The 72089-nt window shown below is 38.9% G+C and overlaps 1 long non-coding RNA gene across 1 annotated transcript; it reads right to left on the bottom strand.

The window, feature by feature from the left end:
• Positions 1 to 5745: 5745 nt before the first annotated feature.
• LOC148112937 (uncharacterized) lies at positions 5746 to 36905 on the bottom strand. The gene is made up of 3 exons (XR_015728822.1): positions 36795 to 36905; positions 5953 to 6007; positions 5746 to 5776 (listed from the first exon to the last, which is right to left on the bottom strand). It is a non-coding gene; the product is annotated as an uncharacterized LOC148112937 (long non-coding RNA).
• Positions 36906 to 72089: the final 35184 nt, after the last annotated feature.

The raw sequence follows: 72089 nt of genomic DNA on the forward strand, positions 1-72089 counted from the left end.
CTTTATTCAAGATGCAGATGAAAGAGCAATTAAATGTAATCAAATAAACTGCCAGTTGTTGTGACTAAGGAATCTACTGACAGTCTCTGGCTTAAGAGACAGAATGCCGTTCTCAATGCAGATACTGTGTCTGTCCGATTAATTTTATGCTCCCAGTTTTTTTGACGTAAATATGCTCTCAAGCATATGAAAGCTTTTAGTTAAAAAAAAAAAAAAGATGGCAAGGGGCTGGCAGACTTTGAAATTACAGATATATTACCTGAGGTGGGAGAGGCTTTGATAACACCCTTCTGGGGAAAAAAAATATTTTTTTTAAGGATTTCAAAAGAGGATGGTGAACATCAAACTCAGGCTTATAGAAATCACTGCTGCCATTATTCAGAAGTTTGCCATGGCTACAATGAACGATGTTTGCATCACCTGTTTATCATTCTTGTCCCTTCTTTGCACTCTTCCTTTTACTCAGAATGGCGTTCTTTGAGAGTGACAGCCTTAACATTTATGTATCGCTTGCTCCACTCAAGGTTTCATACCTGTAGTGAGTTCCACTAACCTTTGCTACCAGTTCAGAACTGGGAATGTGCACGCATGTGCACTTCACTTGCCTGTGGTGTATCTGCGCATGCACAGAACCTTATACACATGCATAGAGCATCTGTGATGATATCTGGGCAGGTGGGAGGAGCCTCCCTACTAATGGTTCGACCAAACCAGGGGAAATGTGTAGAAACCCACCACTGATTCATACATCTTAAGTATATGTCGTAAACATTCCTGTTGTAAAATACACATCTTGTATTACAAAACATCTTGATGAAGAAATGCTGATGTTTACATCAAACTATGTAGAATGTTATTGTTTCTCACTTACAGAATTTCTTTCAGGCTTTGAAAAAAAGGGGGGAAGAGAAAAAAAGAAAACAGAGATAAAATGAATATATTGAAGGAGAAAGCTCAATTTTTAAGTGCACATTAATTCTCGACAATGCAGAATAATATTGATTAGTCTTCCTTTAAATCAATAAACCACCAGTTTATTAGCAAAAAGTGAACACAGGTCAACAATGAAATATTGTAAATCTGGCATTGTTTTTCCATTATAAAAGAACAGAGACACACACACATTATACAGCAAGCTTGGTTTATTCCATAGTTCTTCCTATAATGATAAATTCCAAAATTTTGGTATATAATTCAAAGACACAGTCATGTATAATGAGAAATAACTGGTTGAATCACACAAAGAGTGTAACATTAAGCCTGTTTAAAAATAAATTATGTTAGCTCAAGTAAACTGGACTTTTAAACATCTGTATTTTTTTTATTTCATAATATTTTATATTATTTCAGTGTACATCCAAGCAAAATTAGTCTTAAAATGTCTCATTTGTTTTTAAATAGTACTATGTTTAAATTTCAGTGTCTATATATTTAGGTACAGTACAGTAGTGGCCAAAATTGTGGAAAACTTTTGGGAAAAGTGTATTTTCTAAAACTAGCTAATAACACCACTTTTTTTTTTTTGAAGTAGTACCATAAAATTATATATCAATGGAAAGATAATTTAATCAAGAATGTAATGCAATACCTTTTATGAAGGATTTGCTATTAGAATAGTAGTTACAGAAGAAGAAAAGTGAAATTTGTAGAAAAAACAAGATATACACAAATTATAACCATAGAAAAAACGAGGTGTACAAAAATTATCACGTCAGTTAATACCTAGTTGGGTAACCTTTAGCATGAATAAGGGCTTACAACATCTTCCCATGGAGCGAACCAAGTCTTTTAGTTCTGCAGCTATTATAATGTGAAACCAAGATTGAATGATTGCTTCTATTAACTGGGTTTTATGGTTGGGTCGCTTCTGACAAACAAGTTTCTTTAGTCGGATCCATAGATTTTCAGTTGGGTTAAGGTCTGGGCTATTCCCAGGCCATTCCAGCAGTGGAATATGATTACCTTGAAACTCCCCCCCCCCAAAAAAAGTGGTGTTATTAGCTATCAAATCTCAAAAATACACTTTTCCCAAAAGGTTTCCACAATTTTGGCCCTTACTGTATTTTCCAAGTTATTCTCCTATTATGCTTAGCGTGAAAGTTATTGTATTACAACCTGAAGACAGTTCTACTAGTCCAAAGCTTTTGAAAATCGTTCTCATGTCATGTCTTGCAAATCTATTTGTAAATCTACTGCTTGTGAATCTTCTCTTTCTACTTTCATTTTCATTGTGCTATTGCCTTGTAAGTAAGCCCGTACATAGTGAAATGCTTCTTGTGGTGACAGATGCTACATTTTTTCCCCTCAAAGAACTTCCTCCTGCCTCGAACAGATAAGATGGCACACAATACGCAACACATTAATCTCTCTCACAGTGCACTTTCAAACTTAATTACAGCCTTAGCGGGGCCATCACAAAATGTGAATAATATATGTGCTTAGCCTAAGTGCTATATATTTATGGGGCATATCCAAACCCCTAATTAAGGGATCACCCAAATTGTCACTCCAGCTCTTTTGCTAAGCTTTTGTTGCTCGTGTTACTCCTTGCAGTTGAATTCTTGGAAAACTGCAAAGACGTGCAAACAAAGGTGACACAAGCTTGGACATTTATTATTTGAAATGGGTAAAGATAGAGGGAGGCAAGAATAAGATGAACAGCATGGTTAAAAAAGAAAAAAAAAGAATCAATACCATTGGATACCAGTTGTTGTGATGCATCAAAAATATGCATGATGTGTCTTTTGCTAGTGGACACTCCAGAAAAATCTGGAATAGAATAGACTGTGAATAGAATAGTCAACAGAGCTATTCATTTGATCAAGCAAGGATACTCCTACGTTTCTAAGCTTTCCCTAAAGAAGTTAACAGTAACATTAACATTTATTATTTTAATGTTGTAATGTTTTATCATGTTGCTTTTACTTGATTGAAGCTGTCTAGCATCAGGTCCAGGTGAGATGGACATCATATCAATTTAATAAATAAATAAATAAATATAAACTTCTAGAAATAAAGGTCTGACTGGTTATAAGTCAAAAAGGGAAACTTAAATAGCATTTCTCTTATGGAAACGTTCAAGTTCTACCTTCCCTTTTTCTCCCTTTTGAATGACCCTTTCTGATTTCCACTCAGTTACATTTCCACATTTTTCCAATCTCTGCTGTTCTTTTTCATCATTGATGAGAAGTACTCGAGTCTTATAATCACCTCAACATAGAAATTAGATGTGAATGATATAAGGACCTACTGTAATGGTGACATTTATTCCAAAGAGGACAGTGAGTTTTTTTAAATGAAACATTTCAGAATAGCTTTGTAAAATCAGTGAAGTTACCATAGATCAGGTGCACTAAACATGTACTTACCATACAATCTATCATGCTTAAGAAACAGCTATTTCTTGCCCTCATGTATAGCCTACAGATCAGGGCTAAAATGATACCGGTTCAGGCCAGTTCACCCAAACCAGTAGTAAACAATGCTACTGGTTTGCCAAACTGGTAGTAAAAAATGTAAAAAGAAAAGTTCTGCTGATCAGCTGAGCAACGCGCGATTGTCAGAACTTTTTTTAAAAAAAATTAGCATTTTTTTACTACCGGTTCTCCAGAACTGGTAGTTAAAATGCTTTAAAAAGTAAAAAGTAAAAGTAAAAGTAATTTTTTTTCCCCAAAGATGGTGCATCGCTCAGCTGATCATCAGAACTGGGGTTTTTTTTTACTTTTTAGGCATTTTTTTTACTACCGGTTCGGGCGAATAGGTAGTAAAAAAATGCTTTTAAAAAGTTAAAAAAAAGGCTCCGACGATCACAGCTGTGCTGTGCGATCGCCAGAGCCTTTTTTTTTTTTTTTTTTTACTTTTTAAAGCATTTTTTTACTACCTATTCGGCTGAGCTGGTAGTAAAAAAATGCTTTTAAAAAGTTTAATTTTCAATTTTTTATTTTCAATTTAATTCAATTTATATGCCGCCCCTCTCTGAAGACTCAGGGCAGCTCACAATACATTTAAAAATCCTAATAAAAAACATTTAAAAATTAAAAACATTAAAAACATTAAAACTCATTCATACCATTCATGGCCGTATCTCGCAAGAGCAAGATCAATGGCCCCAGACCTGCCAGAAAAGCTAGGTCTTCACTGCTTTTTGGAAGGCCAATAGGGTGGGGATGGTCCGGACCTCAGGAGGTAACTGGTTCCAGAGAGCTAGGGCAGCCACAGAGAAGGCCCTCCCCTGTGGGCCCGCCAGCCGGCATTGTTTAGCTGACGGGACCCAGAGGAGACCAACTCTGTGGGATCTTACCGGTCGCTGGGAGCTATACAGTAGAAGGCGGTCTTGAAGATAACCTGGCCCTGAGCCATGTAGGGCTTTAAAGGTAATAACCAACACCTTGAATTGTGACCAGAGACCAATAGGGAGCCATGGAGCTCGCGGAGAATTGGTGTAATGTGGGTGTATCTAGGTGCACCCATGACAGCTCGCACAGCTGCGTTCTGGACCAACTGTAGTCTCTGAACACTTTTCAAGGGTAGCCCCATGTAGAGCATGTTGCAATAATCTAACCGTGAGGTTAATCTAACCTTTTAAAAAAAGGTTCCCATGTGCGCCACAGCTGATCACCACTAAATCCCCCTCTCCCCACAGCACTGTTCTACTTACCTTCCCAGGTCTCCTGTTGGCGTGCACTCCATGTGTGTGTGTGCAGCTCGCATTTTGTGTGGAGGAAATGTGGTTAATCAAGAAAAAATGTGAAGCAAACAGGTTATGCAGACAATATCAGTGACTATATAGCTTTGAAGAAATGTCAAATAACATGATCTAGCGTATCTGAAAGATCTGATAATTTGAAAATGTTAAAAAAATATGAAAAATAATATGTTGGAAGATAACTAAAATGAAGCGAAAGGAGTATGAGATGAATCTGTGTAAATTGAAATGTATATTAGATGACAAATTTAAAAAAAATTAAGTGTAATTGTTAAAGTTTAAGACTTAAAGATTTGATGAAACGGGTCTAGAGATGAAGGAATATAGATAAAATTTTGATTTATAAGTTGAAATAAAAATGTACATATTTGGGAACTAAGATTTGTGGTGATAAAATAGTAAGGTAAACACTTAGATCAAGATGTTAGAATATTTTTTAAAATTTGTGTTTTTTATTTTTATGTTAAAAGATGTAAGGGAGGGAATTAAGCTAGATAGAATTTTGATTGATAATTGGATATAAAAAATGAGTAGAGTTTATTTGGAAATTAAGGTTTTGGTGATACAATAGACTGGTTTAGAATAAGATGTTAGAATTTGTGTTAAAAACTTTTGTTCTGATTTTTAATTTTAAAAGATGTAACGGGGAAATTGGGAATAGAGCTTGTTAAAGGAATGTAAGTGATTGTACCTATCTATGACCGGATCAAGACTTCATTCTTAAAAGATATATTTTCTTATTTTTATGTTTGGAAAAAAAAATAATAAAAAATATTTTTCAAAACAAAAAACAATGTTTTAGTAGATTTTACCTCAACACTGGGCAGGTGTTTATTAATGTCGGATGACATCAAAGAATGTCCCTCTTGCTGAATATATACACATTCATAAAAATTGTTACCAGTTATGGCCCTGAGTGTTATAACTTCAGCAAACTTTTGGTCTTATCATTTCTTGCTTCCAGCCAAAGAATCCATCTAAGAAATGCAGTGACATTTTTAGTACAATGTTCATCAGGTAAGACTGAATTCTCCATACTTCATCCTATGTGATCTAAAATTAATTCTTTACCTATAGGACAAAAAAAAAAAGAAAAAGAAAAAGAAATGGTTTTCTCTGGAAATATGATAAAACAGTTATCAAGTCTCCTATTATCATGAGAACAAAACATTGATTTATTTTGTTTTTGTAAGTCTTGTAGGACATTGTTATTTCAAAGAAAGAAAAAACCTTGCTTGCACGCTTACTGGCTTGATTGATTGATCTGCCATCCAGTTAGTGTTGACCACATAGATAGACCTCCTCCAAGGTGAAATAAAAGTAATGGGAAAGAAAAAGAAAAAAGATATTAAAGAAAGAGTTCTGTGCCATCTCTGGCAGCTGTTTGTGATGTCATGCTAGTATTTTAGCCTGTCTATTCAGTTTATACCTGTGTACACATGGTGTACCTTTAACTTGAATACAAACTGCATTTCCAATCCACAGTTCAAATGAAAAAACTTGGATTGAAAACTTGCATCTCTCTCTCTCTCTCTCTCTCTCTCTCTCTCTCTCTCTCTCTCTCTCTCTCTCTCTCCCTCCCTCCCTCTCCCTCCCTCCCTCCCTCTCTCTCTCCTCGCTCCCCTATCTGTGTCTCTCTCTCATTTTAGAACTGTACAGATATTTAATCATGTTAGGATTTTAAAAGTATTGATAGGCTACACTTTTTCAGCCGGAGAGCTTCATTCTGCTTTGTTTCTGACCTGTCTGGAAGCTACAAAGACAAGACTAGCAATGCCATGACATAATACTCAACTGCTCTTGAAAGTTTGAAACCTTTCTTCAATTTTGAAGATTTTAAGAGATATGCCACCTCTTAATGGTTTACCCTCCAATTCCACTATCCAAGTTAACTTTTTTTTAGGGTTGTGGTCAGGGGTGGGTTCTACTTATCTTTACTACTGGTTCGCAATGGGACCGTGCGCGCATGGACAGAAGCTTCCAGTTGGGGTCAGTGGGCGGAGCCTCCTGATGGTTTTACTACCGGTTCTTGCGAACCGGTCCGAACCGGGGGCAACCCACCACTTGTTGTGGTTTTTAAGAAGTAAAACCTTCTGTAAGACTTATATAAAAACACAAGCAGTACCCTGATGCTGAATAGAATCCCTGGCCCTTCCAGTCTAGCAGTCTGTCCTGAAAGTGGCTAGCCAACAGCACAAGGAAGCCCACTAATTTCTCAGCAGATGGTCTCCAGAGGCAGTCACACTGCCATCAAGACAAATTGACCCTCATGACTTCCATGGATTTGTCCAACCTTTGTTTTAAGCCAGCCAATCTGCTAGCTTGCACTATATCTTTGGAAATGAATTCCAAGGTTTAATTACATGTTGTCTAAATAGTATTTCTTTTTGTCTGCCTAATTCTTCCATGATTTAACTTCTTTGAGAGACCTCTAGTTCTCGTATTTTGGGATGGTGGACATTGCTTCTCTTTATACAATTTATTCACACAATACATAATTTTGAACCCCCTCATATCCTTCACCTTTCTAGATTCTAGATTACAAGGCTCCAACTTCTTTTTCTCAAAAGAAAGCTGTTGTAAGCCCCTTTATCATCTTAGTTATCGTCCTCTCAATCTTCTCTAAAATTACCATATACTTTTTGAGATATGGTAACCAGAACTGGACACAATATTCTAGATGCAGTTGCATCATTATTTTATATATGTGAATTATGATACTGGAATCTTAGGTTATATATTTCATTATTCAAGATCAACAAACTCACCAAATCTGAAAATGAGAATGGGAATGTTGGATTCATCCACCCTAGAGGACTTTGGCATCTCTGGGATCACAATTGGGGCTGTGGTATTAAGGTACTAAGTAGGTAGGTACTAAGCTTTGGGCTTTAAGTCACCAAATATTGCTCTAACGCAGGGGTAGCAACCTGTGGCTCTGGAGCCGCATGTGGCTCTTTCACCCCTCTGCTGCGGCTCCCTGTCACTCAAAATATGCGTCACAAGCACCAATGTGCGACACCAGCCAGCACATGATTTATTGAGCTTTTCAACCCCCCCAGTAGGCCAACCATGGATAAATCCAAGAAAAGAAGTTTCAGAAGAAAACAGAATGTTTAATTCAACTACATATGCTAGTTTTGTGGCTGCTCAAGAAATAGTCAGGCACAGAAAGGGTTTTGTGGCTCCCGGTGTTTTCTTTTCTGTGGGAAATGGGTCCAAATGGCTCTTTGAGTGTTTAAGGTTGCCGGCCCCTGCTCTAACGTTTATCTAGAATACCTCTATTACTCATTTCCACAGGTAAGTGTTACCTTTACAGAAGACTAGGATAACTGTCTTAGTTGGAGGATGTGCTATGTCAGATGCCTCTTAGATGCATCTATGACAATTCGCCATGACGAATTTGAAATCTTACTGAGTGGTACAGCGCAGGGGTGGGTTCTAAATTTTTTTACTACCGGTTCTGTGGGCGTGGCTTATTTTGTGGGTGTGGCTTGGAGGTTATGTGACTAGGTGGGTGTGGCTAGCTGATCAGAGTCATTTCTGGAAGGTCCTCGCACTTACAACCAGTCCTCGCACTTACGACCCAACTCATTTGTTTGCTTTTAACACTAATCAGCTATAGGACGGCCCTTTGAAGCCCCGTGGCAAGAGTTTAAACAGTTTTTTTCCCTCTAGTCATCAGCTGGGACTCAGGAGGCAGCAATAGATTGGGGGTGGGACCAAATAAAAGGTAAGAATAATGTGATGGGGGGGTGGGGGGGAGAACCAGTTCAGTGATGTCATATCGTCACTGCTACCGGCTTGGCCAAACCGGACCGAACCGGGAGGAACCCACCACCGGTACAGCGGTGGTATTCACTTATCTTCTCTACTAATTCACAAATGGGAGCGTACACGCCATCTCTGCTCATGCGCAGGACCTTCTGCACATGCGCAGAGCATCAAAAATGGGATGTGATGACATCCAGGCAGGTGGGTGGAGCTTCCCACAGCCACCATTACTGGTTTGCCCAAACCAGATAGAACCAGCTGAATAGCACCACTGGAGTGGTAGTGATGAATATTATTGCTAAGATTTATAAAATGTTATTGAAATTGAATTTGGAAAGTGAACATGTAAAACATTTTATGATTCATTGGGCAAGGATTTTTGGATATAGTATGATGATTGGACAATGGGGAAAATATGTGGATGAAAGGTTTAAAATTTACACTAAATTATAATTTAAAAGAAAAATTTTGTATCACTAGTATTTAACACCGGATAAGTTATCTAGAATTTATTAAGGTATTTCTAATGAATGTTGGAAGTATAAAAGTAAAGATGGGACTTTTTATCATTTATGGTGGACATGTATTAAAGAAAAGAAAGATTCCAAAATTTTAATACAGAAAATTCTTAAAACGAAGATAAAGCTGAAACCAGAAACTTTTCTTCTGTGTATAATGGAAAAAGACTTGAAGGAAAAATTTGGAACTTTGATCTTATATATGTTGACAGCAGCAAGACTACTGTATGCCCAAAAATGGAAGGACATTTTGATTCCCACCATGGACGAATGGCTACAGAATTAGATGGAGTTGGCAAAAATAGCTAAAATGACCATTTTGATTAAAGAAAAGAATATACCATAAGTACTTTGATCAGTGGTGGGTTTCAAAATTTTTTACTACTGGTTCTGTGGGTATGGCTTGGTGGGCATGGCATGGCTTGGTGGGCATGGCTTGGTGGGCATGGCAGGGGAAGGATACTGTAAAATCTCCATTCCCTCCCAATTCCAGGGGAAGGATACTGTAAAATCTCCATTCCCTCACCACTCCAGGGGAAGGTTACTGCAAAATCCCCATTTCTTCCTGATCAGCTGGGACTCCGAAGGCAGAGAATAGATGGGGGCGGAGCCAGTCAGAGTGATATTTACTGGTTCTCCGAACTACACAAAATTTCCACTACCAGTTCTCTGAACTACTCAAAATTTCCGCTACCGGTTCTTCAGAACTGGTCAGAACCTGTTGAAACCCACCTCTGCTTTGGTTGACACATGGAGACCGCTTTTGAACCTTGTGCTTGAGGTGGAAAAAAATGAAACTTTGGTTTTGAGTTTTACCGATTATACTGTTATGTTTTTATAGAAATGGCTAGTTTATATTACTATGGAAAAGCAAAAGTTGTGGTTTGATATTAATGCCTTATTTTACTGCAACAGAGGGAGTCTGAAGTTAACACTTTTCTTTTCTTTTCCCTAGCCCTTTCTCACTTCTCTTCCCCCCTCCCTTTCCCCTCACTGTCTTCCTATTTTCTTTTGTATTTTGTATCTTATTTTATAACTCAATAAAAAATTTCTGAGGGGGCGGGGGGGAAAGACAATTCGCCGAGGCCAACTTGCCATGATCAGCTCACTGCAGGACAACTTGCTGTGTGACAAGAGTTACACTAATATCAAGAAATGGTGGGAAAGAATCATTAATGAAAGGATGTAAAAGAAGGAGAGACAGAATGAAATGTGAATGGCAAAAATTAAAATATTTTTTAAATTTATTTTAAATAATTAAATAGAATTGTTAAATTGTCCAACAGCAAGTTGATCATGGTAAATTGGCCATGGTGAATTGTCCTGCAGTGAATTGGCTGTGGCGAGTTGGTTGTGGCGAAAACTCATATTCTAGCTGGTATTTGTTATGCAGTCTAAGATGATGGAAGAAGGTACTAATTTGTCTTTCAAATCACATAGCAAAATGTCTTAGATAGCACCGTTTATCTCAAGACAACAGCATTCATACTACACACTTCCTCAAAACCAATTTATGTGTGGTGGAGAATATAGAATTAACTGTTGTGGAAAAAAAACAAATATGACATTTAATAACAAAGTAATTAGGAAACAGGAGATTGAAACCCGACAAATAAACACATGAAGAAATCCTCTTTGCTGTTTGATCCTCCAGATAAGAATACTTTTTCTTAATCAGATGTTTCTGAACAAGACTGAAATTGGGACTCCTCAGCAGGGGTGAAATTCAAAATGTATCCCTACCGGTTCTGTGGGCGTGGCTTGGTGGGCATGGCAGATGAAGGATACTGCAAAATTCCCATTCCCACCCCACCCTGGGGCCAGCCAGAGGTAGTATTTGCTGGTTCTCTGAACTGTTCAAAATTTCCGCTACCGGTTCTCCAGAACCTGTCAGAACCTGCTGGATTTCACCCCTGCTCCTCAACTATGCTGCAAAGTGTGAGCTTGTTTTTCTTTAAGCCTATTTATCTGAAATTATTTTATTGTTGTTTCAAGCAGTCTAAAACGGGGGGAGGTATGTGGCTGAAAGTCATCTCTATTGAGTATCTGTATGCTTCATGTTCCAAACCACTGAATTTGTCAGCTAGTGAATTGTCCTGGGAGTGTCCACCAACAAGAGACCGCTTGTGTCAGAGCTCTTTAATTTTTTTTTTTACATTTTTATAGGGAATCTCAAGAACAAGGATTAACTCCTAGCCATGATATAATGCTTTGGTGTCTCTGTGAAGGTATTGTTGTGAACATGGATGTGCAATTGAAACCTTTTTCACCCAAGTACATTAACAGTTAATTTAATTTATGTATTTTAGCTACCCAGAATATTGGGGATATTTAATTAGTGTCTATGATTTTCAGAGGAAATAAAATAAATATAGACTCAAGACTCGTAGGGGACATTCTTCTACAGTATTTTCAAAGGTAGGTTCTGTTTCATTCCAGCCACAACTAATTCATAGAGGTGAGATATGGAAGGTTGTTGTGCTTTGTCTTGACAAGGTGCTTCAGACCATACAAATGATGTAATAATCTTCAAAGAGGCACCAAGATGGTAAAATTGATGTTCATTAGGTGCTTTGCCTCTTCCTGCCTCTGAAACTAATGGAGCATCTCAAGAGGTCTATATTTTTAAGTCCTAAGACATCCCCTTGCTATACCAAGAAGATCCGGAGATGTGCTTTGCACAAATAGAATAGAATAGAATAGAATTTTTATTGGCTAAGTGTGATTGGACACACAAGGAATTTGTCTTGGTGCATACACTCTCAGTGTACATTAAAAGAAAAAAGATATGTTCATCAAGAATCATAAGGTACAACACTTAATGATAGTCATAGGATACAAATAAGCAATCAGGAAACAATATCAATATAAATCGTAAGAATACAAGCAACAAAATTACAGTCATACAGTCATAAGTTGAAGGAGATGGGTGGTGGGAACAATGAGAAGATTAATAGTAGAGCAGACTTAGTAAATAGTTTGACAGTGTTGAGGGAATTATTTGTTTAGCAGAGTGATGGCATTCGGGAAAAAACTGTTCTTGTGTCTAGTTGTTCTGGTGTGCAGTGCTCTATAGCATCGTTTTGAGGGTAGGAGTTGAAACAGTTTATGTCCAGGATGTGAGGGGTCTGTAAATATTTTCACAGCCCTCTTTTTGACTCCTGCAGTATACAGGTCCTCAATGGAAGGCAGCTTGAAATCTTCATCAGAGAAAAATTTTTGCAGAGCCCTATTAATGAAATAGCTTTTCTGTCTATTTTCTATAAATCATGTGGAATTATAAACATGGTTTTTCCCTTTCTGTGCAATATATTGTAGGAGATCATCTGAATGGAAACAACTGTTTAAATACCGACCAGACATAATTTTACTCTTAGTCAAAATTGAACCTGGGATGTCAGCCTTCCTTTCAGAATCTCTAAGTGAGGAGTTCTTAATCAGTAACTTAGAGTGGTCCAACAGCTTAGGAAACCTGCAAATATTAAGGTAATACTCTCAGGTGAAAAGCTTAAAGGGAGTCTGTAGCATTAATGCGATTTGCATGCTCAGTAATAATAATATGCCTACATATAATGGATTGTGGAAAAAGGATTTTAAAGAATGGGGAAAAAAGTTAATCCATGAAGCATATGCCAATCAGTTGTTCTGTATAAGATATACAATATAAATTGATGCTTAGATGGTATTTAACTCTACCAAGACTCAAGAGGATGTTTTCAGTTAATCATTTTTCATTGTAAGATGTTTAAAACAGACATTAATCCTATATGGGTGGGGGAGTCAATACATGCAAATAGATTGGCAACAAATGCTAAACGCTGTATCACAAATTATTGGTCATGTAATTAGCTTAAATCCCGTACTGATTATATTCACAGTTACAGAACTCAACTTGCTAAGATTTAATAAAATATTGGAAAATATCTCTCTCTGGCTCTCTCATTTCATAACACATCAACTGTACATATAAGCTGCCCATGAGAGAATGGTTATTGGAAAAAAAAATGTTTGGTTAAAAGTAAAGAAGGAAATCTATAATGAAGAATTAACAGAATAGCACAATAACAGAGGTGGAAGGGACCTTGGAGGTCATCTAATCCACGGGTGTCAAACTTGCTGTGTCACGTTGCCGTCACGTGATGTATCGCAACATTTTTTCCCTTCATAGAGCTAGGGTGGGCGTGGTTTGTGTGTGACTCATCTGGGCCACTGGCTGCCAGTTTGACATCCCTGATCTAGTCCAACCCCCTGCTCAAGTGGGAAACCCAATACCATTTCAGACAAATGGCTGTCCAATCTCTTCTTAAAACTTTCCAGTGATGAAGCATCCACAACTTCTGAAGGCAAGCTGTTCCACTGGTTAACTGTCCTCACTGTTAGGAAATTTCTCCTTAGTTCTAGGTTGGTTCTCTCCTTGATTACTTTACATCCATTGCTTCTTGTCCTGCCTTCCGGTGCTTTGGAGAATCGGTTGACTCCCTCTTATTGTGTCAGACTCTTAGATATTGGAACACTGCTATCATATCATCTCTAATTCATTAGATTAATGAAATAAGGTGATGTAATAGGTAATGTCACAGATACAATTTGCAGCATATTAGAATTTATTTTTGGGTGATATAAGTTCAGGAAAAATAATTTTTCTCTAGTCTAACCTTGCAAAGGAATTACCAAAACAATACAAATATGGAACCATAAATTAAACCAACATACAGTATGTGATTTACATAAGCATATAATGCTGCCTGCAATTACTGCAGGTTCGGATCTTCCCAAGGCTCAAGGTTGACTCAGCCTTCCATCCTTTCTAAGGTAGGTAAATTGAGGACCCAGTTGTGGGGGCAATAAGCTGACTTTGTATAAATATACAAAAGGATGAAGGCTATTGCTTAGCGCATTGTAAGCTGCCCTGAGTCTCCGGAGAAGGGAGGCATATAAATCAATTTTTTTTAAAAAAAATTGGATTACAGACAATGGAGAGTTTATTAGCAGAAAGATTTGTTTAGGATGATCTTTGTGGTCTTCTATCACCATTAAGATCCTCCATGCCAGTTCCTCTTTTTCTTTTCATGCTCATCTTTTACTAGCTTACATATCAAAAGTAGCTCACCTTTTACTAGCTTACATATCAAAAGTAGCTCACCTTTTACTAGCTTACATATCAAAAAAGCATTTGGGGTTGAATTAAGGATTTTAGATGGGTATTGCAGCATGTGGATACTGCATCTGGAAAGGACAAGGGGCAAGTGAACACAATCACAAGAACAATGTCCTGAATAAAAGTTTTTTTTCCCTTGAATGTTACTCAGTCTAAAAACAAATTGTTTGATTTAATTATGGAAAATTTGCAGCAGCTGAGGAAAAGTCCCCAATGTACAACCATGTTGTAGATGATGGCTTAAATGTGCCACCTGAGTTCTAATGAAATTGATAATGAAAACTTTCAGCTTTGCTGAATCATCTTAAATACACCCCATTAATTCTACACACATTTTCTAAATAGAGATTGACTAAAGAACATCTGTTTACAGCCTAAACTATTGCCTGGGTTTTTCTTCTACTTCTTCCCTTGGTCATATGTTTGCTCTGTCATTCTTCTCCTCCTTCTTCTCTTCCTTCCTTGCAAAAGGCCATTGGGTAGTAATCTGTACTATTAGTTTTTAATACTGTGAAATATAATGCAGATTGATAGCACAATAATCCAATGGTGGTGGTCATATAAAGCTAAATGAAATTCCCTCTATTAAAAAAAAAAAAAAATCCTGAACACCATCCTATTCAATAGCTCAGACTATTTCTAAAACAGGTTTCAACCTTAACCCTAGGTATTTGCTTCACTGGCTGTGATAAAATAAAACTGTAAGATATCAGTTGAAATTAGCATTCTTAAGGCTTGTTCATCTGAAACATGCAAATTACCCTGGGGTAATATACTACAGTTCATTTCCATTTTCTGAAGTAGCAACACAAGCTATACTTTTCTTGTATCGGGGACAACATCTGTTTAGTTTGGATCAAATCTCTTTTCATTAGGGCTGCTTTTGAAACTACTTTTTGGTAGCAATTTGGTGAGTTGTAATTCAATGAGCCTTTTTTTGACTATCTACGTAATATTATCTAAGAGAACTAACTGCCTGTTAGTTTTCAAAGAAACGTGATATATTCCTTCAACTTTTCTATCTTTAAATCAGGAATTCACTAAGGTTTCATAAACCTTCAACCACTGATGAACAGCACAACTGGGGGAAAGAGCTGAGTTTGTTTTCACAGGCTTAACTCTGTCCCAATGTCCTGGTGGAAAGCCTGTAAGATATTGTTAAAAACAATAATGTCACTCCTCATTTTTTAAAATAAGTTTTTCTCATGGGCATCCATTTCCAAATGTAATACTTAGTGGAAGCAGATTGTGTATTATACTGCACCTTTCCACAAAATGGAAACAAGTGATGAAAAGTACAGAGCAATAGAAATTAGGATCAACACAATTTATAAATAACGATTTCAGTTTTGAAAGTATGTGGAAACTGGCTCTTTTTAGAATAGATTGAGGTGCTTGTAAGTCAAAGAAATATACAAATCATCCTTTTGAAGAAAATATTGCAGAAGTGAATTCAGCAGGAGCCTTTGTTAGAAGATGTGCTCCTGGACATAAAGAATATCAAATAAAAATAATTTGCAATATAATTGTTTTGGATACACAATATGGACTTAGCTCAGCTATTAGTGAATGCTAACACATATTCATTATATTGAAAGCTAACAGATATTCATTACATTGCAAATTTGTTTTATTAATTGTTAGGATAAGACACTGTATTTCTGCCTAAGCTACATCAACATAAGAGAAAAAGGGGAAATTCCCTTTGTATCTTAAACACAGACTCATTTAACTAACAATATGCAAGATGAGAAAAAAAATACAAGAAACAAATATTTTTCCTACTTTTTAAAAACATCATTTGTACTAGTGGCCAAAAACAGCCACTCTAATTATTAATTCTTGTTTGTTTTTATTTTGTATTCAAAATTCTAGTAAACTGTTGTTGTTGTTGTTTTTTTTAAAAAAGCTCATTAAATGAAAAGAAATGGGGCAGTCTCTAAGTACAAATATACCCAAAATGTATTTAATGCAGAAAGAGGAAACATCACCAAAAAAGTGTGCCCATTCAGAGAATTGCAAGTCATATTGTCTCCTTTTTTCTCCTGTTCAATCCATAAACAGTGGAGAGGAACAGAATAATCATGTTATCTTATATTCTGATCTTATATTTGCCTCCCCTCCAAAAAAAAAAAAAAAAAATCACATCACCAGAAGTGTTTCTTTTGAAAGCAAGACTGAGAGGCTTTTCCTGAACTCAGGAGAGGAAAAAGGCAAATGGAAGAATGCATTTCTTCTATTTCCTCCTAGAGCTCTATGCTGTCATGCTGAAGGGGTACAATAAAGCTTGGACACATTGCTCCACCCAAGTCATTACTCAACAATCTATCATCCTGGCAGGCTGTGAGTGCAACCACACATTCATTTCATTATATTTGGACATCCAGTTTTGGAAACCTGCTCCAGTGAAATCTGTAGTAGTAGACTATCATTTTAAATTGCTGCATAAAAATATGCTAATGCAATTTCCAATAAAAAGTTTGTTTGACCTTTAGTCAAAGACCATCTCTGCATGGTTAACAGATTTTCCTGTTCCCTGGGTAGTACTGAAACACATTCTATTGAGATTCAAGAATCCATGACTGAAAAGATAAAAGGGATGGCTGGGAGATGAACAATGAGCCTAGCCTGCTGATGAAGTTGAAGGAAGAGCTAGTAATGATATCAATGACATTACTAATTACTTTGCAGACAGAATTTAAAACGAGGAATCCATTTGTCATTATGGCATCATCAATCCGGTCTCTAATTAGCCTTAGGCAAATGGTATCTTTCTTGCTCATTTTTGCTCATTGGATTGGCTTTCTGGAATGTGTTTGTTAATTTTAATTTGTTATATTTGTGTTATTTGAGGTGTATTTCATTTTACAATTGAAAACAATTGCAAAGAGCATTACTTGCTCCTGGTCATTCAATGGGCAGATCAAATAATTCGACCTGAGTTGGATATACAGGAACTCAACATTTGCTGGACTCTTCCCTTGTATGTTTGGGGACCTATATTACCCATTGAGAAAAGATGGGTTGGCCCGGTATTACAACTTTTATCAAGTAAAGTCTACAGATCTAAATATATCTCTGTCAATCTGCAGCTTGAGTTTCCCAGTCACTAGATTTAATAAATGGTAAATATTTCTACTGTTTAGAGTTGTCATGTACTCCAGCTCATATCTCAGTTACATTGCATGTGCAGTAATTTAATGTGCTATATATGAAACTGCCTTCCAAGGGTTTAGAAACTTGATCAAAAATATTGAGTTTCTGCTATTAAATGATGACTGTGTGATATAATAGTATTCTGAGGAGTCTTTCTGAGCTTGCTTGTTTTCTTGCAAACATTTCATTATTTTATTATTCATATTTCTATGCTGCCCACTCTCCGAGGACTCTGGGTGGCTTTCACCAAAGACAGTATACTAAATAGCATATTGCTCCCAACAATCTGGGTCCTCATTTTACCCAGCTTGGAAGGATGGAAGGCTGAGTCAACCTTGAGCCGGTGAGATTTGATCTACTGATCTGCTGAACTAGCAGTCAGCTGAAGTAGCTGCAGTACTGCACTCTAACCACTGCGCCACCTCGGCTCATTACCCAAACTGCTCAGCTGAGCACTGATGATGTTACCTAGTTGGGTAATGAAATATCTGCAAGAAAGCAATCAAGCTCAGAGAGCACCAAGATCCCCTTGGTGCTACAAAAATTCTCCTTTATTAATAATAGCATTCTGCCCTGAATTGTCACCTTGTTCTGGACTAGCATAGTAATCCAATTTGCTGGGGTGTGGTTCCTTAACTTAGAAAATGAAATTGCTTTGCCTTTATGCTCAAAATTGTGGCAAAATAGACTGACTCCATTCAGCCAGCTGTCTAGATTTGATGGAAAGGACCTCTGCATGGATGGCATATGAACTTTAAGCACATCTTAGCATCCAGAATGAAAAAAAGCAGCTCTGTCTGATCTAGTTCTTTGAAGGGAAGTGCAGCTTCAGTTTATCACTTTGCTTCAAAAATGAGCTTTGATCAAAATTTCATCAAATCAAAGTGCTCCTTGAAAGCTTTACATAGTCCAACCATTAATAGACAGTTTTTACACTACAGATAACACTCTTGTTAAAAGATTTTCACTATCAGTCTATTTCCAGATGAAATTCAAAGTGTTGCCTATGATCCAGAAATCCTATTTGACGTGGAATACTATGTGATACGATGACATTCTCCTATAGAGCCCTGTGGTTTCTATGATTTTAGAGACCTCTTAGACTTAGACTACCAGTTGGAATACATTACAATAGATTAGCATAGACATTATTATTCAAGCATGTGTCTGTTGTTGGGTAAGTTCTTTCTGTTTCTTTTTACTGAATGCTTGTTTTAATTGCCTTGTGTTTAATTATAATTCAGCTTTATCTTTGTTGTTGTTATTATTACCAGCTGCCTTGAGCATCGGTACCAGTGAATGCTACCATACTGATTTAATTTATTCAAAGTTATCTTCATCCCGCTTTTCTACTTACAAGTATATGTGCTCCTTGACATACTTCAATTACGTAATAGTCCTTGGGCTCAGCTTGCCATCCACCTCTTAGCAGGTCAAATGCAAGAGATCCAGGTAGCATCATCATTTTTTTTAAATATATTGCTATATTACATGATAAAATACCATATCATGCTACTTAAGCTCAAATGCCTCTTCTGAAATCTAGAGCCGGGCTGCGTAAAAATATAGATGACTATTGCAACCACAAGATGGAGCAAATTCTCTCCACTGTCTGGATTTTGCTGCTTGGATATGATAGACCTAGCTAAGAGAAAGGTAGAAAGAAGCCTAGAGGACAGATGAAAAACATATAACCCAGAAAGATAGATCTTTATCATTTCAATTTCCACCAATGCCAATTGTACTTCTATTACAATCCATTTCAACCATCCTTAATTCCCCACAGCACATTAGCAGGCTGGATAATAATTGTGGATATTTGAATCCACAGTGGAAGTACGCATGCAGCACCTACCTCAAACTCATTAAGGAAGTTGTTTTCAGACTGAAGCATCTATTGCCCAGGTCAGTATTTCTCAATCTTGGCAACCTTAAGATGTGTGGACTTCAACTCCCAGAATTCACCAGCCAGCATGTTGAGTTCTGGGAGCCAAAGTCCGCACATCTTAAAGTTGCCAAGGTTGAGAAACACTGTCCTACAAAAAAAAAATTTGGGTGACATGAACAAGAAAGTTCTTCCATAAACTTCATGCTCTAGGCAATGTGCTTGACAAATAGGACTGATAGGACTTTGGCCATCAACTAGTCCAATAGCACTTAGTACTTAGACTTATATACCATTTTACAGTGCTTTAGAACTGTCTTTAAGCGGTTTACAGAGTCAGCATATTGCCCACAACAATCTGGGTCCTCATTTTGCCCACCTTGGAAGGATGGAAGGATGAGTCAACCTTGAGCCTGGTGAGATTTGAACTGCCAAATTGCAGGCAGCCAGCAGTCAGCAGAAGTAGCCTGCAGTATTGTACCCTAACCACTGCGCCACCACAGCTCATTAATTTGAACTCTACTCACTATACTATTAATTTGTCCTATAACACACTTGTTGGCTTATATTCAGTTTAAGAAAGAGCTAGATTCTTTAAGAGGGCTCTTTAAAAAAGAGATTTAAAAAAAAGAACATATTTATGGATGAGGTTAGTCAGTCTTAATGTAAAAGGCCTGTGTGAATGCAAAAAACCCTCATAATTTTAGCATATTTAAAATTATGAAAGGCAGATATTGTTTATCTCTTTTAATGGAACAAGACATTTTTTTTTATTAATGAAAGATTGGTTGGGACACTGGGACAAGTTTATGTGACATGAACTTTGACCAAAGCTAACAATATGGCCATTTTGGTTCAAAAAAAGGTTCCCAATTGATATACAAAAAAATTGGCATTTATTAATTTTATGTGTTAAAATAACAATTATTGCAATAATGATGGTTAATGTTTAGGGACCAAAGTTTTAGTATCTTCTATTATGTCTTATGAATCTTTTCAGCACTTCAATGAGTGCATTTATGATAAAATGACAATAGAAGATGTAAGCTTAATAGAAATACATTAACAGCACATACATACACACACACACGAGAAACAAATAATATGTATATGGAAGAGTTGAATTTAACAGACCTAGACATTTGATGTGTCTAACTAAAAGAAAATATATATTCCATTTTATTAGAGATGTCATATTGGCACATCTGGGAAAACCCGAATCTGAAAGCTTCCAGGTTTTCCCCACCCAAAGGAAAGTCCAAGTCCCTGCCCAGCACCCACATGTCCATCACATGGTCCAATCAAAGCACCATCCCAACTGGAGATGCCTCCCAGTCACAACCCTCCAGGTGCAGGGCAAGCTGTCCTTGACTCTCTGAGAAAGGAATGTTATTATGACTATATATCACCCCTGCTCCATACAATCCCCCCTCCCAGTTTCCCACAGCACTAAAAGTGGCAGGCCTGAAGGCCCAATGCAAAAGATGGCTTCCAGGCCCGACAGCAGTTAGACACTTCATAATATTCTTATCGGAATTCAGAAACAGAAAACTGTTACTATTAGTTGTATATTGTACCTCTCAAGTTCACAGTTTTCTGAATATAATAGTCTGGGGAAAAAACTTGACCTTAAAAATGGCATGTGTGATGGGGGGAAAAAGGGGCACATACACACACACACACATACACACACACACAAAAATCTTTGCTGCAGAATATTTTGCTTTTAAATGTCTGGATTTCAAATATTGTGCACCGAGCCATGTTGTTAGCACAAAATGCATTATTTATTTGTTAAATTTATGTCCTGGGAGATCAAGATAGTATATATAGCATTTACTTCTCCAGGTTTTCTACGTAGCAACAACTCTGTAGGGAGTTTAGGCTGAGATGTAGTCACTGGCCCAAAGTCACCCAGTCAGTTTCTATGGCTTAGAATCGAGTTGACCCTTGATCCTTCTGGTCCTAGAAAAATGTGTTATTATACTTCATTGGCGTTATCCATTTTTTAAGAGGCTCTTCATCTTGAGCAACGTCATAGTAATCTGTCATAATCACTTAACACTCACCTATGCTGGATGAGCCTAGTATTTCAAGAGATGGTGGGGGCATATGCTCAGACCAAGTTATCCTGTTACAGAACTGTGAAATAGTGAAGTTTAAGGATTAGATTGAAATTAGAGAGGCCAGACCATTATATACCATTTAGACCATTTTCCAGATGGTATATAGAATTACATTTTTACATAGCATCATAACTAGCAGGAGAAGATGTACTGTATGTTGGGGTTTTTTTGCTAGCATGGAATCTGACATAGTTCAGTTTTCCTTGTCCTTTTATTGTTATCAATATAAACAATTTTATCCATAGATCAATACGCAATATGATGATTCCTTTCACTTAGTTCTACCATCTGTGCAGAACTACTGTGCAAAACTACTCATTTCATGACCTTCTGCCTCCATTTTTTCCCCTCTTTAGAAGTTTGTATTTCCTTTCTTCCTTCCCTTCCCTTCCCTTCCCTCCTTCCCCCTCCTCTCCCCCTTCCCAGCAAATAGGTAAATGGTTGCTGCTGGGTGGAGGAAGGAGTAGCAGTTTGGAAGACTGCCTGGGAAACTGTCACATATTATTGAAAATAAAAATCATGTGGTCTCATCACTAGCCTAGGACAGGGGTTAGCAACCTGCGGCTCCGGAGCTGCATGCAACTCTTTGGGCCCTCTGCTGTGGCTCCCTGTCAGGTGACACCACCACTGGCTGACCCCATCCCTCACCCTCCCCTCCCAGTCACTCCTCACCTGGCCTGAGAAGGTAAGGGTGATGGCGGGGGGATGGAGAAGTGGCCAAGGCAGAGACAGAGAGATACAGAAAGAGGGGGAGAGAGAGGGAGAGAGAGGGATGGGGGGAGGGAGAGAGGAAGGGAGGGGAGAGATATATGTCAAAAGGATTTTGTGGTTCCCGGTATGTTTTAACAACTAGTTCTCTGCCCTCTGACCGGCTGGGTAGGCATGGCTACGGGGTCATGTGATTGGTGGAAGTGAGTGACGTTGAGTTGGCCATGCCCACCCAGGTTTTGTGGATTCTGGTATTTTCTTTTCTTTGGGAAACAGGTCCAAATGGCTCCTGGCCTAGGAGATACTACACTTGTTCTTAGCCAAAAGGCCGAGAAGTATAGCAGCGTAGCAGTGAATCAGCCATAACTTCCCCAAATTTCAGGAGTCATCAATTCCGGATTTTGGAGACATTGTGTAAGTTAGCCCATTTGAGATACCTTGGTTCAAAAATTGATCAAAGTTGATGATCTCACCCAGTTAAACGTCATGACAATAGTTTTAATGGTATATAAATAGATTCAAAATATTTTGTCTCTTTGAATTTAGAATTTGGCTTCTCGTGGTACCAACTTACCTGAGATCCAATTGAGTACATTTATCTTCTAAGCTTCTTGTCTTGGAAATAAATTCAGCAACGCATCTCTACTGCTGTTCTTAATGTTTTAGCTTAACGCGATTTCTTATCTATTTGTCTCCTGCTGACTCAACATACATATTTTCTTTTTCTGTATTCATTTTTCCTATGAACTAATAAATCTCTCTGAGTATAGAAATGCTAGAGAAGAACACTAAGGACCTATACCAGCATGACACATGTTTCTTTTTCAAATCATCCAAATATGATTCTTTTAGATAAAAAAAAAAAATAGGCAGCTGAAAGATTAGTAGAGCACGCTAGCCTCAGATTTTGGACTTGATTACTAGCACATTTTCTCCCCAAGGACATTGCTGTGATGCAGCATTTATTTGGCAAAAACCATGCAAAGAAGTGCAAGGAGCAGATAATGATTGTTCCAAGACCTCTCAAGTCAAATTACATAGAACTTCAATTTATTCATGAACAGGTCCCAATATATTCAGTGAATGCTACTTCTAGGCAAGCACAAACAGAGTTCCTTCTTTGGAATGCAAGCATGTTCCCTCTCCAAGAATGATTTGTTAGTGAAGTCGATAGCCTTCATGTTTTGAAAGTCTATCATTCGACTTCTCCAGGCTGAAGGCATGTAACAGTCTTTAATTTTTCTGTATTGGGGTCATCAACCTTTCAGACTTCAGGGACCACTAAATTCATAATTTTAAATCCTGCGGACCACTAATATGATCTGCCTAATGACTGGCTTGGTGGGTGTGGCTAGCTGGACATGTGACTGGATGGGCATGGCCAACTCGATGTCACTCATGTCAAGGGGTGCCTCGCCAGCCTCTTACTCGCCCCTCCCCTCCTAGCCACTCCTCACCTCCCCACACGGGCTCCTTAGGGCACCAACAGGAAGCAGTTGTTGGAGCTAAGCAGCCACCATGAGAAAGAGTTGGCAAAACAGCTCAGTTCAAATTGGATCTGACCGAAAAGGAGGCTCAGTAGAAGCACCTCACTGAGGACTATGAGCATAGGCTTTCCAAGCAGAGGGAAGACCTGTGGGAGTGCAAGGCCAGATACAGGCACCTGGAGGCTCAGCGGGCTGAGATGGTCAGCCAGTTCCAGGCCATGATGCAATCCAACTGGAACAAGGTCCTCTGGGTCTTCGCCACCAGCAGCACTTCCCTCCAGCCTTTGCCCAAAGCCCTGCACCAGGAGGCCGAAGCAGACCCCAAGTCGGAATTTCTGTCCCCCTCTGACCCACTCAAAATGGCCCTGAAGGGAGAAGACTCTCTGCAGCAACACAAATGTTCATTCCACATATCTGTCCCAAGGGCCATAGTTTGAGGACCCCTGATTTAGTGCAATATAAAAAATGCAAATAATTTTTCTGCAGACCACAAAATTTTCTCATGGACCACCAGTGGTTCACGGCACCACCAGTTGGTGACCGCTGCTCTTTATGGCACCATCCAATTTGTGGTGGATGTTTCATATACTGTACAAACTTTTTTTAAAAAGGGGGTCCGCAATTGTTTTTCCCCCTTAAAGGAATATAACAATGAAAGACAAAAGTTAAATCTCTTTAAAGGAAAAGTCTCCAGAACCCAAAATGTGAATTTCTGTGTGAATTTCTGGCATTCTGAATACCTTGCCAGCTAGAAGAGAGATAAAAATGATTTCAGCTAATATTATATCCTAATATCATATTCTTAGAATTAATGCAAGCAAGACGGATGCTGTAACTATCTCAGACCTGTGCTACTGTGAAATTATAAGTCTCATTTAACAATAATTTACATATATTTTACTATGGCTTTCCAATATATTTTGTTGAATGATAATGATTTTATTAAGCAGATGGAATAAGAATAATAGCTCTTTTTCACTATAATAAGAAGTCAATTCCATCACTGTCTTAATACAGCAAAAGTATTTATTAGGGACCATATTATTATATATATCTCATAGGAAGAAGGAATAATTGAAACATTAACTTTCAATAAAAGAATTTTTTTTTAAAAAAAACCTCTTAACACTTTATGCGTCCTACCTTATTCATTTCCCGAATGATATAAATATTTGGTTTCTATTAAATATCAATTTAATAGCTTACATGCCCCTGAAATGTATATATATACTAAATTGCCTCAAGCAACAATGGGAAAAATAATTAAAAATTACTAAGCAAGTGGCTTTTGGATTTAAATAAATTAAACCAAGAAAGGAGTGGCAAAGTGGTCTAGAGGCAAAGACCTGTGTGGAAGGTTGAGAGTTCAATTCCAGCCAGTGGCAAATGTTTCTTTATCAGGGTGCAAACAGAAAGTTTCTATTACAAACTTCGCTTAGGTGTCAAGAAGGGCATCTGGCCAGTTAACCCCCAGTTCCACTGAGTCTCTCCGACTTCACCCTGAAACAAGGGATCAAAGGGTTCTAAAAAGAAAAAAAAACCAAGAAATATTATGTCTCCGATTAATCATATATAAGATAGACTGTATATTGATTATTGGATGGTGCAGTGTCTCAGCGATTAAGATGTTGGGCTTGTCAGCTGGAAAGCTGGCAGCCCAGGTTCAAGATCCAAGTATCACATGAAGGGTTGATCTCCTTGTGTTGTGGCCTGTTGGCTGCCAGCCCCTTCACCAGCCGAATCAGAGGAGGAGAAGGCGGCATAGGAGTCAGGGTCAGCATCAAGGCAGCCTGAGAGCTCCAAGCGTGAAGAGGGAATGGAGCTGAAGAGAGAAAGACAAAGGTGGAGCGTGGGCCATCCATCAGCCCTCAGATGGAGAGTCAACAGCCCCCAGGTCTGGAGATGGTTTATGAAGAAGAAGAGGAACAGCTGGATCCAGGGCCTGTTGCGCGGAGAGCAGAGAAGAGGAGAGCAGTGGAAAGCTGTGGGCGGATCCTGGGGAAGGGAAAGCCACCGCTGCTAGTGAGGCCACACCCTAGCTCTGGGGATAAAAGGCAGGGGGCGGAGATGAATAGATATGGCCGACAACTATTCATCTTCCGGCTGAATGGACTTGTTAGCCTGTGAGAGAAACTTTGCTGGGGCCATCAGCACTCCTAATAAAGGAGTCTTTTGAGTTCACGTCAGAGTGTTTGGAGAGCTGGGTCAGAACACCTTGCCCCAGCTCCTGCCAACCTAGCAGTTTGAAAGTATGCAAATGCGAGTAGATAAATAGGTACTACTTTGGTGGGAAGGTAACAGCCTCTATGATTTCATACTGTCCATATGACTCAGAAATGTCTTTGGACAGCGCTGGCTCAATGGCCTTGAAATGGAGATGAGCACTGCCCTTACAGTCATCAATGACTAGCAGAGTAAAATCCGCAGGGACTTCTGTGTTGATTGTAAAACAGTTAATCCATAAATATTTAAAATGCTCTATGCTACATTGCATAAAGTAATCTCATTGTAATCTCTCCTTATCATACAATAAGAAAACAAATAGAATTGGAGATAACTAGAGACTATCCTAGTACAAGTTTACTAGCCTCATTTTATGCCTTTAATTTCAAGAACATGTAGTAATAGCAATAGACTTATATACCGCTTCATAGTGCTTTTACAGCCCTCTCTAAGCGGTTTACGGAGTCAGCATATTGCCCCCAACAATCTGGGTCCTCATTTTACCCACTTCAGAAGAATGGAAGGCTGAGTCAACCTTGAGCCGGTGAGATTTGAACTGCCGAACTGCAGCTAGCAGTCAGCTGATGTAGCCTGCAGTGCTGCGCTCTAACCACTGTGCCACCTCGGCTCTGTGTGATGATGATTGTCATCCACTGGGGTAAAGCTCCCAATTTTCCAGCTGATTGTGGATTTCATATTTGTCTGTGTGTGTTTCATATTTCATTTAGTACAAAAAAATAAAAGTGCAGGCTATCAGCGCAGGCTGATAATTCCATGTGGAATTCCACGGAGACCATTAATGGCCCTACAGCCTGCTGAAGGATATACGGGGCTTGTCAGAAGTTTTCCATGGGATCAGGTTTTATGTGCTGTGTCTGCACTGCTTCACAGGAGGGGATATCTGACAAAAGCCAGTGTATATTGGTTTTTTGCCATTTCTAGATGTCAAGCAGATCTAAAGAGCAAAGGTTTAAATAAGTAAATAATTCTAAAATGAAAAGGTACAATCACTAGGAAGGCAAACCCCCTGGTGCATGTACTTGTTTTATACAGCTTTTCAAACAATGTTCCATAAAGTTAGAAGTTCAACTGCGAAAAGCAAATTCTGAGAGTTCTCCCCGTTTTCTAAGCTTTATATTTCCTATTTTGTTTTCACTTCTAGTGTTTTCTATATCGCCAGTTTGCTTTTTTTTTTTTTTTCCCCTGAAGAAAGAAGAATTTGGTAAGTTCAGAAATGGAACTGGAAATCATTCCAGCTTAGAAATTAACACAACGCTCATCTGGAATGAGATTTGATCAATATCTGTGGTCTTTTAGTAAAAAAGAACACTTGCTTTGATTAGCTCTATTGTCTTGTGTTTCCTCTATATACTGAGAGCAATAGCACTTAGACTTATATACCACTCTATAGTGCTGTTACTGTGCTTTGCAACATCAGCATATTGTCCCCAACAATCTGGGTCCTCATTTTACTGGCCTCGGAAGGATGGAAGGCTGACAATTGTAAACTGCTCAGAGAATGTTGTAAAGCATTATGGAGCAGAATGGGACTCTGCGGCCAGAGTGGTATATAAGTCTAATTGCTATTGCTATATCATTCCAGACAGGGGTGAAATCCAGCAGGTTCTGCGTGAGCAGGGGGTTGGACTAGATGACCTCCAAGGTCCCTTTCGACTCTGTTACTGTTACCTGTACGAGGGATTCAAACCGCCGAACTGCCGACCTTTTTGATCGAGAAACACAGTGTCTTAGCCACTGAGCCACCTAGTCAGTCTTTCTCTTTAAGGGTATGACGTAGGGTAAATTTCAGTCTTTTCAACCACATATTTTCCCATTGTTCTATATGTATATTATAATCCAAAAATTTAGCCCACTGTACCATACATTCCTTAACCTGTTCTTCATCTTTTTCAAAATTCAATGGTATAAGTTTTAGCAGTTGCATGTTCATCATTTGTACACAGTTCTGTGGCAAAATGAGCCTTCCAATGTGCAAAACTATAAATTCTTTTTTTTATCTATTTTAAATCTTTCTGATAACTGCAAATAAGAGAACTATGCCCAGCTATGCCCCTCTGTTACCAGTTCTTCTATTGATTTTATTTTACAATGATAGAATTTTAGCATTTCATGATACATTAGCCATTGGTGTTTGCCCATTATTTCTCATCTATAGAATGATTCTTATGCTCAGTTGGGAACAACCTGCATTTATATCTATCCAAATAGATATAGAATAGACATATGGAATGACATATGGCACATGACACACCATGATTTTTAAAATACACATTAACCTTGTGACTTTATCATGTCACAAGTAACCATGCCACCCAAATCTCAGGTCCTGACCTTCTAACCAGGGATGGGCTGCTGGGGGATCGCAGGGGTTCGGGAGAACCTCTAGCTAAGATTCTGTGCAGTTTGGAGAACCCCCAAATCCCACTCCTGGCTGGCCCCGCCCACCCAACCCCTCCCCTCCCAGGAGTCCCCATGCGGCCTGTTTTGGATGCAGGTAAGTGCAGGGTGCATGCAGAGGCTCGGGGAGGGTGAAAAACAGGCCTACTGGAAGTTCAGGAAGTTTGGGCCTGTTTCCGGCCTCCAGAGGGCCTCTGGAGCCCAGGGAGGGCAAAAACGCCCCCCCACCCTGTCGTGCAGGAGGCCAATTAGGCCACGCCCACCACTGCCATGCCCACCCAGCAACCAAGCAGAGAACCCCTTGCTAAAATTTTTGAAGCCCACCCTGCTTCTAACTATAAAAGTCTTCTATTTTTCACCAGGGGTGGGTTCTAAATTTTTTTACTACCGGTTCTGTGGGCGTGGCTTATTTTGTGGGTGTGGCTTGGAGGTCATGTGACTAGGTGGGCGTGGCTAGCTGGTCAGAGTCATTTCTGGAAGGTCCTCGCACTTATGACCAGTCCTTGCACTTACGACCCGACTCATTTGTTTGCTTTTAACACTGATCAGCTGTAGGACGGCCCTTTGAAGCCCCGCAGCAAAAGTTTAAACAGTTTTTTTCCCTCTAGTCATCAGCTGGGACTCAGGAGGCAGCAATAGATTGGGGGTGGGACCAAATAAAAGGTAAGAATAACGTGGGGGGGGAGGGCGGGGGGGAGGAGAACCGGTTTGGTGACGTCATATTGTCACCGCTACCGGCTCGGCCGAACCGGACCAAACCGGGAGGAACCCACCACTAATCATCACCCACTGTTTCTTCCATACAAACAGCAAGCTGTTCTGTAAACTTATACATTTTTCTTTTACTTTTGCTGTGCTTAGAAATCACATACTTTTCTGTGCCATTAATCTTCTTCAAAAAGTATTCAAAACTCAAATACGTAGAAGAAAATTTAGGTAAGCAATGTTGTTAAAGTTCCTTTGAATGCCTCAGACAATGGAATTGGTGGAGCAAAGGAATATCTTCTGGATAAGTTTAATATAAACAAGGACAGTGAGATTCAGCAGTTTGTGAATTTTTAGCCACAGGCATAGATGTTGCAATGATTTCTTTGTAAATCTGTTTTTGGAATAAAATTTCCACTGCTGTCTGTTGTTCTGCTATATAGTAGATAGAAAAGAGGCTCACCTGATCAATTCCAGTATGTTATAGTTATACCTTTGTAATAAAACAGGATAGAATTAGACTGTAGAGATTGCAGATTTGTATGACTTATTTTGCTGCAGTTTGTTGTAAAACGATGAAGCTACTTAGTTGAACTTGGAATATTTTAAGAAGAAGTAAGACATACATGCTGCATTTCTTGGGACATCCAACAGGAGTGACCAAAAAAAAGTAAATATAGGGATTTTGATAGCACTGCCAACTTGAGTTTTTGAAACATTCCACCTCATGGATGCCACTGTGTATATCAGATTAATTATTTATAAATAAATATGTACCGTATTTTTCGGAGTATAAGATGCACTTTTTCCCCCCTAAAAGGGGGTGGAAATTTTGATATGTCTTATACACTGAATGTAGCCCTTCTCACCCACTGCCCCCCCCACCCTTTGGCCTCTGCCTGCCAGCAATTTACCTCCTTGCAGCAAGCAGCAAGAAGAAACAGCCCATTTCAGCTTCAGCACAGCCTAATTAGCACAAGTTGATTGTCCCTGACTCTCAGCTGTTTCAGGCTGCAAGGATTGCCATTGCCTATTGCCGTGCGGGCCTCTGCTGCTTGCTGCAAGGAGGTAAATTATGGGAGCAGATTTTTTTTCTTGTGCTAACAAGCTATGTGAAAATGAAAATGAAAATAAAGCAGGCTGTTTGCTGTTTGCCTTTTTCTTGTTTTCCTCACCAAAAAAGGTATGTGCATCTTATAGTCTGGTGCATCTTATACTTCGAAAAATATGGTATATCTGAGTATATAAAGCAATAGCACTTAGATTTATATACTGCTTCATAGTGCTTTTACAGCCCTCTCTAAGCGGTTTACAGAGTCAGCCTATTGCCCTCAACAATCTGGGTTCTCATTTTACTCACCTCGGAAGGCTGGAAGACTGTGTCAACCTTGAGCCAGTGAGATTTGAACTGCTGAACTGCAGCTAGCAGTCAGCTGAAGAAGTCTGCAGTACTGCACTCTAACCACTGCGCCACCTCGGCTCTAAACAGAATGGGAAACTGAAAATAATAGAACATTGCTCTTTTAACCATATTGTGTGATTAGATGCAATTATAGTCGAAACCTCTGTTAGAATATGTATCTAGAGCTCATGTTGACTCCAGAGGCCTATAATATGACCTTTCTTCAAAATCAGCTTCAGAAACTAATGTGAATATTGTGTGATATCATTTGACTTCAAGCACAGTAAGATCATCTGTGCTGTCATTAATTTAAGAAAATTGGTTTCCTTTATGTGATAAGTAACCATGATAATCCAAGACAAAATAAATAGTGTATTCTGTGGCTGACTAAGAATATTTTTAGATCCATATATTACTTTAAATTAGGCGTTTATGTTACTCCAATGCTGGATTTTGTTCCAGTAGGCTCCCTTGAGGATATACTATCTTAGACAGAGGAAATACTAAAGAGAGGAACAACATTTTTTCCCCTTTGTTATACATATTTAAACAAAGTCTTCACTTCTTAGCATTCAGTTTAAACATTTTGATTGAAAATGTAACTACTTTTACAAAAGCCTAATTGACAACCTGCTGGAGAAGACTTCTGCGAGTCCCTTGGACTGCAAGGCGATTATAGCAGTCAGTCCTAGAGGAGATCAAGCCTGACTGTTCTTTAGAAGGCCAGATCCCGAAGATGAACCTCAAATACTGTGTTACCCCGAAAATAAGACCCTGTCTTATATTTTTTTGAACCCTGAAATAAGCACTTGGCCTTATTGCCATGTGCTCAAAAGCCCGATTGGGCTTATTATCAGGGGATGTCTTATTTTGGGGGAAACAGGGTACTTTGGCCACCTCATGAGAAGGAAGGACTCACTGGAGAAGAGCCTAATGCTGGGAAAGATTGAGGGCAAAAGAAGAAGAGGACGACAGAGAACGAGGTGGCTGGATGGAGTCACTGAAGTAGTAGGCGTGAGCTTAAATGGACTCCAGAGTATGGTAGAGGATAGGAAGGCCTGGAGGAACATTGTCCATGGGGTCACGACGGATTGGGCATGACTTCGCAACTAACAACAACAATTGACAACCTGTCTGAATTTTGCCCACAAATAAAAAGGAGGAATGGAGAGGGCGAGGGAGAATTTTTCCACCAAATCCTTACAAAGGAATGTTATTATTATTTTACAACTTCTTCTTGCATTATTCTTTACTCTAATCTTACTTAACAATCTATTGCATATTTACTTCCTCTCAAGGAAATCCTCACCAATCAAGAGTCATGCAGTAAACCACCATGAGATAAAAAGTACTGGTATATAATCCATGCTACATATATTTGGCTATTTGCTCACATCACTCAAGGTAAATAAATCTATGCAAAGAGAAAGCAGTTTTCTGGATAAAAGCAAATGTTTATTCAGGGTAACATGTGCACTTAAAAAAGAGCTGCTGTTTCAGCAAAGAATGAGTTCTGATTGAGACCTTATATAGCTAATGTCCTTGAGACCTTATATAGCTATGCCATTGTCTTTCTTGCTCTTGGCCTAACCATGATCCAGAAATGAAACCCCACATCCACTCCCAAGTGGTGAACCTTTTAATCAGGTACTTCATTGGTGGACATCAAACTTCTGGAAGTTAATCACAGCTGATTTTGGATCTAGCCTATCAATTTAGACATTTCCAGAACTTCCATTCTATGCTATATTTTTATAGAGTCCTTAAGGTCATTGATGATTCTACCATGACTTCTTTGAGCTCCTCCTTAAAATTTCTAGAGTTTTAGCATGGTGCAGAATTGAATCCTAGCCATTGGTCATTTTTCCCCTCTGGGATGAGTCATAAACAAATGTCCAAATGTTGGTGCTGGTTGATGCTGATAAAATTATTTCAATTCACTTGACCTGTTTTCCTAGCAAAATAGTTTAATATGCCCAACTTTGTCTTACCTGTAAATTATGGAAATGAGATTTGCATTTGATAATCATTTTTAAAACGTGGCATAGATTGTTAAGGTAAATTAAAGAACCTGAGGCATTTTTGTTGATTTCCTCTATGAATTTTAAAATGCCAATTGAAATAAAATAATCTATTGCCAATCTCCTCTCCCAAAGATAAAGAAATGTTAGATATCAATTACATTATCCCCAAAGTATTTACTATTAGAGGTTTTTTAGATAAAACTTTAGATAAGTTTTTTTTCATAGATACATATACATATAGATATACATATATGGATATACACATACACACGTGTGTGTGTGTGTGTGTGTGTGTGTGTGTGTTATACACTGATTTCATTTAACCCTTAATCAGATGTACTTTCGACTATGCTATTAAAGACATGAGGTCATAATGACCGCAATAGCAAAAAGAGATTCAATGTTTTCATGGTTGGATTTTTCTGAGGGCAGGATTGATTACCGTATTTTCGGAGTATAAGATGTACCAGAGTTTAAGACGCAGCTTAATTTTGGGGGAGGATAATAGCGGGGGGGGGGGAGAATCTGCCTACCGGGTATTCTTCTGGCTAGCGTCTTTAGTCTGGTCAACTTCAACACATTAGTTTGCTGTTTTTTATCCCCTGCTTGGGGATAAAATAATAGCTTCCGAAGCACAACTGATCTTTGGAGAGAGAAGCAATGAGAAAAGCAGGCAAACCACGGAGCTGGCTTCATTCTTAGGCTCCTTAGCCTCCTTAGGGCTGGAAAAAAAACTTTACAGCTAAGAGTCAGACGGAGCAGGCAAACTGCGGAGATCTCTTCACTCGCTAGTGCCTCGTTAGGGCTGAAAAAAAGCTTTGAAAAAGCTGAGTATAAGACGCACCCAAATTTTCCGCCTCTTTTAGGAGGGAAAAAAGTGTGTTTTATATTGCGAAAAATACAGTAGATTGTCAACTGTATACCTCCTTTGGGCTTAGATATTTAAAATATCTACCTGAACCTAAATTGTTGATTTCCTCCCAGATATTCCTCCCAGATTCAAATGTATATATTGCTAGCAAAACTGCTAAATTGATAGACAAGGCAATGCAGCAAAGAATCCATTATATTGAACAGATTGGGTATCATGTAAAGGAGATGTGTTTATCTGAACATTGAATCTTTCTATTTAGCACATACACGTACACACACACACACACACACACACACACACACACACACACACCTCCTGCAGCCCTCTGCCAGCAAAAATGGAACACAGTGGGGGCTCCGTTTTCACTGGCAGAGGGCTACAAACTAAACAAAACATGTTTCCCCTTTTGCATTTGAGCATCCAAGAAGGGACAGGAAAAGGGAAAGGGAAAGAGGAAAGAAAAAGAAGGGAAGGAAGGAAGGAAGGAAGGAAGGAAGGAAGGAAGGAAGGAAGGAAGGAAGGAAGGAAGGAAGGATATTTCTTTCTGGAGATTCCCTCAGAACTAGGTATCTTATATATTACAATTTTGGATTGTGGTTTATTATATAGTAAACAGACCTTCCCAAGTTCAACTGTGTAGATTCAAAGGTAAAATAGCATTCAGTGTGAGCTTGGAGATAACGTTTCCAGTTGGAAAGGAAAGGATATTATAATGAGAGGGAGGGAGGGTCTGAGGGAAGTCCTGCCTTCCAGGTGCCCCCAACATGAGTGACGTCGATCTCACCATACCCACCCCAGCCACGCCCATCCTGGCCACCCCGAGGTCAAACACAACCCTGATGTGGCCCTCAATGAAATCAAGTTTGACATCTCTGATCTCTCTCTCTCTCTCTCTTCTCTCTCTCTCTTCTCTCTCCCTCCCCCCAACTCTCTCTCCTATTCATCACCAAACTATATTTATATATTTCCAGAAAAACCTTCCCACGGAAAGGAAAACAATTGGCAATCCTTTTCCAGAAAGAGAAAGGCAAGGAACATAGCAGCCAGATAGTTTTCTAAAAGGAAGGCCTAGTAGCCAGCACTTGCTTGGTGTTAAACAAGCATGACCACATGACAAAATCAGTTTAAATAGAAAGTCATAGCCCAGATCCCTCTATACACACCAATTTTTCTACCTGTGAATGTGGAGAGTGATTGGGTTACCTTTGGTCTGGCCAACTATATGCTGAAATAAACTTTGTAGACCAGAATTTTTGACCCAGATGGCAAGTGCATATTGGTATAGGAATCAGAATGCAGAGGAAGAATTGTGCAAGCATTACTTCCAGTTGATGGGATACAGTGATAACCCCATGATTAAGCCGTAAGAAAAGTAAACATTATTAAACTTTTACATAGCCGAGAATAGCAATTATGAAAATGCATTGACATTTATTATATGCAGTGAAAACAGGGTGGGTTTTACCATAATAAAATGGTACTTTTGTATCCCAAGATACAAAAATCATAGAATGAAGGTTTGAACTTTTGAGAAGGGCATATATTTCAGTCTGCCAATCTCCCGCTACCCAGCTATTTAGGATATTCTGGCTTGTGAGGAATTGAAGCAAATAAATCTTTATCAGGAATGCAGAAATATAAATCATTTCATCTCCAACATCCTCGTTCTAGAAGTTGCCCTTTGGAAGCCCCACACTTTTTAACATATTTAGCTATCAAATTTGTATCCAGCCATCCAACATAGAAAATTGAGGATGATATCCCACCAAACACTGCAACTTACATTCAAAGATTTTCACCTCAGATCTATGTTCAGACCAGCAGTGTTTTGTGCCCAACGTAGTTTCTTAAATGTTGGTATAAGAGCTGGCAACGCAATACCTCCCTCTTGCTGCTCTGGAGATAACATTGGCAATTCATCTGAATTGTTTTGCAATTATTTATTTTATTTATTTATTTAGTTAATTTGTCAAACATGTATGAGATAACAGGAATAAGTATAAACATGAATATTAATACAGGAAATGAGTACAAATAAATGGGGACAGTAGACAGGGATGGTAGGCACGTTGGGGCGCTTATGTACGCCTCTTACAGACCTCTTAGGAATGGGGTGAGGTCTATGGTAGACAGTTTAAAGTTAAAGTTATGGGGGTTTCAGGATGTAACAACAGAGTGAGGTAGTGCATTCCAGGCATTGACCACTCTGTTGCTGAAGTCGTATTTTCTGCAATCGAGTTTAGAGTGGTTTACCATGAGTTTGTATCTATTGTGTGCTCGTGTAGTGTTGTGGTTGAAGCTAAAGTAGTCATTGACAGGTAGTATGTTGTAGCGGATAATTTTGTGTACTACGCTTAGGTCAGACTGTAGGTGGCGTAGTTCTAGGTTGTCCCAGCCTAAAATTTCAAGCTTGGTGGCATAAGGTATTTTGTTGCGAGCAGAGGAGTGGAGTACTCTTGTCTTGAAATACCTCTGGACTCGTTCAATTGTATTAATGTCCGCTATACAGTGCGGATTCCAGACAGACAAGCGGTATTCGAGAATTGGTCTAGCAAAGGTTTTGTATGCCCTAGTTTGCAGTACAAACTAGGTTCATATACATACTTATGTTTAATTATATGGGCATAGTCACTACTTCATTTCAGGGGGGCTTTTGGGGGGGAGGGGTTGTAGTCTAGTTGTAGTCTAGTGTATAACCCCAGGATTTTCTGAGGTTCTTGACTCAAGTAGTCAAACTCACTTTTTTTTTTAGATGAACCTTTACCAACTAAATGCTTCCACTTCAACTAGGTGAATATGTGCATATATCACAAAATATTCTTAGCAGTCCATCATTTTTTCTTTTTTTCCTTTTGTTTTTTTCATTCTCATCAGGCATTAAAGTTTTCTAGTTAGCAGAAACATTTCTTCCCTGTTTCTTTCTGCCCTGCCTTTTTATTTTCAAAGAAATACTAATCACTCCTTCATTCAAAGATCCAAAGAAGTTTTGAGTGGTTAAGGATTATCAGCCTGCCACCAGAAACTATAATTCCCAAGGCTCAACAGCATTATGAGATTAGTCTGGTCCAGGGATTCTCAACCTTGGTAATTTGAAGATGTGTGGCCTTCAATTCTCAGAATTGTCCAGCCAGCACAACAGCATTCCTGTCACGCCCAAACTCAGAGATTTATAGAGTATTGCTAATATGAAGCTATAACTTTCTAAACTACAGGATATATCCTAAGAGATTCTAGGGTGTGGCTACCCTGTTTCCCCATCCATCTTGGGACCACGCAGTCTCGTAATGTGGGTCTCTTTCCTAGATAGCTCTAAACTGGCAAATTCTTATTTCTCTGTGCTACAGGTGCACGTTCCATCACAATTCCCCAGCCAGACAATATAAATTCTGGGATCTTTGCCAACATGACTTCTTCGAGGTGCCAGGGTTGAGAACTTTGGTCTGGTCCATTCTTAAAGTTATTTAAAGCTTAGTTAGTTTGCTCTAGACAGGCGTGAAACAAAGGGAGAAGCATTGCTGTAATTAAATCTGAGGTAACCAAACTATTTCTCTAGCAAAATTGACAGCTTACCACGTTTTCAGAAAACCAGCTTTTTATAGCTTTATGTCATTCATACCCTAGTAAAACCTACCTGCATGTTGTGGCCTGTTGGCCACCAGCCTCTCCAGCAGCCAAATCAGAGGAGGAGGATGCGTGGGAGTTAGGGTTGGCATCAGGGCAACCTGGGAGCTCCAAGGGGGAAGAGGGAATGGAGCTGGCAGAGAGAGAGAGAGAGAGAGAGAGGTGTTTATGTTTATGTTTTATTAAATTTATATACCGCCCTACTCCCGAAGGACTCAGGGCGGTGAACAGGCACAGAATAAAATACATAACTACAAAAGTTAGAAACAATTTAAAACCAAATTAGATAATTTAGCCCAAGACAATTAAAAAAACACATAATTTAAAACAAATTAAAATTTCAGTTTAAAAAATTAAAAAGAAAGGGAAGAAAATTAGGCCAGGCCGGCTTGCTGGAATAGGAGGGTCTTAAGAGCACGGTGGAAAGTGTGCAGATCCGGGATCCTCCGTATCTCCGGGGGGAACTTGTTCCAGATAGTGGGTGCCCCCACAGAGAAGGCCCTCCCCCTGGGGGCCGCCAGTCGACACTGCTTGGCTGACGGCACCCGGAGGAGCCCCTCTCTGTGAGAGTGTACCGGCCGGTGGGAGGCTGTTTGTGGTAGTAGGAGGTCCCGTAAATAACCAGGTGGAGCCTGGGCCATCCATCAGCCATCAGATTGAGAGTCAACAGCCCCCAGGTCTGGAGGTGGTTGTTGAAGAAGAGGAACAGCTGTATCCAGTGCCTGATGTTCAGCTGTGCAGAAGGCAGAGAAGAGGAGAACACTGGAAATCCGTGGGCCGATCCTGGGGAAGGAAGAGCCGCTGCTGCTAGCAAGGCCCCACCCTAGCTCTGGGGATAAAAGGCAGGGGGCGGAGATGAATAGATGTGGCAGACAACTATTTATCTCCTGGCCAGCCAGACTTGTTAGCCTGCGAGAGAAACTTTTTGCCAGGGCTGCCCGCACTCGTAATAAAGGAATCTTTTGAGTTCACATCAGAGGGTTTGTCATGTTTGGGGAGTTGGGTCAGAACACTATGTTTGGGTATTTTCTAATACTGAGAAATGTGTCTGATTGAGTTTAGGAGGACTTTATTCTGAGTCAAGTTCAAAATCTGCTACTTTCATGAAATCCTTGAAGTTATCATGGTAACGCTAGCAAAACTGCCTTTTGTCTTCAAGGAAGTTTTTTCCACTATCGTATGGCCTGGTAGTCTACTGATGAAGCACAAACCAGTTGAAATGTGCACCATAGAAATGTCAGAACCTGTGATTTCTAGACCAGTGGTCCTGAAAGTTTGTGGCTTGGCAGCCCAGTTGCAGAGACAGAGGGGAACTGGGCTGCATGAACAGTGGGTCAGCATGCACACAAACGCACACACATCTCAATTTGTTTGAGTGGTGGGCTGGTGCACATGCACATGCATACACAACTTGACTTGCGCTGTGTGTGCATCTGTACACACACCGGCTCAATGTTTTTGCAAGTTGAGCTGCATGTATGCATGTGCTTGCTGGCCCACTGTTCACACAGCCCAGTTGCAAATAGGCTTGGCCCAATAGTGGGCTGTGGCCCAGGATTTCCGGACCCCTGCTCTGGACTCTATGCAATTACAACTCCAAAAGACATTATCGATATGATGAGTTGGAATTTAGTTCAGCAACAGCTGGGGAGACATCTCTCCTATATGACTGCTCACGCTTTTCTGGGATTACATGTATTGAAAAAAATAGACAATAAGCATACAAAAAGTGTAAGACTAATTTATCGGCCCTAGTTTCCTAAAGGAGCATTTCCTTCAATTTCTACAAGGATGTTTGCCCTTGAAACTGAAAAAGAATGACAAGTATCTATAAAATAAGTATCTACAAAATAAGTATCTACAAAATGCAAATATGGGGATTTGGTTGTGAACTAGGAAGCACATGTGGACTTCCAGATCTACTTTTGTGACTCCCAGACCCATTCTGACCCCAAGTTCACACCACAAAACTCCAGGGGTGAAAAGTTTGTTTCCAGTGATACCATATATTGCAGAGGTGTAAAACTCGATTTCATTAAGGGCCACATCTGGTGTTTGACCTCGGGGGGCAGGGGGACACGGCCAACTTGACGTCACTCATCAAGGCTCCATTTTGGCCGTGACGGCATCCTGCAGCCCTCTGCCAGCAAAAATGGAGTTCGGGGAGGCTATGCACAGTCCACCTGGGCTCTTTTTTCGCTGACAGAGGGCTGCAGGATGCTGTCTTGGCCAAAAACAGGGCCTGGGGATGCTGTGCATGGCCCTCCCAAGCTCTGTTTTCATTGGCAGAGGCACCGCGGGCCGGTACTTCACTGTTTCCAGGGTGGGCGAGCGGGCCAGATCTAAGCACCCCGTGGACCACATCCGGCCCCTGGGCGTGGAGTTTGACACCCCTGATATATTGCACTCTTAAGCCATTCTACACAAGCTAAAATATCTAAGCCAAAAACAACATTTACCTGTATCCCACTTGCGTAGAGATGGTATATGCAATGCACTGACATACTCAGAATGCACAAGGCAAATAAAGGCATTTACATCCCCATCTAAATATACCTTATGGATGAACCTTTCTTATAAACCTTCCCAAAGCTATGAAAGTTTCATTAAGTTTATCTAATAACATTTCAGCGTGATATGGAAATGGAGAAATAGAGCTTTCTTAACAGGCCAGCCTATTGGAATTGTTTTCATGTGGGAGTTCTTTTCTATAGCAAGCTGTCTGCATGATGCACTCTAAAATGTTGTTAAGCATATTCACAATCCTCTGGGCAATAACAAGTTCCAGAACCTGAAACTGGTTTTAGTTTCTTGGACGGGGGAGGCATTACAAGAGACTTATGGTCTTTTGTAATATTTGTATTTATTTATAAATATGTAGGCTGAACACTGGGGGAGCTAACGCATTAAACAGTCCAACAGATGGCTCAATGTTCAGTGTTCCCATGCCGTATTTCTAAGGGAACAGCCAAGATCCTGAAATGTTTCCAGAGCCAACCCAGCCAGGCTTTCTTCAAACAGCAGTTTCTTCCTACACATAGTTTGATGATAGCTTCCTCAGCCAAAAGGGAATAATCTCTGGCCATTCTTTAGCCATTGTCAAAGCGAGCTATTCAGAGCTATCAGCTGTTCTCTCTAGTAAAGGAGATGAATTGGCCAAGTTCACTATGACTATATCTACAGCCAGGACTCCAGCTAGATATGCCTCAGGCAATCAACAGTTATATAAAAGCTATTCACAGAAATCAAAAGAGGCAAGAATCATGAGTGCTATGGGATAAATTGAAATAAACAAAGAAATAAATAAATCTCATCCGATAACATTTTAATTCAGCTGAGCAAAAATTGTTTTGCTTTGTTTCATAGCCCCACCAACATCTCTGGTGATTATATACTGTGACACAATGGCAAACATTTCTTGACCGTCAGCCAACGTCACATCAAGAAGTCTGTGTTTAAATATTTAAAATGTATATCCATGAAATTTGGTTTAAAATGAACATATATTATTACCTTTTTATACTGTTGTTGCTGCTGTTCTTGTTATTATTGTTCTTGTTATTATTTAAGACTAGCTGGTAACCCAGCATTGCCTGGGTATTTATTTATCCCAATCCTGTATTAGACAGGAAGAGCAACTTCACCCTGAGCCCTGGTTTCAGCAAGAATTAAATTAGTTAAAAATGTTTTCCCTGTGCCCCCAAAAGCATCAAGTAAAATGATATCACCTCGTTGTTTTGCTAGCTGATCCATGATCATTTGGTATGCCTTTTTCTGATCTTGATTTAGAAGTGGCTTCTTGTCTGCGATATATGCACTAAGCTGTTCAATGTTGTAGTTCTTTTCTGGTATGTAATCTGTGTGAAGTATGTTGTGTCGGTCTCGTAGTGGTGATCATGGCCATACATTTGTCCTCAAGAATAATCAATGCCTTGTTGAAAATGTCCGGACCAAATATAATTTCTAATGTTGGATTTTCCCCCTTATCAGAGGGAGCTTCCTTGTGGAGTACTGTGAAGCCGTTACCATGGCAACTCCACTGTTCTGTAAAGTAGAAGCCATTTTAAGGCAGTACAATAGAAGCCATTTTAAGGCACAACAGGCTGTATTTTAACAGAACACACACCTTGAGGAGTGTTAGGGGTGTCTTACCCCCCACAGTATTTTTTTTCCCAGAGAGTAAGTAAACTGTGTACCAAGTTTGGTTGAAATTACTTGAGGCATTCCAGAGTTATGCTGGAACACACAGACATACACACACAGGCATTTTTATATATATAGAAGATTTAATCTTCAATTCAATTCATACTCTGGGACTGGTAAAATTTTAATAGTTCAAGTCCCAACCAAGGACCTCTTAAGGTAACTTCTGAGTGTATAGGCAATTCCGAGTAAGGTGGCTTACTCAGAATATTCAGGTCTGATAAGTTCTAAATTTCCATGTATCTAGACAACCCTTTGGGTATTGTTCCAATGGCTCCTATTACTATTGATACAACCATTAATTTCCTTCTCCACAATTGCTCAACTTCAGATTGGCAGATCGCAATATTTCATTATTTTTCCTAGTTGTTTCTCTTCAATTAGTGCATCACCTGTTATTGCAATATCAATGAACCAGATTTATTTTTTTCTTTTCCACAATAGTGATATCAGGCATGTTCTGAGCCAGATGTTTGTCTGTTTGGATTCAAAAGTCCCACAAAATCTTGACCTGTTCATTTCCAAGAACTTTGTCAATTTGGTGTTCCCAGTACATTTTTGACGCATTCAAATCCAAACTTCTGGCAAAGCTTCCAATGTATGATTTTGGTAACTCAATTATGCCATTATAGATAAACAGTTTGTGAGATTTTGCTGTAGCCACTGATAAGATGATCCACTGTTTCATCTTTCTCATTGCAAAAACGACATTTGCTGTTGTTATTTACATGTTGAATTTTTGCTTTCATGGGATTGGTCTGCAGGCTTTTTCTTGGGCAGCCAAAATGAAGCCTTCAGTTTCAATATTTTAACTTGGTCAGTTTTAACTACTTTTTCAACTATACATTTCCCACCAATTTTTCTTCATTGGTACCTGATAATTTGTATAGATGTTCCAGTGAATCATTGTGGTGAATATGTTGTATCAATGTTTATAATCAGTTTGTGCAATCCTTTTGCACGAACTGATTATATGATATACTGCTTCTTCTGCTTCTTTGTACAACCTGCACTTTAGTCATTAGATGATTTTTTAACTCTGGCCTTGATTGCATTTGTTTCAATAGCTTGCTCTTGTGCAGCGAAAATCATGCCTTCAATTTCTTTTTTTAAATGTTCCTAATGTAAGTCATTACCAAGTGTTATCTTTATCTACTTTTCCCTGAACATTTTGTAGAAATTAACCATGTTAATGATTTTCCTTGCCAGCATTCTGTTCATACTTTTATTACATTATTCTGATATTCATTTTTTTGTTTCCTGAACACTCAGCAGGTTTCAGTTTTTAATAATGCTTGTTCTTATTATCTTTTATGTAATCAGCCAATGCATCCTGTTGTTGTTTTTTACTGTTTGACTTGAAGTAAACCCCTGTCTCCTTTCTATGAGGCAAGGAGAACATAGAATAACAAGATTAGAAGGGACTTGAAGGTCCTCTAGTCCAACCCTTTTGCTCAAGCAGACCTTATACCCTTTTGGACAAATGTTTGTCCAATTTTTACATAACATATTAATATGCCTATGAGGATGCAATGTGTAGTGAATAGTCATTAGCTTTCAAATTGACCAGTTCAATTTATGTTCAGTAAATCATTTCAGCAGTGTGTCATATCACAGATATGACCCAGGATTGATGGCTTTGATGTCATTTCCACCATTCAATTTTGACTTTAGCAATTTTCTCACTCTTTGAATGTATTCTTTACTAAACAGAGCCTTCTCTGTGGCGGCACCTGCCCTCTAGAACGGCCTACCCCCAGAGATATGCACGATTCCAGACCTCCGGACTTTTCGTCGGGCCCTGAAAACTCATCTATTCCATCTAGCAGGGCTGGCTTGATCCCATCCTTTCGGTTTTAATTTGAAATTGGTTTTAACTGGCTTGTTTTAAATTGAGGGCCGAAATTATTTAATGTCTTTTAAACTGTTTTTTAAATTTTATATGTTATGTTTTATCTCGGCTGTTCACCACCCTGAGTCCTGCTGGAGAAGGGCGGTATAGAAATAAAATAAAATAATAAAATAAAATAAAATAAAATAAAATAAAATAAAATAAAATAAAATAAAATAAAATAATAAAATAAAATAAAATAAAATAAAATAAAATAATAAAATAAAATAAAATAAAATAAAATAAAATAAAATAAAATAAAATAAAATAAAATAATAAATAAATAAAATAAATAACATATTTTCAACCTGACCACACTTGATGTTTTCTAATGTGATGGCTCTGATAGATTGGCCTTTTGGCATTTCAATTCCATTATTGTTCAAGATTTTACCCTGATCTATTGCTATAGTAGCATATTTCTCTGGGCTAAATTCATTTGCTATATATGTGCTACAAAACATTACAGCATTTATCAATGACTGGATTTAGATTTCTGATTTTCCACAAAGCTTCAAATCATCCATATCAAATTTTGAGTAGTCCGGAGAATCGATAAATACCACCTCTGACTGGCTCCACCCCCATCTATTCTCTGCCTCCTAAGTCCCAGCTGATCAGGAGGAAATGGGAATTTTGCAGTCACCTTCCCCTGGAGTGGGGAGGGAATGGGGATTTTGCAGTATCCTTCCCCTGCCACACCCACAGAACCGGTAGTAAAAAAAATTGGATTTCACTACTGACATTCATGCTTAGATTGTGTGTAACAATGATATATCTACTCTTCCCTGATGCCATTTAATCCATAATTTAAAAACAAAATTTTGAAGCGTGCATGAATTACTCCTAATTTGCATGCCATTATTTAACTATGCCAAACAATATCCCTGGCCACAATTTAATTATCCAGAAAACCCAAGGCAAAAGCAGCCATTGAAGGTAACCACTGCAATGAGAGCTTTGAAAGCAAAACTAGTGAATCTGGAAAATAATAAATATATAAAGAAGACCCAATGGATGGAAATTCTGAGATTGTCTAAAAGACAATGAAAGACATCCAGAAGCCTAAGGGCATGAACAACTTTATAAATATGTATTATTTTTTAAAAGCGACACAGTGTCTTTTGTATGTATCTAGGTAGAGCTATTGACCTTAATACAGCTGGGCAGGGAGGGGGAAAAAAAACACTTCCAGAATGAATGAATTACAGACAGAATTGAGAAGCTAAATAAAATAAGTTCTTGGAGCTTGAATATATAATTAGTTTAAAAGAAAAAAACAGATTGATTTTTGTAATAATTTTTATTTAAAGCTTTAGTTATGAAAATAAAAGATAAATGTAAACTAGAAAATAAAAATGAGCAAAAAGAAAACAGTAAAGAAAAATACCCTTAAGAAAGCAACTTCCCACCCTTATCACTAGTATAAACAATTTCGTAATCTCTTCACCTCCTTTTAATTAAGAGATATAACATTCTTCATTCCATAACTCATCTCTTAAGTATAGACAAATCCAATAAGCAATATCTTTTTCCAGCCAGGAATCAACAAAAAGCCCAAACACAACCCTAAAGTAATAACATAAATTAACATATGTAAAACTCAACATTCCATACTCAATTCTTAGCTGCAAGCAAAACCATATTTAAAAGGCATAATGTTGTCCTGGTATCATAATATAAAATAACATGGCAAAGAGGGACCATTTCACTCTCTTTTTTTTAAAAAAAAGAGAGAGAAAAAAAAACCAAGCTGACAAGTATCCCTTACTTTAGATTAATTGTAGGGAAAAAAGCTATAAACAAACTCAATATACAACATTTTTCCATTATAAATGCCTACAGTTCTTTGCTTTAAGTTAAAAAAAAAGATAAGTTAAATACTGAGACAGTTTACATGCTGTCAAATTATTTAAAATAATTGTAGGGGAAATAGCTTAAACACCGTATTAAATGTAAGCAAATTCAATACATATTTTTCTAGACCACATATCAGCAAATCCAAAAGGAACCATTCGAAATATCAACATGTCCCATTTTAATGCAGGTCAAATAAACCAACTTTTTGTTCCTTCGTTTTACAAAAAAACCCAATCTTGCTCTTTAATCCATTCAGATAGTTATTGGTCCTTGTCAGAAATTTCTTCACTCCATTAAGCAGCCACTTTTGTAAATCTAGCAAAAAGAAATTCTTCCAATTATTCTCTGAGGTTATCATTCTTATTTCCTTCTTAATTCTGAAAGCCTCATCCTTTTTTTTTTTGTAGATTTGATGACAAATTCACATTCTTGGCCATGTTATTTTCAGGTAGATTTTGTTGTATATCTTTTTTTTGGGGGGGTAGCATCTTCTTCTGGGAACAGACTGGTGTCAGGAAGATACAATACAGCTGACATAACTGATTCCCAGTGCAATTCTCAATATGGTTCCCAGTGCAATTCTTCAAATATATCTCTGAATGTAATTATAAATAATGTGTCCTGTTATGTCTCCAATATGAAAAACAATATTTACCATAAATATGGATTTATTTATTAAGATGAATTTCAAAGATGTAACATCCAAAACAAATATTCAATTGTTTTCTGAGCTCTTCATATGTTTAAAACTTTTTATATGCCAAATATTATCTTGCTGCTTCTTTTAAATTCTTAAAAATTATAAAGATACAGTTACATTTTCTTATATTAAGGATTGAAAGCACTCCTCTGATGTTTACAGTCTTGTCTTTCTTTGCAGGTGTCTAACTTTTTTGAAGCATGTTAATGGAAAATTTTGGAAGGTGGATAGCAAGGAAAGTGTGAACTTAGTGTCTTTTAAAAAGGCTCCATTTGCAGCTGAAACAATTATGGCACATTCCCTCATCTCCTGTTTCTCCCACCTCCGGAGACTAGTGTTCTGCAGTTTCTTCATGAGTAGCAACCATAAGGACAACAGTTTGGAAGATCTCACTTCCTCTCTTTATCCAGAGACAGTTGAAGAGAACGATCTACTTCAGGGGTGTCAAACCCTTGTCGTCACAACAGTGTCACGTGATGTATCGCAACTTTTTTCCCTTTCGCTAAACCAGGCGAGGCTGGGGCCAACACATGACGCCGCCCGCAAGTTTGACACCCCTAATCTACATGATCTACTTATCAGCTCCCTATTTTTGGCTGCAAATGTCAGCTCCACTTTTCATGAAGCTATCTTCAGTTTCCCATCTTCTCCAGAAAGTGCACCAGAGACAAACTAAAATTGAAATAGTGATATGCGCCACCATATCACTTCCAAGGTAGGTTTTAAATCTATATTGTGATGAATCAGTGAAACTAATCGATTAAGAAAAAAATAACATAACAAAACTTCTATCTGACGTATCTCTGCATAGACTTAAGTGATTCTCATGATAGTCTTATCTTTGTGAAGAGCTACATTCTCTCGAGCTGAACTGCTAGCCAAGTAATAGGTAGAGCCAAAATTAAATACGGTTAAGGTTATATATCTCCTTTTCCAGACTGGCATGCTTTTCTCCTCAAATGAGGCTGCCAGGGAACAGTCCATTTTCTGCCCACTGGTTAGAATTATTTGTTTTCTTAGAGCAGGGGTCGGCAACATTAAACACTCAAAGAGCCACAAAGGTCCTAACTGGAAGCCCCCCATTCAATTCGACTGGAAATCCAGTTCCCCCATCATAGAGTCTCCTCCTAGCTCAGTCCTTTTTCCTCTGCCTGTCCTAACCAAAAGCCCTATCAATTGTGGAGCCAACCGGCAACAGGGAACCACAGCAGAGGGATGAAAGAGCCACATGTATCTCCAGAGCTGCAGGTTGCCAACCCCTATCTTAGAGTATTATTAAAGTGAAAATAGTGGTTCCATAGAACAAAGCTGAGGGCTGCAAGTTCCCCTTAGCCTTCTTCCTACATTATGAGAAACATGTCTTCTAAACTCTCCCTCTGTCTCTTTCTCTCTCCATTTCATTTTTCTTCAGATACTCAAGACAGCCTTTAGCCCTCTGTCTTCCTATTTCCCCTAAAAAAAATAGTGACCATCCCAATTATAGTGACCATAATAGAAATAGTGATAGAAATATATAAAAAGTGATCTATTTCTAAAAAAAAAAAATAGTGACCATCCCAAAGCCATGCCTGAAGATGTACTTGAACCTAACCCAATCCAACAATTTAACCAGTGCAGTGAATGGAGATTTACATTCATAAATCAATACATGTTACCTTCAGCAGGGAAATAGTAATATCTACTATGCAGTCTTGTGTTGGGTAAAATAATGAATAGATCATGCAGTTGCTTTTCAGATTGAGACATTACTAGCTTAATACATTTGTATATCTATCTATCTATCTATCTATCTATCTATCTATCTATCTATCTATCTATCTATCTATAAGCCAAATACTACTCACTCATCATGAAATCTCCAAAACGGTAAAGCCTACAAACTTGAAATTTGGCACCTATGTTCCTCTTGGCTTCTAGGTGCTCGCTAAGAAAGGATTTTTTGAAATGACCATCAGATCATTAGTATTTCATATGCAGTATTATATTTACACGATCTCATGCTAAGGAGCTAGACATTCTACTCCCCTCCCCACCTGAACTCTGTTCCAACTACCAGTTGCCTTATATTAACACACACTGATGCTACCCCTTCGCTAAACCGGGCTTGGGCATGGCCAGCATGTGAATCATCTGACCTGCGGACTGGGACATTCTACTCCGCCTCCCCCTCTGTTCCAACTGCCAATTGCCTTATATTAACACCCTCTGATGCTACGGAGTTACACATTCTACATTAAGTTTCAGGCTTTAAGTGTCAATTTATCACACCTGATCATATTCTTTCTTTCTTTCTTTTCTTTCTTTTATTGGATTTGTATACCGTCCTACTCCCGAAGGACTCAGGGCTTCGTAGTGAAGCGTATAGTTTCGTAGCGAAGCAGGGGCGTCCAGCTAGTTATATATAGAACCACAGAATCATAGGGCCAAAAAGGACCTCAGAGGTCTTTTAGTCCAACTCCCTGCTCAAGGCAGGAGTCCTTATATCATCCTGGTCAAATGGTTGTCCAGTCTATTTTTGAAAACCTCCAGTATTTGATTATATTAGTTGCACTTTACTTGAATGGAAGGGATTTTTATAGGAAGTGAACAGGTTCCACTTTCCTGGGGAAAGTCACTTTGCTGTTGCTGACACTGGGTCATCTCTGAGTTGACTTTTATTTTCTCTGCTGTTGCTGAGGAGTGACGGCAAGGGCATCTGGTATGAGGAATGATATTGCCGCAAGCAATTGCTGCCAACATCTGCATGGCAATGTCGCTGGCCTTCTTGTCTTGCCTGAATTTGCAAGTGTTTTTCACCTTGACCAAACATGTCAGCTCATCAAGTCAGTTGCGATCTGAGTGACTGCATGCAAAGAAATGGGCTCTGAGATGACAAGTCCTCTTGTTCTCCCATTGGCTGATCTACACTCAGGTCTGCTGCTGTTGTTGCTGCTTCCTCTAATAATCCAGCTGCAAGTGTAATAAATGGTAAGAAAGAAAGAAAGCAATTTTGGGGGGGATGTCCTTATATTTAAGGCAGAGACAAAAAGTGACACAATCTATCTTCTCTAAGAGATTCTCAAGGTCTTGGCTATTCAAGGAAATATTCAGCACCCACCACTGTCATCAATATTAGCCAGGACAAGTATTACAGATATATAGAAATTACCATCGTTCCAATATTAAGACATTAAAGTATAGAAAAACATATTAATAGAAACATAATAGGGTTTACTTGCAAAAAAGCGTAAAACTTTATAATGCCAAGATCAAACCTTAACAACTGTACTAACTATTGTTATTAACACAATGATTACTATTGCTTTTAAAACTGTAAAGACTACAATATGGTAATATATTGTGCATATATTGTATAGTGTACAGCATAAATAAAACAAAAATAATCTAAAATTAGCTGATCATCTGCGTTATTATCTTTTCATACATTTACTATGTAAGAAATGCATTGCTACCATAAGTAGCTAGCTGAGGAATAACAAGTTAAGATACAGAATAATAGATTAATAGCAACAAATTAAGCCATTTTAATACTAAAGTGTAACTCTAAAAGTTATATCTAGCATCGTTATGAAATTACTGTGATAGTGTAGATGAGAAAACAAAAAAATGAAACAAATGTAATAGTCTGACAATCTAGATTGCAACTTTAATAAACTAATGTTAAGATATAGATTTGGTGGGTTTTTTTTTTTTATTTAGGACAAAATCAAAGTTGTAGAAGAATACATAGCATTCACTGAAATGGTAGAATAAAAAGTCAAGTTAAATCTAAGTGTACATATCTACTTTTATATCACTTAAGACACCATTTGCTTCCTAATAGCCATTGCGCCATGAACAATTTTTGTCATCTTATAGGGAACAAGGATAAAAGTTGATATAATAGTATTTGCTTTACCTGAATATTTGCTAACAATTGTCACAAATAAATGTTGGCTGTTCCTGTAGAAAGACCAATATAGTAATGTGTGTGCCACTGGCTGAGCAGATACAGAAAGTGATTTATCAGATGGAAAACAAGCATATTTCCCCATTATTTGCAAAAACATTTAAAATGAGAAACATTAATGTGTAGTATTTTATCATCCATAAAACTACTGAAAGGTATTATGCTTCAACTACCTGGAAATCAAACCATCCTTGATGGAAATGTGATAGAGTATAGACCAGTTGTAGTTTGGCAAAAGTGTTGTGACTCAGGCCCAAGTAAGTAGTAGAAAAATCAGTCAGTGAAAAAACAAACAAACTTTATTCGAACAGCTGAGAATTACTTCATTCCCAGCGTCTTTCAACTAAATTAAAGCAAATTCCTCCCAACACAAATTCCTCAGTCCTATCGCAAACCTTGATCCAATTAGGCGAACTGCCAAAAGCCTTTCTTGGCAAACATTCAGAAGTCACAAACGTAGTTAAAGAAGATGAAGCTACCAATGTTGTTTTCCAGCAAAGCCCAAACACTGGTCTGTTTTAAGCCTTATGGGAGGGGCCAATTATCTCTTGGCCGTACTCCCGAGTTGTCCTCTTTGCTTGAGCTGCTCTTGCATTCTGGCAGCTCTTCTCATGCCTCACTCCTATCAGTCTCTGGAGGCTCTGGAGTCCACACCTCACTCCCTGATGGCCCTGGCCTCATCTCTGCCTCTGACGCACAGCCCTCATCCGGGCCTTCCCCAGCCTCCAGGACTGGCCCATGTTCTTCCACAGCCTCGTCGCTGTCCGACTCCACTGCCAATTCCACAGGCTGCTGGCGGACCACAACAAAAGGTGCCATTGGAATAACTTTGATTCACTAAAGGACAAAGAGATCTGGCTTTTTGTACAATCTACCAAAATAACTTTGCCTATTATGCAAAGTGAAGTCATGCAAGACATGCAATGAATTATAATAATCAAGTTTTCCTTTTTCTTAGAAAAAACCCTAAAAATAGTTTTTCTCTCCTAGTTCACCTTTACCATTATATCATAATTTTGCTTTTTGACAATATCAAATAATTTTAACTTTTTCTATTGGATTCGTGGTTTCTTGTAATACACATCTGATGTTTTAGAATACCTTTTATAAAATGATCCCTTTAAATGACTCCAAGCCACTTATTTCTACTTTGAAATCCATGCAAAAGTTTTTCAGTCATAGTCAGATGCCTTGTCATTGTGTCCGTTAGTTACAGATTGTAAAGTTGTAAGTGTCGGAAGCACATTGTGGTAAAGGAGAACACATTCTCCCTAATCTGCTTTTGTATTAGCCTTTGGTATTGCTTCTGTTCCTCTAGAACTCATGCAAAATATAACAATGAAGTATTATCCTTAAAATCTTGCTGTAAAATTAATTATATGCTTTTAAGATAAAAGCGCTGAACTTCAGCTTGATCCTCTCCAAGCAGGTGTTCTGCTTTGATAAATACATAAATGTCAAAATAGCAACAACTTCACAAATATTATCCTCATTTAATCCAAGCACGCAGAAACTCCAGCTCTTTGTTTATGGCTGTGCAAAAACTCCGTTCAGGTAATTTGATTTAAATAAGTTTCACTCTGGCAAAAGATATTCGACTTGCAAGATTCTCTTAATGTAGCATTATAAAGTAGAATTAGCTTATTTGGCCATGTTTCCTGTCTGGTCTATTTATTAAGACTGATAAGAGGGCCAGTGACTCAGTGGCTTAATGATGCCGAAGATCGTCTTTGCTCCAGTGGTTTGAGTCCTAGCACCATATGATGGAGTGAACTTCCATCACTTGTCTTGGCCTCTGCCCACCGAGCAATTCGAAACATGTTGTTTGCAAGTAGTTAAATAAGTACCACTTTGCTGGGAAGATGAGTTGGCATTCTATGCAGACAGTCAGATCCTTGCTGATGCTGGTCCTTCCTGGATGTGATGCCCATTTGAGAGGGACTTCAGTGGAGAAAGAGAAAGTCCTGCATGATGCTTTTCCCCTGTGGTGCGCCTTGGAAAGCATGCTAGCAGTCTTAAGCAGCCAAACTACTGTTCTGTATTAATGTAGTAAGGTAAAGGCAGTGGTGGGATTCAGCCAGTTTGCACGGGAGATCCAGTTGTTAACTTTCTGAGCACTTTGGCAAACTGGCTGTTGGAAGAAATCATTAGGGCAGAGAACCGGTTGTTAAATTACTTGAATCCCACCACTGGGTAAAGGTAAAGGTTCCCCCGCACATGCGTGCTAGTCATTTCCGGCTCTAGGGGGCGGTGCTCATCTCCATTTCTAAGCTGAAGAGCCAGCGCTGTCCAAAGACGTCTCTGTGGTCATGTGGCTGGTATGACTAAATGCCAAAGGTGCATGGAACATTGTTACCTTCCCACCAAAGTGGTCCCTATTTTTCTACTTTCATTTTTTACATGCTTTCGAACTGCTAAATTGACAGAAGCTGGGACAAGTAATAAGAGCTCACCCCATTATGCGGCGCTAGGGATTCGAACCGCTGAACTGTCGACCTTCTGACCAACAAGCTCAGCTTCTTAGCCACTGAATCACCGCATCCCTATTAGTGTAGTAGTCTCCTGCTAATGCAACATCCCCATTCGCTAAATAAATAAATAAAAAATTAAGGCTGAAATTAATCTTGCAAGTCAGTCAACAAGTGCAATTCTCCCGCCATCTGTTTCACAGGCTGAAGATTTAGGGAGGGTCCATTCTGAATTCTTTCCTGCCCACTAACCAGCAGCAGGTTATGCTGTCTGTTATCTGATAGTTCCCAGGTAACATATCTTCTCCCAAACTCTTTCCCATATACCATTACAGTTAGAAACTGTTTGGGGCACCATAATTCTACTGTTAATGCAGATAATTCGTGCAATGCCATGGAGATTGATGGAGTTATTTTGGGCCAGTCTCTTTCAGCCCATTTACATCACAGAAGATTGTGGTGGACTAAAATAAGAATAGGATGTCATATGTATCTGATTTAAAATCCTGCACAAAAAGTATGACATAATTTTTGTCCGTGTGTGCCTTCCATTCAGTTTTCTCAGCAAAATTTTGGAAGTGGTTTGCCATTAGTGCCTTCCTGGAGCTGAGAGAGAAAGACTGGCCCAAGGCCAACTAGTTGGCTTTGTACCTAAGAACAGGAGTAAAGCTCAGAGTGTCCAGGTTTGAAGTGTAACTGGGAAATAACTCTCTCTAAAAAAATCCAAACCAATCTATAGAGTTTTTCTTTCTTTTGCATTTATTTTATGTTTGGTCTATTATTGTTAACTATAAATATTGTACATCTCCCTGTAGAGTTCTGAGGAAGATAGCAGTATTCGTGTGCTCCCAGCAGTATGCCAACTTTTTTTTTTTGCCAGAGGAAAGATTGGTTGACTGAGATTTCTAGTCAATGCAGTCGAGCAATTTTGCCTCGACTGCATTGTGCTTTTGTACCAATTTAGCACAACTACAATCTTGAAGCGCCATTGTTTTTTTTATTATTATTATTACTTCTTTTTCTCTCTAGTCTTTGTTTGGATCCAACTCATTTAGGCTCTTCTTGTAAAATTAAATCAGTGTGAAACTCTCCAGAGTGAAAGCAAACTCTGCTGCCAGCCGTTGCATTTTGGCCTTCCAAAATTCATGGTGGCAACAACTGTTGTCCACCTCGGCTCACATGAATTGCCTTTGCTCACTTTCCCTTTGATCAAACATGTCAACCCTTTAATTCATGCATAATCAGCGGTGTTGCTTCTGCCAAACCATCTTGTTTTATCATCATTTACATCTGCTGCCATTCTCGTATCACACTAGTACAATCTGTTGGCCCCACACACAGTCCTCTAGTGGCTTAGTGGCATGACAAGATAACGTTTTGGTTAGGAATACAATGCCATCTTCCCTTACCTAGTTTCTGTCTTTCCTAGCTTTTTGTAACTCGCAGTATTATTTATTTATTTAATCAGATTTATATGCCACTCATCTGTGTATTAAGGTCTATGAGATTCACATTACAGAGTATTTGGCAATGAATTAAATCTTCTGCATTTAAGATAATCTTATGGTCAATCTTAGTTGTGGATAAATGACCCTTGAGTTATAGAAGTGTCATCGTTTTTAGTGATTCCACTGGAGGAAAAAGTAGGTTTGTGAAACTTGCCTCCACAACTGTTTTTTAATGTTAGATTTGTTTTATACGTATGGAAAGATCTTGTATTATTGTTGACTATATAACTTTCTCGGGTAAGCAGAATTATATATCTTGACTAAGCCAGACTCTGCTAAATAATCATATATATATACCAAATTTATATTTCGCTGATAAAGAAATAAAGAGAGACTAGAATAGATCTAGTCTATTATGACTGTATGACTGTAACTTCTTGCTGGTATCCTTATGATTTATATTGATTGTTTCCTGGTATGATTTGATTGCTTATTTGTACCCTATGACTATCATTAAGTGTTGTACCTTATGATTCTTGACGAATGTATCTTTTCTTTTTATGTACACTGAGAGCATATGCACCAAAGACAAATTTCTTGTGTGTCCAATCACACTTGGCCAATAAAGAATTCTAATTCCAAAAGGTGAAGCTCCCTTTTGGTCTTCAGTCTGACCAAGACTTCAGAACATTGGAATAATTATTCATCTCCAGAGTGTCTGGTTATTGGAACCAGAATTGGAAGGACAGTAGAAGGCAGGAAGTACTCTTTGAATGGTCCAAGATACAGAGATAATCTGGGAGTGTTTGACCTAGTAAAGGCAAGACAAAGAACCCATTCTTTATAGCTAGCTGGAAAGAGGTAAGGTCAAAACTAGATATTCTATCAACACAACACATGTTTTAACACATTAACTCAACTCTCCAAAATACAATTGAATCAATGATTTGAATCAGCATTTGCTTGATTGATCCACCCCCTCAATAGCTAATTACTTCAAGGTGAATATGGACTAAATGGCATTGAAAGCATGGTTACCTTCATTATTTTCCTTACATTTGTTACCTTTCTAAGTTACCTTAGAATAGTTTATTAATTTCATGAGGCTGGTGGCTCATATCTCAGTTTGGATGTATGAACTGAAGGTTTGGTTTTTATTCTGTTACTGAAAATGACCCATTTCCACACTTTCTGTTTATATTTTGTGATCACTCAAATCTCTTTGCCGTGTGTGTGTGTTTAAGTGAAATAGTTTATAGAATGCCAGTTAAATTAATTGTTTTTACTCAATTTTATCAGCCAAGGAAAACCTGTAGATAATTGAAGTACACAGCTGGGCAACATCTTTATTAATATGTGCAGATTTTGGAGTTTTCAATATCTTTTCTTTAGGCTTCAGATATGTTTGGTTTCCTCAAAAAAGCACTTCAGGTATTACCTGGCTGCTTTTTTGTAAATTTGACCTCTATTCCTCAATTTACAGGCACTTCCAATTTTTTAATTAAATTATATCACATGGTACACTAGGATGGGTTACAATGGCATAACGTAGGCAGAGGTGGTATTCAGCAGGTTCTGACCAGTTCTGGAGAACTGGTAGCGGAAATTTTGAGTAGTTCGAAGAACCGGTAAATACCACCTCTGACTGGCCCCGCCCCCATCTATTCTCTGCCTCCTGAGTCCCAGCTGATCAGGAGGAAATGGGGATTTTGCAATAAACTTCCCCTGGAGTGGGGAGGGAATGGAGATTTTACAGTATCCTTCGCTACCACGCACACCAAGCTACGCCCACCAAGCCATGCCATGCCATGCCCACCAAGCCACACCCACAGAACCGGTAGTAAAAAAATTTGAATCCCACCATTGAATGTAGGGCATAACCCATGGTTTTAGTCTGCTGATGCCAAGTTGAATGCTGACGTATTGTTCTTCTCAGTTGGTCTAATGAGCACCACCGAAAATGACAGCCACTTTACCTGTCAATAACAAATAGATAAATAAAGCTACAAGGAATGTAACATGCCAGAGTCGATGCTTTTACATCTTGTGCTGATATTTATTGAGCTCCAGACTAGCGCTCGCCAGAGGGGAACTTCAGATCACCTCATGTTTTGCACAGCTCATTAAAAACCTCTGTCTATTTGGAAAGTTTTTTTTTTCTTCGTAAGGAAATTACGCCAGACTAAGTTTGCTTTTTTGATGCCACGCACTGAAGAAAAGCACAAACGCTTCATTAAGAAGATGCCTAGAGTGATGTACACAACCCTTCATTAGCTTTAATAGGAGATGATAATCCATGAAGATAAACATTTTGTGTACTAACACATGCAGCAATAAGTTCACACAGGGAAGGCGTTTTTGATCATAGCATCACTTCTGAGCGCCGGAGAAACTGATACATATTTATAAGTTGACAGGTTTTTGTGCTTTTGTTTTCTGAAGGATAAGAACCAACTGTCACTTAGCGTCTAATCCTTGCTTTTTCTTACCAAGGTACAGAATACATTCAGGTAAACTGAAAGACAGACTGTGCAATGTTTGCTATAAAGAAGCTAGTAATGGCAGCGTGATCCATACACGCTAGCAATGTGCACATTGGAAAAGAAATGAGTTGTGCCCAATCAATGTGCAAGTATTTGTGACTGAGAATCATTTCTCTACCTAAAAGGTATGTAATCAGAAAAAAAAAATCCCATGCTGGTCTGTGTAAATAAAATGCAATGGTCTCCTGCAGTTTGATTCATTATCTTGCTTTGGGCCAGATAAGAGTTCCATCCCATGAAATCATTTGTACATGCTGGAAACATATTACTTTTGTAGCATTGTCTTTTGCCCTAAAAAGCTAGGAATGCACATTAACCAGAGAGGATATGCAAGGATTTTTGTTATTTTCACAGATACAGGAACTGTAATGTGGTCAAGGCATATTAATGAATGAAGCCGTACTTGGTTTTGCTTAGTTATATAAACCCTGATCAGAAGTCAAATTCTAATTTAATGGATGAGATAGGATTGGAACCTCAAGGGCTCATCTTTAAAGGAAACTGGGGGGAAAAGCGGTATTTAGGAAGACTGAGAAATGATCAGGAACATTATGCATTTGAGGGAAAGAAAGAGACAGGGAAGATAAAAATCTACACAGGAAAATTCTTTGGGAATAATAGTAATCATCATCATCATCATCATCATCATCATCATCATCATCATCTTTGCCATGAAAGCAAAGATATAAAAATCCACCGACAATCCAAACTGCCGACTTTGCAACAACAAAGTCGAAACTGTTTCACATTTAATATGTGAATGCAGCAAAATCGCACAAAGCTAGACACGACTGAGTTGCTAAATTAATCCACTGGTCATTATGTAAAAAATATGATTTACCTATACCCAAAAAGTCATGGGAACATAAAGTGGAAAAAATTGTAGAAAATGAAAGGGGAAGATCTTGTGGGACTTTTGAATACAGATGGATCATCACTTGGAATACAACACACCAGATATCACAGTTGTCGAAAACCGAAATGTACAATTTATTGACATTGCAGTACCAAGAGCTGCCAGAATTGAAGAAAAAGAACAGGAAAAAATCATGAAATATCATGACCTGCACATCGAAACTACACGGCTATAGATGAAACATGTAACAGTGATACCCATTGTCATTGGGGCACTTGGTACCATGTCCAAGAATTTTACGTATAAGGTACATCAGCAAATTGCAGCTTCCTGCAATAACACCAGTGGAACTGCAAAAAACTGCGCTACTTGGAACATCATACATCTTAAGAAGGTACTTGGTTGATACTTAGGCCACTGGCAGCAACCCATATCAACCATTAGCACCAGTCAATCATATTTGTGACACATTTTTAAATGTTCAGTTGACTGAGTTTCATGTTTAATGAATAAAGTAAATAATAAAAAAGATCTTGTGGGACTTTCAAATACAAACGGATTGTCATTTGGAATACAACACACCAGATAACTCAGTTGTTGAGGGCCAAAGCTTACAGTTTATTGACATAGCTGTACTAGGAGACGCCAGAGTCAAAGAAAAAGAACTGGAAAAAACCACAAAATATTGCGACCTGGCCATCAAAACTACATGGCTATGGATGAAACATGTAACAGAGATACCTATTGTCATCGGAGCACTTGGTACCGTGTCCAAGAATTTTACAAAACGCATCAAGAAATTGCAGCTTCCTGTAATAACACCAGCAGAACTGCAAAAACTCCAACCTTCTTATGCTGGTCTTTGACCATAATTAATGTTGATTTGATCTCTTTGTGATATGACATATTTGTTATTAGGAATGCATGTTGAAGCTAGAAGCAAGGAAGGAACTGTCTGTTCCTTCTCCTATCTCTAGTAATATAAGATAAAGTGTGCTTTCTTTGTCCTCCTTATACTTCCAGTGTTATCTCCTTAACCTATTAGAAATGACAAAATAAATCCAAGGAGAATCAGATCTTGTTCTGCCCATTATATGTTAAATAAGGTAAATAGAATACAAAGATGTTTGTATCAGTGGTAGGATTCAAATTTTTTTACTACCGGCTTGGTGGGCATGGCAGGGGAAGGATACTGTAAAATCTCCATTCCCTCCCCACTCCAGGGGAAGGTTACTGCAAAATCCACATTCCTCCTGTTCGGGAGGCAGAGGCAAAGAATAGATGGGGGCGGGGATAGTCAGGCGGTATTTACCGGTTCTCTGAACTACTCAAAATTTCCGCTACCAGTTCTCCAGAACTGGTAAGAACCTGCTGAATACCACCTCTGTGTTTGTTATGGGAGACAAAATCTGCATAATGCGTGTTACATGTTTCATACAGCCATGAGGACAAGAAAGAAACAAAAGAAAGATGAGTTTTGCCATGTGATGCATGTGATCACATGACCATTTAATTCAGGAAGAGAAAGGGGAATGAGAATGTCTAAATCCTTGTTTCAAGGAGAAACACTAGCTGGAAACACTTAGAAGCGGCATGGTGGCAACTGCCTAGATAGCAATAGCACTTAGACTTATATACTCCTTCACAGTGCTTTACAGCCCTCTCTAAGCGGTTTACAGAGTCAGCATATTGCCCCCAACAATCCAGGTCTTCATTTTACCCACCTTGGAAGGATGGAAAGATGAGTCAACCTTGAGCCTGGTGAGATTTGAACCACCAAATTGCAGGCAGCTGGCAGTCAGCAGAAGTAGCCTGCAGTGCTGCATTCTAACCACTGCACCACCATGGATAAGTGCCTGCAGTTTTCTTGATAACATTGTTAGAAGTAGTTTGTTCTTGTCTTCTTCCTAGAACTGGGAGACAGGGACTGCGCCAAAGTCACCAAGCTGGCTTCATGTCTACTCACATCTTGTCAGCTTTCCTGAGTAGACTCAACAGGAAACCACCAGATGAGCTAATTCTACCTTATTGTAAGGCTACATTAAAGAATATTGCAAAGTACAACTATCCCACTGTTTCCTTTATAACCCAAAAGCTAGGGAAGATCCCATGTGAACTTCTTGCTCTGCTACTATCTAGCTATGGACCACATCCTCTCTTATCTGATTGGTTCCCCATCAGCATCTCTATGCCTCATCTCCAAAGGTCTTTCGCATATACTATTACTAAATCCTGGGTTTGAGTCTGGTGGCCTTACAATAAAAGAGAATTAGCTCATCTGTAATTTCATGCTGGAAGTTTAATTTCAGGCTGTAATATAAGCATCTCCCTGATCAAGCAAGATAAATTTGTTTTCAGCTAGTGAATCTTTCATAGATTCAAACTTGAAGCCAAATTTCTTAAACTGAATTTTATTGTCAGCACCTAATTAGTTTTTAAATATTTACAGCTGCTTGTTTTCACTCTCTCGATTTTTTAAAAAAAGAAATATTTCCATGACAGTGAATATGGAATAGAGATAGATGAGAGAGAGGGGCGAGGAAGAAAGAGAGAGAGAGAGAATGCAAGAGAGAGAGAGATAATGCAAGAGAGAGAGAAAAAAATGTGTGAGAGAGAGAGAATGCAAAAGAGAGAGAGAGAGCATGTGAAAGAGAGAGACATGGATAGATAATAGATAAATACTTAGGAAAATACACAATTTTACGCAATTGAAAATATTTTTTAAAGGCTAATGATGGAATATTCCAATACTATAATAGTTTTGCTATGCCTATATGAACAATATGAAATTGAATAATTGCTACACAATAATTGCTAAGGCACTGGGTAGGGAAGATACTTATCTTCACCTTTTTTATTTATTTATAAAAGTATTTATTTTTAAATATTTATTAACCTTGTCAGAGGAAAGCATGAAAATTGTAAGTAAGGCAACTGTAATGGCATTGCTGATACCCAACTTCTTTGTATGATCTGATGCACATACAAAGGAGTAGAGTTTCAGTAATATGATTCCGACCACCCTTGTTTGACCTGCTTTCTTTCAGATGCTCCCGTAAATCCTACATTTATCATTCTTTATTTTAAAAAAAAACTAAGTGTTTATTGAAAGTTTCACACCAAAAAACCATAAACGTTAACACAAAGTAATAAAAAGCAAAAGCGGTAAAGAAAGGAAAAAAGGGGAAAAAAAGAAAAAGTGCAGTAAGAAAGAATGGAAACAAAGTTTTCCGGTTTCCTTTGCAGAAAATGTAGTACAATTATGAAATTATCTCTTATTCTATGATTACAGAAAAAGCTCATTCTTCTATCTAGTTTTTTTAAATAAACAAAACTATAAGTCATAATTGCATATTTTTTTTCTGTTTTGTGCAAAACATCTATATGGAATTTATAGTCACCATAAATGTATTGGTTTTTTGTCTCTAATCAAAGAGGTTAATTTAGCAATTTCCACAAGTTCCATCATCTTCACCAACCATTCTTCCATTATGGGTAGTGTCAAATCTTTCCACTTTTGAACCTATTGTAGTCTTGCTACTATTGTTATATGTAAAAGCAAGATTCCATTACTTTTTTTCTAATTGCTTATCCATTAGTCTCCCTTCCCAAACAATTCTGATGGAATGTCTACTGTGTCCTGGGAACATGGTAGAGAAAGCAGATCTATTTCAAAAGAGATACCTGAGCCAAAGGAACTTCTCCTTAATTATCCTAGGTCAGGGATTGGCAGCCCGCGGCTCTGAAGCTGCATGTGGCTCTTTCATTCCTCTGATGTGGCTCCCTGTCGATGATCATCTCCAAAACTGATAGGGCTTTCGCTTAGGACAGGTAGAGGAAAAAGGATGCCATGCTAGGAGGAGACTCTATGGTGGGGGAATAGGACTTCCGGTCGGCTCCAGAATTGAACAGGGGTCTTCCGGTTAAGACCTTTGTGGCTCTTTGAGTGTTTAAGGTTGCCGACCCGGTCCTAGGTAGAGACATATCTGGTGATTACTTTTAGCAGAGTTCCAAAGATTATGTATGTTATCCTATTTGCAACAAAGATATTTCCAGAAATCCAAGTGATTCTTGTTTCCTCCATTTGTCAGCTTCGCAGAGCTTGACAGTAATAGCAAATGTAATAACATTTCTTATGGCTAGAATTATAACATGATAATGCAAATGAAGTGCTTTTAATACATGAAAACTCTAATTACATTCTAAATGGAAATATAGTGTCTGGTCTTGTAACGGATGTGGAAATGAGTGGGAGATAATTGTAATAGATACAGGAATTGGATGCTTTCTCCCATCAAAACTGTTCATATAAGCATATCTTCACCTTATATTAAAAAAAAAAAGATTGCTAATACATCTTGATCAATACAGGGATTCAATAGTCAAGCTATGAATGAATTCAACTCCATTATAATTGTTTCAGTGGGCCAACCCTTATTAATTCTGCAACATCTGTAATGGAAAACGATTACCGATAAGGCGCACATCCTCCCCGCCCCCCCCAAAATTGGTGAAAGTTGCAGTGTGTCTTATACACTGAATGTTGCTGAAGCCCCACCCACCTGCCAGCCCCAATCAGTGGTGGGATTCAAGCAATTTAACAACCGGTTCTCTGCCCTAATGATTTCTTCCAACAACCAGTTTGCCAAACTGCTCAGAAAGTTAACAACTGGTTCTCCTGAAGTGGTGCGAACTGGTTGAATCCCACCACTGGCCCCAACCCTTCGGCTGTTTTCAGCCTCCGCATGTCACATTTTTGGCCTCAGTGTGTCACATTTTTGGCCTCAGTGTGTCACATTTTTGGCCGGTAGAGATCGGTGGCGATGAATGGGTCGTGCCGAACTGGCCGTGGTGGCGGTGAACAGGACACTGCGAGTGGGCTGCGGCGGCAGCAAACGGGTGGCAGCAAATGGGCAATGGCAGAATTTTTTTCTTGTTTTCCTCCCCCAAAAAGCTAGGTGTGTCTTATACTCTTGGTGTATCTTATAGTCTGAAAAATACGGTATTTGAACACCCAAAAAAATCTAGCCTGGTATTGAATTGATGGAGAAAACCTCACTTTTTTAAAAAATCTATCTGAATTGCAACATGATTGGGGTTGTCTTTTTGGGGGGGGGGCATGCATCAGTTTTGTGTTTTTTTTTTAAGCCTTATTTTGTTCAGTTCTTGGCACAGATCAAAATACAGCATGAAGAAGTATGGCGTAGTTCTCCAGAGATCACAGTTGCCAGGCTTGTTCTGTTATGTTCCCTGGCAGGAATACACTCTACAATAAACTATTCTGACCTTTGCCGTTCCCTTTGTAAGTGCCTCCTTTCAGTATCTGAGATATTTGTAAAAATATGCCCATGTGTATATATATATAAAAAAATTCCACAGACCTTCCCCTGTTTACCAACTTCTCTTTCCATCCTTGTTGGCTTGTTAAATTAGTTACACAAAACAAATCATTGATAGCTATTTCAGTCTTCAGAATGATATTGATTGTGTTTCACAAAAGCTTATGCAGTAAAGAATGTTGCAAATGCCACGAATGCTGGTTTACTTCTTTGTTCCTTATTGTGCATACTTCCAGCAAATGTAGGCTACAGTGCAATGGTAGAATGTTACTATTCCATCTACATCAGGGGTGTCAAACTCAAGGCTTACGGGATGGATTCAGACCATGGGTTGCTTAGATCTGACCCGTGGGACCGCCCTAGAAACAGCAAAGGAACGGTCTGCGGTGTCTCTGCCAGTGAAAATGGAGCTTGGGAGGGCCTCATGCAGTCCCCCTAAGCTCCATTTCCAATGGCAGAGGGCTGCAGGAGGCCACTGCAGCCAAAAATGAAGCCAGGGCCTGCCTGTGGCACCCTGAGTTCCGTTTTCGCTGTCAGAAGGCTGCAAGAGGCTGTTGCAGCCGAAAACAGAGCCGAGGAGCCCGTTTTTGCTGGCAGAACACTTGGGCCACCACAGGCACCCCCAACATGAGTGATGTCAATCTGGCCACGCCCACTCTTGATACACCCACCCTGGCGTCCCGAGGTCAAACACAACCCTGATGTGGCCCTCAATGAAATCGAGTTTGACACCCCTGATCTTCATGATTCAATCCAAACGCGTTTAAAAAGCAGTAGTTTCCTCAGTGAAGTAATATATTCAACGGAGTATTTGAAAGTCTAGATAATCCCACTTTTCCTCTTTGTAGGACCTGACTTGTTCTTCTCCAGTTTTTCCCCAGCTTTCCAGGTTCTTCCATCCACCAGTATATTAATCCACCATGATTGTAAAGATTTTTTTTTCCATAAGGGCTCCAAATCAATCCTATCACTTACCTTGTCAGCTATCAAAGGCCAACTCTGATTTCAAAGGCTATGCAACTTTTCTTCCCCATCCACTAAAAGCAAGAATCCCCTAATAGGGAAGGACTAGGGGCAGATGAATGCATTTTCTTTATTTATTAGGATTTTACAATTCATTCCATGTTCTATTGGAGTATTTTGCTGTAGCTGGATTTTGAAGAAATATTCTCTTTGTCTTATCAGTAAGCAATATAAAAAGCACATGGAAAAAGAGGCATGTTTAAAATTGCATGCAAATAGCAGTAGTACTCTATAGATGTGAAAATTGGACTTTGAAGAAGCAGGATAAGAAGCGTATTGATGCCTTTGAAGTTTGTTGTTGGAGAAGACTAATGAGAATACTGTGGAGAGCCAAGGAAACAATCAATGACTCAACCCAGAACTTTCACTCACGGCAAAAAGGGCCAGACTCAAATTACTGGTAGTCTTTGATTTATAACCACAATTGAGCCCAACATTTCTGTTGCTAAGTGAGACATTTGTTAAGTGAGTTTTGCCCCATTTTATGATCTTTCCTGTCACGGTTGTTAAATGAATCCCTGCAGTTGTTAAATGAATAACACAATTGTTAAGTGAATCCCTATGTCAACTTGCAAAGCTTTCAAGTTGCCGTGAGCAGGAGGGAGGGAGAACTGATAGAGCTGATTGATTTCCCTAACTGAAGTGCATTCCATACATTCTTCCTGACCGCAATCAGAAGGAGGGCGTTGGATTTCACAGCCAGCCAAAGTGGTTAATTGGAGAATGTGATTTATGACATGGCCAGAGAGAGGAGGGGAGAGACAGGGTCATAGGGGAACGTAAATCTATGTGGGATTAGTTCTAACTGCATCCGAATATTGCCGAAATGGTGCTCCTAATAAATGACTGTATTTCTTTTGAAGTTCGGCTCATTGCTCATGAATTAATTAGGGCATCTTTCGGAAACTTCACACCCTGCAGTTGTTAAATGAGTAACACGGTTGTTAAGTGAATCTGGCTTCCTCATTGACTTTGCGTGTCAGAAAGTCGCAAAAGGGGATCACATGACCCTGGGACACTGCAACCGTCATAAATATGAGTCAGTTGCCAAGCATCTGAATTTGGATCACGTGACAAGGAGATGCTGCAACGGTCGTAAGTGTGAAAGTCATTTTTAGTGCCGCTGTAACTTTGAATGGTCACTAAATGAATTGTTGTAAGTTGAGGACTATTTGTTATTCCATTTCAGACATGATGTCCAGTTTTCTGGAAAAGACTGGGCAAAGTGAAGCAAAGAGGAGAAGAGGATAATCAGCAGACAGGTGGATGGACTCAGTTGTACAGGTAAAGACTGCACAATGAAAAAACTTAAAATTGTTATGGAGAAAATTTATCTATGTGGTCACTACGAGTCATTATATGCCCTGATTATGTGGAGGGCACATAATCAAGCAAGCAAGCAAGCAAGCAGTGGTTGCATTTTATTGGTTGTCCCTGAATTTTACCTTAGGAAAAGTTGGCCTACTTCATGCTGGGAAAATTGGCTCTAAATGGAACTACTTCCCCTCTTTCCCTTCCCTTCCAGTCTTCTTTTATGGGTGTCCAAAAAAGTTGGTGGAATAGCTCCTTTGGTGTTACCTATGGAGTGATCCACTAACACAAGATATTCCCTAGACCGGGGTGTCAAACTCAAGGCCCTTGGGCCAAATCCAGTCCACGAGGTTCTTAGATCTGGCCTGCAGAGCCGCCCTGGAAATAGCAAAGGACCAGCCTGTTCTGTCCCCGTCCCACAGATGCACCCCCACAGACGGCCCAGAGTTAATAAGCCACACAACAAAATCTTTGAAGATAAAGCTGGCAGCAACCCAGTGGCTAGCTGCCAATTCAGACTTTACTCACACAAAACAAAGATTAGACTGCAAACATTCCGATAAATCAGGCAAAGTTTCAACAATACAAGGATTAGTCCAAATGCAGTCCGAAAGACAGGTAGAAGTCCAGTAACGCAGAGATCATGGATTATTTCTAGTTTTTGCTCGTCACAAACTGAACCAGCCACCACACCCACATTTATACCCTGTGGGGTGTGGTCCAGTGATTCAGCTAATCTCTGGCACGCCTTCCTCTCTGCTGCGCACGCTTCTCCCTGCGCCGCTGCCAAGGATCCAGCCAGCACTTATCTACCTCGTCGCTGTCCACCTGTGGCTGCAGGGACGAGCTTGGCTCTGAGCCTATCTCTTGGCCTTTGGTGTCCTCCGGAGGCATTGCCAGAGAGGAGGGTCCTGGAGAGGGAGGCCTTGCCAACTCCTCTCCCTCACTCTCAGAGTCTGCATCTGTTGATAGCCCAGGCTCAGGCAACGGAGCCACAACACAGCCCACAGTGCCTCTGCCAGTGAAAATGGAGCTTGCGAGGGCCACTGCAACCCTCCCGAGCTCCGTTTTTGTTGACAGAGGGTTGCAGAAGGTCATCGCAGCTGAAAATGGAGCTTGAGAGGGTCATGGTCGGTCCTCTCGAGCTCCATTTTCATTGGCAGAGGGTTGCAGGAGGCCATCGCAGCTGAAAATGGAGCTCAGGAGCTCGTTTTCACTGGCAGAGCTCTTGGGCCCCACGGGCACTCCTGACATGAGTGACATCGAGGTGGCCACACCCACTCTGCCCCCCCACCTCCCCGCCCCCAAGGTCAAACACAATCCTGATGAAATTGAGTTTGACACCCCTGCCCTAGGGAGAAAATAAGTCAGAAGGCTTTTATACTGGAAAAATCAGCTGAGAAAATGATACCTTGAAGAAGAGTTTATACGCTCAGGTCTACTACCACATTTCCTTTTCTAGTTTTACCAGTCATATCGTAGCTAAGTCATACTGTAAGATTTCTTTCTTCCTCTATAATTACAGTGTGCAAAATAAAGTATTGACAAGAAGAATGAAGTCTCTTATGTGACCTCGAAGCCTTTAATAAATGGTCACAATGGGGATCTACTCATGTTTCAGCTATGGTCTATCTTTCATTGACTGAAGATAGAAAGCTAAAAAAAAAAAAGACCTTTGAAAGGAAGATTATACTGTCTCGTATAAATCTCTTTCCTGTATATGTCCATTGTCTCCTGAGTTCAATGCCACTTCTAGTAATAAAAATATATACATGTCTTTCCTAAGTTCAGTTCCATATAAACATGTACAGAATTACTCTGTGCGTTTATACCCTATCTTTCTATGATATAACCAAATTCAATCATATGTAGAATATTTATAAGAGCCGAGGTGGCGCAGTGCTTAGAGTGCAGTATTGCAGGCTACTTCAGCTGACTGCTAGTTGCAGTTCGGCAGTTCAAATCTCACCGGCTCAAGGTTGACTCAGCCTTCCATCCTTCTGAGGAGGTGAGTAAAATGAGGACGCAGATTGTAGGGGGCAATATGCTGACTCTGTAAACCACTTAGAGAGGGCTGTAAAAGCACTATGAAGTGGTATATAAAGTCTAAGTGTTATTGCTATAATTATAATATTACAGAACACTTAAAACACTCAAACCAAAACTGACAAACATATCAAGACTGCAGTAAAAACACTAAATTGGGACAAAAGACTGAAATTATTGCTTAACACATTGTAAGCCGCCCTGAGTCTTTGGAGAAGGGCGGCATATAAATTATATATATATATACACACACACACATACATACTCCATGTAAGGATTCACATTTTGACTGTCACCTGCAATTCTGCAGTGAAGCTGCTGTAACTTATTAAGGATCAAGAACACTGTATAGCAAGTGTATCCACGAAGAGGACATCAAACAAGTCAATATGTGTGAACGGATAACAATGTAGGTTTCTTGAAAGAAATTAAGATTATATGGAATAATATTAAAATGTGGCTTGTACAAAGGGATCACCAACATAGTTTTTTTTCCCCCTCCAAATAATTAATACTACTTTTGTAAAGAATGGGACATACTTAAACTGCACAGCAAAAACAGATTATATGAAAATCTAATTGGGCTCTAATTCACATTAATTAAAAGACCTAACATTTTCAAATGAATGAAACTATGCAATAATGTTTAATTCAGTGCATAACAATTGCATATTACTAAACAACAGTTAAAAAGCAAGCATTTAAAAATGATATACATTAATCCACTACTAATAATTCCATTAACCCAGACAAGAGTATGGAAAAGAAACAACTGCATTAAAGAAAAAAAAAGAAAAAGAAAGAAATCCCTTCTTGGTTTTTTGCATCAGAAAAGGCAGATGGTGCTTTTTGCTTCTGCAAAGACAGCAGGACAATAGGAAGCTGAAAATATTTATTAAGAAGCTGTAATGCAAGCACAAGTGGAGAAAAAATATTTATTAAGCTGTCCTTGGCTGCATTTGCTCACAATCTGATCTAAGATTTGCTTCCATTTATTAACAGTGTGCAAAACACTTAGATATCAGACATGTGGTTTTATTCTATGGTGGATGCTGATAGTCTTTAGCTATAAAAAGCAAAAGTTTGTTGAGACGTCCTGAGACCAAGGCTGCACATTAGAGACTACACTGAATTTGGCAACTGAATAATCAATCACTAAATATGGGTGTTTTAGGATCTGGAGAAGGGATAATAAAATATAGTGGGAAGGGAGGGACTCTGAAGCTCATCTTTGAACTTTATTATAGTTTACCTGGCTGCCTAAGCAGCAAGCTGTGTTTCATTTCATCACATTTGGGAAAGGAAGACAGTAGAACTCTCTTTCAAAACAACATAAACTTTTCATAAGCAACATCTGTACAGTAGAATCAAACACCTGAGAATAGCAAATGTCAACAGTTTTTAGAAGTCTCTCTGTTCTCCAGAGTCAAAAGAGCCCAAGAATTGGACTGCCAGAAACTCGTTCACTTAGACATGTAACAAGAGGGTAAAAGAATGGGGAAAGAACAGTAATCTTATCATATTATCCGAAGTTTACATATCCTCCTTTTCCAGTTAAAATAAAATAGATGAGGCCTGTCCCTCATATCGTCAGCTAAAGCTTCAGTTGTCATGTATCTCTGCTCAGCTATATTCATTCCCTTCTACTGAGACACTTGGGGAATTTAAGATTCTGGCTCTGTGGTCTAAAAAGAAAATGCATTTATTAGATGTCATGTTCCCAATTTTGCCACTTGCCCCTTTTTTAATTTGTAAACCTCATTCTTACTCTTACAAAACATCAGTCCAACTCAAAAAAGGGATTGCCACAAAGGACAACATAACCAATTATGAAATACGGGTGGTAGCAAAACACGCCTATCATCCTTTAGTCAATTGTTATTGCCAGACATATCCTAATGGTTTCCTGGCCTTTTTGTCTTTGTTCCCCACCAGTTACTCTTCCAAATAAAGTCCAATATTATGGATGGCAACATGTCATTTTAATTACATGATTTTAAATGTATTTTTTGGGAGGAGAGAAACATTAGTTGACATTTGAATCCAAGGCTACAATGCTGTTAAAGATAAAGGTAAAGGTTCCCCTCGCACATATGTGCTAGTCGTTCCCGACTCTAGGGGGCAGTGCTCATCTCCGTTTCAAAGCCGAAGAGCCAGCGCTGTCTGCAGATGTCTCCGTGATCATGTGGCTGGCATGACTAAACGCCAAAGGCACACGCACGCTGTTACCTTCCCACCAAAGGTGGTGCCTATTTTTCTACTTGCATTTTTACATGTTTTCGAACTGCTAGGTTGGCAGAAGCTGGGACAAGTAATGGGAGCTCACCCCGTTATGCAGCACTAGAGATTTGAACCGCTAAACTGCCGACCTTTCAATCGACAAGTTCAGCATCTTAGCCACTGAGCCATCTTATTAACAATGCTGTTAGGGATAGGCAATTTGCTGGCAGGGGCCACATTCACCATCCCAGCACTCTGCCTGTGACCATAACATCTGGATGTAAAATGGCTGATCTGATGTGGCTTTTATCATGTCCCGTTAAAAATGGGAGCCAATTCTATTTCAGCTTTGAACTCTGTGGTACCTAACTTTAACAAATAGAATATATAAATAAACAAAAACCTACCTCCACAATTGATAAAAAAGGAGATAATAGGAGACCACCCTTTCTTTTACAGTAGGTAGCATTACTAAATTAACACAAGGCATTCTCAAGTCCTGTAAGCAGTTGGGAAAGTAAATTGAGGCTACCAGTTAGCAAAAATTGAAACTCTCTTCATTCTATGTTAAGAATAATCAGCATATAAAAACCATTCTGGCTTGTGGTCATATTGAGGTTGATCAATAAGTAGAATTCATGACGAAGCTTCATTATATGAAGTGGCCATTAGCCTCTATAGCTTTTTTCCTTTCTGAAAAAAAAAAAAACCTTAGAAATTGAAACATTCTTCAATTAATTTTATAGCTGGATATCTTTATATTTCCATGAAAAGGCTGTGCCTCAGAAAATCAGCATTAAATTACGCACAAGGTGGATTTCAGAGTTATAACAGATATGTAACAAATATCCCCCCTTCCCTCTCCACCACATGCATGCAAATAATAAAGTAAATGAAGAAGACAAACTTGCATGAATAAACATGCAAGGCAACTGAATTGAGTTTAGACTTTACATTATATGACAGAACATCAATAAGATGTATGGAATCCTCACTAAGAATGCTAGATAAGCATTGCATTTCTATTAGGGTGGCTTTCCTTAGCAATTAAAGCAAGTTCTGTGAACTATAATCATAGTAATTTCAACCTTTCTTCTGTGCTTATTATAGTATGGTGGTTTCATTCTCGAAAGCATTAGCAAACATTAGTTAATTCGGTGTTTCAGAAAGTGTAGAACACCTCCTGTGGGGGCAAATGATACATAGGGGCAGATAGAGTCTAAGAATATTTTTAAATGTGTAATACCAACCTTTAATAGGAATACCAACCTTTACTAGGTACTAGGAATATAATTCAAGATATAATATTCTCTGAAAATTTTAGCTTATGTCATATAATCATATTTATAAAGCCCACTACTTTCTCCCCAAACTTGTTAAGTATAGGACATTGTAAAAATATGTCTTTTAAAGAGGAATTTCCTTACTCACCTCCAATAAAACGGTCAGACAATCTTTTTTTATGCAAACATAATGGAGTCCAATGTAATCGAAATATTATTTTTTGTTGTATGAAGTCCTAATTTGAGGTCTATTGGTTAGGGGTGTCAAACTCGGTTTCATTGAGGGCCGCATCAGAGTTGTGTTTGACCGCAGGGGGCCAGAGTGGGCGTAGCCAAGGTGGGTGTGGCCAGGGTGGGTGTGGCCAGGGTGGGTGCGGCCAGCTTGACATCACTCATGTCCTGAGCTCCGTTTTCAGTTGTGATGGTCTCCTGCAACCCTCTACCAAGGAAAATGGAGCTTGGGAGGGTCACCCGTGGTTCTTGTGAGCTCCATTTTTGGCTGCAACAGCTTCCTGCAACCCTCCTGCCAGCAAAAATGGAGCTTGGGAGAGCCGCTCCATTTTTGCTGGCATAGGCACCGCAGGCTGTTCCTTTGCTGTTTCCAGGGCGGCCCCATGGGCCAGATCCAAGCACCCCATGGACCAGATCTTGCCTGTAGGCCTTGAGTTTGACATCCCTGCTCTAGATATAGAAGTTAAGACACTCTCTCATTGTCTGGGTAGCATAGGAACCTCTAATTCTTTATTACACTTATTTCTTAGCATCTGCATATCAGGTTCATTTATTAGTAACAAATACCTATAAAAACTAATAGTCAAGGGTTGTCTTTTAGTTTTTTAAAACATCAACTTGCTATTCTAGCATCTCAGGCTGTCTTGAAAGCTGAAAAAGATGCTGAAAAACAATGTTGTTGACAAATGTTGTAATTGTAAATATTGCCATTGGGTTATACCTGATAGATAATATGTAACTCTTAACATGGTGTATGTTAAAATTCATCTTCATCATGCATACTTTTAAGATTCAGAGAGAAGGGGGCTGACATAGCGTAGAAAAGATCTGTGGTTCAAAACCTATTATCTCCAGAGGGAAAATCTGTTTATAATGCTGGAAAGTCATTGTCATTCAATGTTTGCTGACAGTCAAAGTAGAGCAGAGCCTCTGAAGATATATTTAAGGCAGCTTCCAGCTCATTTGACTGTCTCCAGTTCAATTTTTTTTCCCCAATAGCTCTTTTTCTGTTCATTTATTTCTTTTTTAACAATGTATACATTGCTATGGGGACACGGTGGCTCAGTGGCTAAGACGCTGAGCTTGTGGATCGAAAGGTCGGCAGTTCAGCGCTTCGAATCCCTAGTGCTGTGTAATGGGGTGAGCTCCCATTACTTGTCCCAGCTTCAGCCAACCTAGCAGTTCGAAAGCACGTAAAAAGTGCAAGTAGAAAAATAGGAATCTCCTTTGGTGGGAAGGTAACAGCGTTCCATGCGCCTTTGGTGTTTAATCATGCCGACCACATGACAACAGAGACGTCTTCGGACAGAGCTGGCTCTTCGGCTTTGAAATGGAGATGAATACCACCCACTAGAGTCAGGAACGACTAGCACATATGCACCACTAAATGCAAAGCATACCCATACAAAAGGGGGAAAAAAATCATGACTGGATGTAGAAACAACGTATGACCAAAATAAATCCATATAGCAGGACCTTAACCTTCACTGCACCAGAGCCTGGGAGGACAGCCAGGTCTTTAATAGTTTCCTGAACATCATCAGGAAGTAATGCACTTCTTAAAATAAACAGTGATGGGGTTTTCCCCATCCATTCCATACTGATCTGCCAACACTAATTGCTGTTCATTGTAATATCATCCATTTAGGCTGGACCAATGGGGTAGTATGGGAAGCATAAACAAGATTTATTAATGGCTGTGTTTTAGAAGTACTAGGAAAGATTGTAGGGTTTTTGGAAGAATAGAGAAGGAAACATTTTCTAAATATGATTAATCTATCCATACAGAGACTTAGAGCTGTTGTGATTTAGGGAGCAAAGTATCAGGATTCCAGGCTTCATTTAGTTAGCAGTGGCAAATCATCCATTAAAGAACCACTTTTGATTGTCAAGTTAATAAAGCTGTATCCATAGTTTATTTAGTGTCAAGTGTC

This window comes from Pantherophis guttatus, chromosome 7 (assembly GCF_059756535.1).
Source record: "Pantherophis guttatus breed Tessera chromosome 7, ASM5975653v1, whole genome shotgun sequence".
Taxonomy (NCBI): domain Eukaryota; kingdom Metazoa; phylum Chordata; class Lepidosauria; order Squamata; family Colubridae; genus Pantherophis; species Pantherophis guttatus.